Source organism: Chelon labrosus (genome assembly GCF_963514085.1).
Source record: "Chelon labrosus genome assembly, chromosome: 6".
NCBI classification, from domain to species: domain Eukaryota; kingdom Metazoa; phylum Chordata; class Actinopteri; order Mugiliformes; family Mugilidae; genus Chelon; species Chelon labrosus.
In genome coordinates this window covers 1,455,091-1,509,636 of record NC_140342.1, presented here as the reverse complement: position 1 = coordinate 1,509,636, position 54,546 = coordinate 1,455,091, and the positions used below count along the sequence as shown (strand labels likewise).

Here is a 54,546-nt window from a genome sequence, read left to right as displayed (position 1 = left end):
AAAATAAGAACGTTCTCTCTTTTCTAGGCTACACCATCTAAGACAGCAGCTCTGCTGAAGTAAACATCGGCATTTCCTACCATTTAGTTTACCTGTATTCCTAAAGCTTTTGATTAACTTGAAGGTCACGTAATGTAGAATTTTGGCATAACTAATTTGGTAACGGGTTACATGCTGGCTCACACATAGCGAGATGCGCTAAAAATAATCGGATGAAAAAACAAAACAAACGAAACATGCAGGCAGCATTAGTGTCATTAATTCCAGGCATTAAGTTGAGCCCAGATGAGTGAAGTTCAGCTTTGAGGAATTCAAGCGTAGAAGCCCACTGAATATTAACTTTGTTTGCAGAATAGGCAACAGAACAATACTTTTTAACCTGTAAGCGACAAAGAAGCCACGTTTTACGCTTTGGGCTTTTTTTTTTTTTTTTTTTTCCCTTCGCGCATCCAGTTGTGAGGCTACTTAACGCAGCTGCAGTCAGTATCCTCGGCCACAGCTGTCCCTTTAAACTTCCTGGTTCCTGGATGCAAAGTGTTTCCCCGCCATCAGTGGCTCGTTTTCGCCTGCACTTGAGCTGTCTCTGTCCTAGGCCCTCTTGGTCGGACCCGCTCCGGCTCAGTGGCGGTGTTCATGCGGGCTACTAGGGACTTCTTTAAGATGGAGTCAGGGGCCCTTATAGCCTCATCAATTCAATATTACAATTGACAGCCTACATAACCGTATTATATTATCTGTATCACATATCAGTTTGTGATAGCTAAATAAATAAATCATTGGTGCAAGTAAAGTTTTAACTATTATGTGAGAGTAACACACACGTCTTTGTGTAAGTGCTTTCATTCTTGGTCCACGCTCATTCACTTGCCGCCTGCTTCTCTGAATTAGTGTCGTCATCCTGGGAACCGAAAATCAGATGCGGGTTGTGCAACTCCACCGGACATGTCTCAGTTTGTAGGAGCGAAGACTAGCTATGTGCTCCACTGCTGATATGGCCTAATGACTTTGTGGATAAGAAAAATGAACAAATCCTATTTAAGAATACACGCAACTACTTGATCTTCGGATTTACCTCGACCTGGCAAATAAATATATAAAAATCAGATACACACATATTTTACAACATGTCGTATTTTTTATTGTTAAAAAAAAAGGCCTAGATAAGCAAGTAGCAAGCTGTCTGTTTCATGTTTCCACGTTTCCATTCCGTATTGTAGTCTATAATAATAATAATAATAATAAATCCTTTTTGGTGTCTTGTTAAAAATAACCACTGCCCTGCTGACCTTAGGCCTGACCCCTGTGAAATGAACCCAACAAGTAATTTCACTTCTCTGTGAGACAAGGAACACGACAAATAATAAAACACAGTGATTTACGTTCAGATTTACATCTAAAGCCTATTAAAGGACGAGTTCCAATGAGTCTTTAAACAACAGCATCTATGCTCCACGAAATGGAACGATCAGAGGTTCAAATTGCTGCAGGTCAATACAGTTGAAACATAGCCTAGTAGGCTTATATCTGACAAAACTGCCTGTAGTTATTGAAGACAACCTATTTTGGCAGAGTAGCCATAGTGTCTAATTCTACAGATATTTTTAAAGGTTATAATATTACAAGGTTGTAAATGCAAAAACAATCCCATCGCAGTGAGCCTGGCTCGTAATTCTTTGAGTACCCGAGTAGGAAAATAAACCCAAACAGCATGTCAGTCTTTTTTGGGGTAACCTACGCTATAAATCAAAAATGGTTATGGATTGCCGAGACCAGTCGGACTAGGCTACAATGGTTTGGCCAAACCGTGCTCATATAGATGACATCCAGCTCATACAAACAATGACTGACCATTAACAAACAAGGATGTGTAGTAAGTGCGCAAAGTGGACTTCTAATTATTATTTACCTGTACACTATTTCCAAATACAGTAGCCTCTCCTGATTTCAACCTGCGCCGTCAGAAGTTCAAATAATAACAAATTTCCGCTGGAGCTTGAATGCATCATGAACTGACTGATTGGATTGGATTAATCTGCGCCTCAAGGGAATTCCGGGAACCTCACATGACACCAGTTCTCCAGCTCTATTGGTCTGAGGCACGTGTCTGAAAAGCCATAGTATAACGTCATGGCAGCGTCTCGTAGCCAATCAGAAATGAAAACCAAAAATCCATAGTGAAAGTATTTGAGCGGCGTCTTTATCAGGGCACTTTAGTGCTGCTGAAGCCATCAATAATTGTGTGCAGGGACCCGTAAAAAAATTGGATAGCCTACACTGTGGTTTTCAACTATTTTTTTTTTTTTTTTTAAGTTGGAAATAAAAAAGAAAGGCTCCAAGGCCAGCCATGAGGAAGAGGCTCTTACCGGAATCTGAAGCATGATTTTTCTTTGTCAAAATCATCTTAGCCGCGTTTTTTCAGCAAAACCATACAAACTCTTCTACCAAAAGGGAATTCGTTTTTCTCATCGTCTTTCTTGCTTTTTAATTGTAAACACAGGCGAGGGATTTTGCTAATTAATAATAAAGTGAACCGGGCGCATCCGGAAACTGGAATTACAACATTGTAGAAGGAAGCTTGTGGTGAGAGTGACCAGACTTTATCATTATGGAAGAAAATATTCGCCGAGACCAGGAGCGCCCAGAGGACTCCGGAGAGTCCAACCGGGCCATCCTGCCTCTGCTCCAGCCACCTGGCAACCAGTCCCACAGGATCACCAACTTTTACATCGACAACATTTTAAGACCGGACTTTGGCCGAAAGGGGAAGGATGGGACTTTAGTTCGGGAGGGAGATAGTCTGGGAGTGATAATACGAAGAGAGGACCTGACAGGGAGGAAACCTTCCAAAACTGTCCACCTGCGTCAGGATGGATCAGGCGGAGAGGAAGAGGACCCGGGAGCGCCTGAGGACCAGCATCTGGACACTGAGACTAGGAGATCTGACCTGATAGCAGGTGATGAATCAGGGAGTGACCGGGGGACCGGCGAGGACCGGTGCCGCAGCCCTCAGGCCAGCACGGCCCCAGCGGCCAAACCAATGTTGTGGCCAGCCTGGGTTTATTGTACTCGCTACTCGGACCGTCCATCATCAGGTTGGTGCAAAAAGAATCATTGGTCACTTATAATCGTAAAGAATAGTAGTAATAATAATAATAATAATAAATAATAAATGAATCTCAAATCTCAGTTTGGATACTGAATTTCAGAATCAGTTAAAAGGCGGAATTGTAGAAAAGGAGAAGTCAATAAATCTTCTTCTTAATGAGAAAAAAAAATTCGATTGCATCGTTTTGTAGTTTCAAAACTAATACTAATACTTAAAAAAGAGAACTAACCGTCTATTCTGTGCGACCCCCAATTCTCTTCTTAGTAGACACATCTCTTGTAACAATTGACAAAGTCATTATTGTATCGTCATAACTAATATTATCTTCATAATTTCGTACTTCAAGGATAAAAACAACATTAATTTTCTTAAAATATAAACATCCTATATGACACAAAGTACTTTAAAGTCAAATCAGAAACTAGTCTGAGATGCTTTATGTGAATTTCGATATGGATTCTGGCTTTAAACTAAGGATAAAGTCCACTGGGCATCGTCAAAAGTGTAAATAAATAAGTAAGTGTAAAATAAATCTAATATTAAACAGAATCGAAAATAAAGTTTGAAAACGTTTGTGCATAAAACCAAGTTTAAAGCCATTGTTCCTCCGTCTTCTTTGTTAATATCCATTAGCATATTTTTTTTTTTTTTTCAATGGGAGGGGGGTCTAAAAAGTGAGGGCCGTGAGTCCCAAAAGAGATTGTTTCAATGAGAAATGCTTAACACAGCATCTTCATAGCCTTTCTCCTGCCAATAAAATAAAATAAAATCAGTTTTGATAACATTTCTGTATTTGGCTGGGGGAAAAACATCGGATTTTAGACATGTTTCTATCCAAACTAGCATTTTCTTCTGCTGCTGCAGCGCCCTGTTTTGGGACTATGTTGCTTTGTCTTTGAACTGAAATACACAATATTAGTTTTATCGACAAACTGAAAAGTTTGCTGCAAGCTGGGTTTATTTTAAAACTGGACGCCTGGTGCACTTGGACTTTCCCGTAGTCACGATTTAGACACACATTCAGATGTTAAATAATGTTTCTAAACCAACCCACCGGGCAAGCAAATTAAAATCAAATCAAAAAATGTTCACGATCTATCGAAGAAACGTTGGGAAAAGATCGAAATGAATGGAGAATGGTCAGAGATGCTGTTTTTATTGTTGTATGGAAACACACAGAAAAGTTTCCATCGAGGTCCAGGCACAAGCTTATGGGAAAGGCCACAAAGGGCCTTCGAGGTCAGGGAGGCTGCAGCTTCCCCGTATTATTAGCCTTATTAAACAGGCCCATGCTTTACACTAACTAGCTTAAATTATCTCATTATATGCATTTCTGTTCTTTATAGGCCTACTGTTATATTTTATAATGTTAAACCAAACGCACACTTAAAGTAGACCAAATGTTTGATGGCACATTTGATTTATGTCTGCTGTGTTCTTCACAAGCGAAAGCTGAAATATTTTTTCGCATCCTTCCTCGTGGACATATGATTTGATCGTGACTGAACATTCTGAATGTTAGCCCACAGCAGAAACAAAAGATGCTACTGATCGTTTTAGGAAACTACTTTTTAAAAATGGGGTTCCTATGGTAACAGGGAAGGAAAGAGGCGCCTAACTCCCCCATCCTCCATCATATCCTAATCCCACCCCCACCTGCACCCTCCTCCTCTCGTTCTCACTAAAGTCACCGTGCAGCAGGATGGGCTGTGGTTGATTAGAATATCCTCAATTTAATGATTAAGAACAGTTTTGTATTGTATTAAAACTTCTGTACAGGAATTGCGTTTCAGAATAAGTTTACTTCAGAATGACGTCATAAAACTTCGGTCTTCAAGTGGCTATTTAACTCGAATGGGTGCTTATAGGCTAAGTACAAGGAAAATGATAAAGTATTGTAAAGTACGCCATTGTAGCAGTGTAGTGACTCCAGTTAGTTCACGAAAATTCTAAATATTAGAATAAGAAATTTTAGCGTGAATGATAAGACACTGTTTACATACACGCACCAGTTATGTGGCCTATATGCCTTTATAACTAACGAAAACTGATTATTGTTATTATTATCATTATTATGTTGGCCATTCATTCAACCCACCTGTGATTTGAAAGTGTGACAAAGCTCAAAAGTACTGACCCTAACCCCTGGCTGTCATTCATTTTGTCTCCACTCCCACCCCCCACTCAAGGGCCCAGATCCCGCAAACCAAAGAAAGCGCCCACTCCAAGTAAAGAGGACAAGCGGCCCCGGACGGCCTTCACGGCGGACCAGCTCCACCGGTTAAAAACTGAGTTCCAGAACAACCGGTACCTGACAGAGCAGCGGAGGCAGAGCCTGGCCACCGAACTTGGCCTCAACGAGTCTCAGATCAAAATCTGGTTTCAGAACAAGCGGGCAAAAATCAAGAAAGCCACTGGGAATAAAAACTCTCTGGCGCTGCATCTCATGGCGCAGGGACTGTACAACCACGCCGCGTCCAAGGACGCCAAGTCGGACAGTGACTAGAGGGTACACGCGGAAGGGAGGGGGAGGTTCTCGAACCATGCAATAAAATCATTCCAGTACCAGCATTCATATTTAAAGCTAAACCAGAGACAACGATGCGACGTTTGTTTGTCTTCCGTGTGTGTGAGAGAGATGTGTGTACGAGTATAGACAACATGTGCCCAGGCTGACTGACGACGGCCAATCAAAGTCAAAGATGGTGCTGCGTTCATGTCACAGCCAGAAATGGGAAATTTTCTCCCTGTTTTTCCTCTACAAACGACGTCTTCTGTGCGTGCACGCCAGTTGTGACCAATTATTAACATACCGTGTTTGTTATTAATTTAGACTGCATAAATGGTCGAGGGGTGGGTCGTTCACTTGCAAGGCCAAATTAAACCCCGTCTGAAAACCGGTGGTCTCCCTGAAAAAACAAGCCCATCGCCCCTTTGCCAGTTTTTTGGCCAAAATTTACCATTCATTGGCATATGAGGCTTCAATTCCAGAATGACTACATTTATGTTTGGATTAAAATAGTCAAGTCAGTTCATTATAACAACCATTTTGAAAACTGCAGGTCTAGCCAAACGTTTAAGACTTTCAAATGAACGTTGGGCATCAGGCTCGTCTACTTTTTAAACAATATACCATGCCTTCTCGAATTAATATCAGTTTACCTCAGAAAGGTAGGTTACTTTTTCCTCCAGAGTTTTGAAAGCCAGATTTGATTTCTCCTGAATTCATAATTCCAATGCGCGACTCTGCCATTCATGATATATTGCTCCATCATGAACGTAGGATTGTGGAGTCTTCAGAGGGGGACACCCAGAGCAAAGCGAATAAAATATGGACTGCAAACTGCGCAATGATATTTGGCCTGATAATAAAGAGTAAAGTGTCGGTGTGCGATCCTATCCTACCTGTCAGTTGCAAAAAGAAAATAAATTTAACGCCATAAAACAAGCCAATACTCGTAGACCTATTTTAATGGTGAGCGCGTTTAAAGTTTAAATGGCAGCAAAGTGTAAAAGTTAAAGCATAGTTTCATAATCGGGAAAAGTGAACCAACAACATCTATACTAGGAGCCGAGGAGAACGGGATGAGCTCGAGGAACGAGGAAGCTGGACCGTCACGCGCACCGCTGCCCAGCGTTAGCCCCAGACTCCCTGCTGACTGTTATAAAACTGTATGCTAAAAATCCAAAGATTCCTCCTGCTGCATTCTGGAAACTGTGAAGTGAGGAAATAGCCTGCTTTGTGTTCTCCGTGTTTCTAACTACTGTCTGACTCTGTTTGGCTGCTTTCTGGTGTTTTCTTATTTGTTTTGTCTGTGTTCTGTTGGCGTGCTATAGCCTAGTGAATGTTTACCTGCGGGTCATGGCTGTTCCGGTGTGAAAAAAAGCCCTTTACGGCCTTCTAAGGCGCCAAGACATGTGGGAATGTAAAGACACGTTTTCATATATGAAATTAAAGGTCTACTTTATCGAAGCCGTCTGATGAACAGTGTTTAACAAAAGGAAACAAACAAACAAAACGCATTGTCTTCATAAAATAATTGGCAACACGTAACTGAACTTTGATGTGATTTAATTATTGGAATTAATGTTCTGATTTTAGCAACATAACTAGAAAGACCGCTCTTATTCTCACTTTTTATTAAGATTTAAACGGTCAGTTTAAATGACCAGAACATTAGCATTTCTCCATAGCTATAAAAGATTTAGACTATTCATCTCCACCCTAATCCTGGACCTACAGTAGGCCTATGCTACATGTACACTCAGAAATGTTCAGGAAAAAAGGTTTTATTTGTTGTTAAAAAAAAAGACCGTTATATTATTATTTATAACAAACATCTTTAGCCACGTGGAAGTGGGGCTGGGGAGAGTTTACATAACTTATTTTTCTGCAATAACTTCTTTGAATGCAACACCTGTGCTGGGTTTACTTAATGTTGATCCGAACCAAATCGTCTTACGATGCAGTGAATGTTCTTTTTCCCCCTTTCCATTTTTTTATTTTTATTTTAATTTTTTTTTTGGTTTAGGTTTCAAGTTCGTTTTCCTTCCTTTCATTTACAATGCTGAATACGCTTCTGCCTTAAAGTTATGTAAATACAAGCCAGAAAAATATACTCTGTTGTAAAGAAAGAGCAGCTGTGGGTCTTTTCCAAGCCGCAAATGGGCTTTTCTTTTTAAAAGACAAAATATCAGCTGTTTTTTTCTCTTACAGCTGAATTTCTCTTTTATATGAAACATGTAAATAATTTATATCATAATGGTGTGATGGTAAATAAACGACAACAATGCCGCTTTGACTTTTCAGATTATTTTATTATATAACAGACAGTAATATTTAGAATTTTGCTGTGAAGTTTAGCTATTTTGCAGGTGGTTTATATAAAAATCTTTATATTCACTTGCACGGAGGACAGTTGTAGTCTGCACACATCACTACTAAACACATTTCAAAACAGTTTGAGAAACTACATAAAGGGATCGCACATAACAAAGAGATGGGGAGCAGTTATTTTATTACACTTCCTCCTGCACATTTTCTGCCAAGACGGCATTTTCCTGATCAACAGAAAACCAGTGTCGTTGACAAATATATTCCGGGTGAGGCCCTTATAATATGTGATGCGTTTCTTTAAAGTACATGCATAGCTCTTCGCAAAGCATTCATTAAATGAGCGCAAATTCAGTCAAATTATATAGAGTAGCAAGCCACCAGACATCATGTTAGATTCCTTTCAGAAAACGTGTAGGACTTCAGGAGTCTCCTACAGGAAGACAATCTTCATTCTCCTTAATGTCCTTAATCTAGGAGATACAAGCATTTCACATTTCAGCACTGACATGTAAATTTTAGGATGAATTTAGGGGTCAGGAGAACACACAGGGAGGAGTGCAGCCAGGGATAATAAGGGAAGACATAGGTCAATACTGCTACATTAATGAGTGACATTTATTTTTAAAAAACATGTTTGAAACAATCAATGTGGAGCTCCTGCATGATGTTATGTGTTATGCCACACTCATGCAGTAGGTATTTTCCACTCCTAATTGCTGGTCTTGAAAGTTTTGGTACTTTGGTAATGGGGCCATGCACAATAACAATATTTTAATAGTTCACATAATAAAACCATTGATTGTGTCATGAACTGATCCATTAAACATTAGTAAAGCCTATGTTCATTAATATAATTGGACATTTTATTTACGCTGTCATTTTTCTTATTGGGATTGTGATCATGTGACAGGATGCAGTATAACAGGGTCAGACATGAGCATCTGAGCGGAGCATTATTTCAAGTTCTCTCTGCTTAAACAGCGGAAGGAGGAGAACAGTAAGAGCTGACAGGTGTGAATAAACATTTTAACACATATAACCAGGCCCTGGAATCAGTTTCCACTTCTAAAACTTTCCAAACTCAACTAAAGCAATGATAATTCTCTTGGCGTTTACATTTTTTACTACAGTAAAGCTGTGAATTTAGTAGTGATCACATTCATGAGAATTTTTGGTTTTTATCTTCAACCTAACTAGAAGGTTCAACATACAGTGTTTCTATTGTACATTTATCTTGTAAATGTGTAATTCAAGCTTTTGTTTAGTGAAATGAACACACACAAGGTTTTCCTTCACCACACCGACTGGACATAAAAACCAACAGCATAGCAACTTGAAAGCCGTTGTGGCCTGTTTTCAGGCACTGCAGTATCGAAATCAGTATCAAACAAACAAAATTATCATTTAAAATACAATTAGAAGTTTTGAGAAGAAAATCTGGAGTCCATTTTTGAAAAGGTAGTAATCATTCTGAAGGTTCCTGTTTGTTACAAATGAAAAATTGGCAAAATAGCCTACTAATAGTTCTCAGCATTCTGTCAGCACCTGTTTCACAGGTTAGTGTGATAGAAACTAAATTTAAAACAAAAGCCAAGTCATTACATCTATTACTATTTTCACTTTATTGTCCCAGTCAATTGGTCACAGCAGAAAAGTCTGTAACATGAGACACAGACGTTCACAGGTTAAAAGATAAACAAATACTGGTTTAGGTTGGCTAACTTGTATGTGAAGTTTATATTATCTACAAAATCCAAAATACCTCTTTCTCCCCCACAACAGATCCAGCAACCAAGCTGTCTACCAGCGGGTGAAATCTCGCAACATTACAGATACATCGGTTGAAGTCTGTGTGCGGTTTACCTGAACATCACAGCGTAGTCGATGAACAGTGGAGAGAAAATGAAACAGAGAGGAAGAAAGAAATATGGAGAGCAGAGGGAGATCCATCAACAAAAAGCCAAAGAGTTGTCTGGAACTCGCCCATTGGCAGTGGCTGCAGCAGTGACCTGGGCTCTCTGAATAGCTACAGAGGCCCTCATCTGCATTTCCTTTCTTAGCTGGCTTGTATGTGGAAGTTACGCCCAACAATCGCTGACTTGATGAGATGAGCTACTCTTGACTTGGGTGAGGAAAGGGGGAAAAAGCTGTGGGTTGGGGGCCACAATCTGTAGCTGTAAGTTAAAGGGGTTGCGGGTGTAAGGGAGGTGGTGGGGGCAGAGTAGCAAGAGAACCTGGATGGAGGTCAAAATGCTTTGGGTGTCCATGCAAAAAGCAGCAGGTGACTAAACTACAGCCAAGAAATGATGAGAAATGAACATATTTTCCTCTTTAAGTCCAGGGGATATTATCAGTAGGCTACCAAAGGAAAGAAGTGTAACATCTTTTCATCATGTCTTTGATGTTACCTTTTACATCAGTTATATTCAATTAAAATGATTTCAAACTTCAATCAGACTATTTGGACTATGGGCTCCAACATGCTACATGTAACTCAATTTCCTAGTGTGGCTGTTATGAACAATTATAAACACATTTCTAAATTGGTTGATGGTACAAAAAATAGTTCTGAGAAATTAACCTGGCCCTTTGTTTCTCTCCAGTAACGTAGAGGCTACTAGATCAGTCTACAATGTAGGGTTCTCAGGTTCTCAGTCATCCAGGTCATGGCATATCCAAAAAGCATTTAAGAACGGGAACTGGACTTATAACCGTACAAGTCCAGGTACAAGTACACGTCTTTTTTGAGCTACTCAAAAATGGACAAGGACAGTAAATACTCAAGCTGTTTTGTATGCGCAGATTTTATAGTTATTTTGAACAAACAAATTGCAAATTAAGACTGTGTGACTATGTGCTACCTGCCCAATCTCTCGATGTAATGAATGCTACTAATGGGGAAGGGAACTTGGCACACACTTTCTCTCGTGAAAGACTTTCAAAATGGGCCTTTTTCTACCGCCAATCAGGCAGGTGCAAGGTGGTGCAAACGATTACAGGAGTAGCTCCCCCTCCCTCCTCAATCTGCCCTTTCAGCCTTTCTGTTCCATTGCGATGTGGGACTGACCGGAAAAAATTTTGCGACACCTTCAACTACAGCAGTTTAGGGAGGGCCATGTCGAGCTCAACTGATCAACGCTGAATGTTCAGAACCTACGCAAATGTGTCCTAAAATGGCCTGTGAGTTCCTGTTGTGACAGCATTACAGAATCTGCCAGTATGACCTTAATATAAGTGCTATTTTCAATTTAATGTTCTACTGTAGTTTTCTGAAAACAAATGAATTTCATCATTTTATATGTTCTCATTTAGGATAGACTTTAAAGGCATTGATTCAAGTTCTGTAATACTACTAGTTTGTTACTATTTTCAAAAGCAACTGTCTGAAGGCATGATATACCATTTTCTTCTTAAGGCATATGTAGTATCGTTTTTCTGGAGCGTTTTCACCTTTTCAGCAAATTAAACAGGTCATAAATGGTATTAGAATAATCCCCCGTACATACTTATCTCTGCTTTGTGTGTAGTTTATAACAGTAAAAGAAAGCGCAAGTGTTTTATTTGCTTGTTGAGACACCACTGAAATGTTGCTAATTCTGTCTATAGTAACATTTCAGAAACATATCTGGTTGTGCTTTGGCTGAAAGCAGTGTATCAAAAGGCAAACTATAAAAACATCTTATTTACCCAAAGTTCATGCATCTGCTTGTCATAAACTTAACCTCTCCAACAGGCAGAGGCAAAGGGCAGACGGGCAGAGAAAAGAAAAGTACATATCACAAAGTATTGTCTCCGTCAGACAAAAGACAGCCCATCCAGTCCCCCTTCCCCCCACTGAGTAATTTAGCCATAGTTCTTTAAACGCTTCCTAGTCAAACTTGGAATATGGAATGAAGGGGACGGGGGCTTTTGTGGCGGAAATATAATTACGGCCGCTAAAAGCCGGTGAAGATGGAGAATGGGGGATGACATCAGACCAATTTCACACCCAGGCCTCGGATGGCCAGGCCAAGCCTAGGCCTCGCCGCGCTACACTGATCAAAGCCTGCTGCAGCCGCCCCAGAAGCTGAAAAAAAGGGAGAATTAACTATGCTAATCTCCAGGGCAAATATATTTTAATCTTGTTAGAATACAAGTTAATGCTGCAGCTCAGTGATCAAACTTTATGCTATAAGAGTAAGGATACAACAATACAAAATCACACTTTGCCTCAGATTGTTTTTCTATTCAACAAGGGAATGTTGAGCATCAGAAGAAAACTGCTGGTGAATTATCAGAACTCTGTGATAATTCTCTCCAGACACTGTTAGCTTACTACATGTTCTAAAGTAGGTGATACAGGCTATGACTATATTAATTATGGATGCCATGTTGGCAAGCTCAGTAATCAAAATTCAGATTAGGACTTGTGAAAGGACAGAATAAATAAATAATGCATAAATATTATATTATATATTAACGACATCTATATTTAATTCTATTTAACTGCACACCTCAATATTAAAATAGTTTTGTTTCTTTCACCTTTCTTTTATATTAAACATACCAAAGTTTTCCCATTCCCGTTCCAACTCATATAACATTTTAAGGTGTATTTACATGGAAGACCATGCAGAGTTTCCCAGGTTACCAAACCATCATATCACAATACATAATAGACCCAGTGGATAATAGATGGCTGCTGTGCTGTGAAACAATACCACGATGCTTTTATATACTCGATGAACACTCAGCGTTCGAAGGAAACACAGGCAATTAATTTGTGAACGTATTCACCTTAATGGGGTCATTTCCACAGTCCTTGCTCTTGTTTTAATGAATGCTGTTCTTATTTGTAGTGCTTCACGGATTATTAAATTGTGTGTGTGTCTGTGTGTGTGTCTGTGTTGGGTGAGGGGTGGGGGAGGGTTTGGGGGTGCAGGTGGGATTACTGTATAAAGCACTTTGTGCTACATTTTGTTTGTATGAAAAGTGCTATACAAATAAAGGTGTTAGGGTTAGGGGTAGCTCTCACAGGTATAATATTAATGTATATTACTAATATTACTAATTCCAGATAGAACATCATTCTCCAAGCTCCTTTGCTCCAAGCTGTGGTCGTAAATTCTTTGCACAGAAACAGGTTACAGTTTTAGCAGCAATTTCAATTAGTTTTGGACTCAGTTTAACGCACTGGACTAACGTTCTCCCCCTGTTTTTCCTCCAAGTAAAGAATGATCACTGAAGCCTATTTAATGCAAGAAAGTTGATACAAACTATTCGACTGGTCAGCATTGTCACACATATATTTAATGTGAGTTAACTCATGCATCGAATAGACAGAAAGATGATGTAAAGATGAAAAGGCAGCAAAATATCCTTTTATTATTTGGATGAGTTAAAAAGATAAAACTTTAAAATGATACAGTTAAACAAAACATCAATAAAAACATAACTGGACCAACCATCGGCCAGCTAATGGGTTATTGATCTTAGACTCTCTCTCTGTATACCTCTGTATATTGTGAATACTTTTACTTTAAATGCTTCTTACTTTATTTTTTATATATTTTTGTACTACTTTTATTCTATTGTAGTTGCTCTGTCAACTAGCAACTGTCACTTTATGGGAGCAACAGCAACAAAACAATTTCCTTGAAGGATTAATTAAGTATTCTGATTCTGATTCTGACTCCAGTGTCGGTTTTGACATGGTTAATCACCACTTCCAATTAGACCATCTAGAAAGTTATGCTGGTCTGAATTACTCTACTCATTCATGATTTTAATCATATTTAATTGACAGATCACAAATGGCAGTTGTTTCTTACAATGCTGATCACTCATTACAAACTGAGATTCCACTTCTATGCAGATGACACTTAGGTTAACATCTCCATTAAACCCAATGCTTGTCATCATTATGATGCTAAAAGAATGCCAATCAGAAATGGAAGTCATCTAACTGAAAATGCTAAAAACTGAAATGCTAGTTCTTGGACCAAAGGAAATCAGCAAGTTGAAGTTATGAGTATGCGTGGCCTACAGGATTAAGTAAAATGTCGATTAACAAGTAGAACATGAGATTAGTTGCTGCTGAGGGACAAATAGACTCTTGCTCTGCTCTCTCTTTGCAACTTTTGAAGCCAGTTGCAGCAACTGGACTTAAAGAAGTTGGGTGTGAGTCCAGTACATCGTCTAAAACTACAATTAGCAGCAACTATGCCCAGTTTAAATGAAACACCAGAGCGCCTTTACTCCTCACATTTTCTTGTCAGTGTGCTCTTCATTAAGAGCTACGTGTCCTGGGCATACCTGCACCACGCAACCATACCCTGCATCGCCTGTATGAGCCTATTAACCAGTATATGGTAACATTTTTATTTTCAGTATGAAAACTGGTCTTTACATCTACCTCTGACGAGGCTTAAGATTTAGTCTCAGATGTTGCACCCAGCCTACTCTTAGGACCGGGTGTACGTCCAGCTGGTCTAAAGGGCCCATGGTTGTTAAGTCTTCAAGAAGGTGTGTGTTAATTTACTGTAGATTATAAATTGTCTTGAGTTGGAGACCTTGTGTAATTATACAAAACAGCATAAAAAACAGATGAACAGGCGTAAAATGTATGCCAATTGCTAAAGCAAAGTTTCCAAATTGCACCTGCAGGTGGTTAGAGCAGCAGCAATCTCTACTTCCTTTGATACCGTCTTTCAACAATATTTCCCACTGACAATAAAGTTTTATATTCACTTCAAATATTGTTGTATTTCATCTTGTCTTCTTAAAATATATTTAAAATATTCTTAATAATTAATTTGTCGTGTTTTAAGCAAAATGAATGTAACTTTTAAAGTTTATCATCTATGTATGCTGTTCATTATTGGTGTGGGGCTATAATAAACTTGACTTGACTTGACGAGGATAAAGGAAAACAGTGGTGAGGTGTAGGCATATATCAATGGTACAACCACAAACTCTACTCTCAAACAGACATTCTGTCATCAAGATGCTATTTTTTCATTATCCAAACCTGCTGAGGAATATTGGATCTCCAATGCTATCTCCCTGCAGCCCTTCAGAGGATAAGCAGTTACAGAAAATGAATGAATGAATGAATGAATGAATGAATGCTATCTCCCCGATGGACTGAGAAGAACGGCAGTTTTATCCCTGTTGGTCTTCTTATTTAAGTTTGGCTACAGTCAGCTTGATTTCAACCTGTCTGATTGTGCCCATGCTCTTGTCTCTCCATCATTGTTTTAATTTCACTTTTTCCTTTTTGTAAAATCGGACTATCTCATAAATTAATGTCAGAATTCATTCAGTACTTTGGAAATTATGTAATGAATGCTGTCTTTCCAGTAAATCCATTTAATTGAACTGAAGTGATATCTCTGTTTTCTGGCAATAGCAGATAGAAAAAAAAAACTATTTCTCATTAGATAGACATAGACTTGATCTGCTGATTTGCTTACATAGACAACATGCTTCATAATATTTGATATCCTCTCTCTTACCTACAGGAGTATAATGTCATCATTATAGCTCTGCAATTCAAATTGTCAATCAGTGTGTTGGGGACATGAACAGTTACACTAACTGGGTAGACACCCCACAGACAGTCAGCACCTTGGTAACCCTTGATCTGTCAGGGGTGGAAGCTGAGCTCATTGACATTTCCAGAGAGGCAGCTACACAATGAGCTTGTATGTGTCCTACTGTGACTTCAGTCCTTGGGTAGATTGCCGGTGAGAGGGAAAAAGGGAAGGAGGGAAGTATAGACGAAACTGCTGCTGGTGTAGGAAGAACAAACAGGCTTAAGGGACTGCTAGGAGAAAAGGTTGGTGAAGAAGAAGGTAAAGACATGGATCTCCGCAAAATCGCAAGTCTACAGCAGTTAATCTCAGGTTCCTGCTGTGTTACCCTAAGCAGGTATAAATGTTTTGTAAGATGTGGAGATGTGCATCCCTGGTACGCCTCTTGCCTTGAAATGCAAAAGTACTTTGACATGCCATTTGAAAGCATTGCTATGGATGTCAACAAGCCACTTCACTGAAGTGCATAGGGATATTGTTTTGTTATTCTAGTAGACTATGCAACATGACCTACCAAAGTGGCGTAGTTGAGCATTAGTTCTGCAGAGAGTACTTATGGGCCCTGTTTCAGGTCATTTCTCAAGTCAGAATCCTGAAAGGTATTCTGATTGACTGAGGCACCTTGAACATTTAATATACAACAAAGACAGCACACAAAGTTTGTCTTGGCTACGGTTGTCTGGTTGAACAGCTGAATAAAAATCTACAATTTTTGGAGGGCTACATGATGATGAACACCAATCAGATTTGCCAGAAGATCTGCAGTTTGCACTCTGGGCAATGCCTCAGTCCTCAACCAGAATTTCTCCCTTTAAAAGCTACTGGAAACAAAGTATGGTGCTGGACATGCTTAATAAAAGTGATACTCAATATGTATAATGTACCTGCCTGTGTATGGCCAAAGTAGCTGGGTTACCACCAGAGTTTCATTCTAAAAGAAAATTTTGCAAACAATGCCTCACATCTGGTTCAGTGGATGCAACACGTCTAGAAAGTGAAGCAGGCCCTATGTGGAAACTCACTCCATCTCTGTCTTTGGACAGAATGTCACAATCTGGAGGGCGGTCGGTGCCTTCTGTTTAGATCATGCCCGATTGGTGTTGCTCTATTGGAAAAAGAAACCCAATGGACCCCAAAAATATTTAAGGCTTCTTACACTCAAGTTGGTCCATAGACCCAGTTGCAGATCCTGGACTGCACTCCTGGAGCGCTGGGCGGACCACAGTCGAGTGTACAGGGTTTTGTGTGGGTGGAAAAAATAAAAATGTCTTGCTGTGTTGCACTGAGGGAAACAGAATCTGTGACGAGTTTCACTAACTTCAGCTGGTACAAAAACAAAAAGTCAAGCAGACAAAGAAAACACAGGGAGCATGCTGAGGGGGGTTCCATGGAGATAAAATTCTAAAAGAATATAGCAAGGTTTTAACTCAGAACAAACTGGAATTACTGGAATTACACAGGGAACACAGAAAAAGTGATCTGGCAACACACAAAATCACTAAGGCGGGAAGTAAACAAGACACAGACAAATAAGTTAAGTGACTTAAATTAAAATAGAAAACAACTGCACAAAGACTAACCAAACTAGAACCCCAAACCATAACAGAGTATGGACATGTAAGGAAGATGATTTTTAGAGTGTGACATGAACAGCCACTTTGGATTGTTTCACCTGATGCTGTGAAAAGAAATACCTCTGCACCCAACTGGATAGTCCTACAACCAAGTAGAGCTATGAATTATGTGACGAATGCTAAGCAACGAGTCGGATTTAACTGTCCTTTAAAGCTATTTTACTGTCAATATCTTTTAAAACAGATGCGACAGCAGAATCTAAACATCTTGCTTCTCCGACCAAAGCCATTTTGTTGTAAACAAAATCAACTCCACGCCGCTCAAATTACTATGACAGCATCACAGTTACTCTTCTGTCCATCACTACATAAAGCCTGGCCAAATAATTTGATAGGCTGGCAGATTTTTGTTGCAGCATAATCACTTCCCAACAGAGCGACTTCAGACCAATTTCCACTGCAAAATTTTTGCAGACAGGGGTAGTCAGGCTGACTTCCAGACTACCTAATTTTCCATCCTGTTTACCACAATCCATTGTTATTGTTATGAAATGTTCAGGAGAAGATTATGAGAAATCTGGTCTTATCTACAAATAAAAACACTGAATACTTATGTCTTGGATAAACTGTATATTTTCTAGCTTCTTTACCTCTAAGAAAAGGTCTGCATGCCATTTGATTAGATTCATTTCAATGCAATAAATATAACCTAACTGAATATTAAAAGATGTACATCTTATACCTGTACCTCCATTGCCTCACAGATGATTTCTGATTTGTTGCAGCAATGAGGTTCACCAAATCTTTACCAAACCATCAATGCATTAACATTACCTCTCTGATGGTTTGGAGTCAAAATGATCTATTCTGCAAGACTGGCCAGTTTCCAACATTATGTGCTTGCAAGCATGACTACAATAGTGTAGTTCACTAGGAACAGAGCAAATAATTAAAGATCAAGAACGTTTTACATCAACACACAACACTAGAGTACAACACATGACTTCCCCCGCTTTTGGATTGTGGATTTTGAAATCAAATGTATAATTTAGGCGGTTACTTGGTCAGCTGCAATGCATCCTAGCATACACCGATCAGCCATAGCATTATGACCACTGACAGGCGAAGTAAATAACATTGACCATCTTGTGACAATTCAATGTTCTGAACTTTTGGACCTGGCATTTATGTTGATGTTACTTTATTACAGTTTTTGTTCCTGTTGTGTTCATCACAGATGCAAAACGCAGGATCTGATGCAATATAACAAGAAACAACACATATGTGCAAAGCATCATTATGTCTATAGATAATTTCCATATTCACAGACAAGAACAAACATGGAGGTCAGTGCTAGAGCTGAAATTTTAACAGACTATCAACAAAGAGGATGAATGGGTTGGTAGTCATGCTCTGGTTAGACTTCTTTAGCCTAATAACTTTTCAGCTGTTGTCTGTATGACAGATGTGCTTGGGATTTCATGGAGACAAATGCAGTTATGCATATCAGACCATGTGTTCAGCCTCCTCTAAGCCTTCTGAGTAAGTGGGCATCACCAATGTCAAAATGAAAGAGGAGTATTTCTGGCCACATGTGAATATCTATAGGGACCACCAACTGTCAGCACGTTGCATGGAGCATCATGGTTTCTGATGCAAGATAGCAGCGTGCCCTTGAAGGCTCAAGTGTACTTACATGTAGTTAGAGGATAAAGGTTGCACCTGATGAAAAACTCATCATCAGCCTTTAATCAGCCATGACCTAATGTTTTTTATCACGGCACCCACCTTACTAATTAAACTCAGCCTAGTAGAAGTGTTTCTGCAATATTCCACAGTCAGCAGAGAGCTTCTGTATGATTCACTCTCTGCTAACAAACATGCTCTCCCTGTGGACAAGCGTCTCTTTGCATATCAATACCCAGTGTTCTGACCAATCATGAAGGAGAGGCTGCTAGATCTGGTCCAATCAGACAATAGGGCTTCAACACTGGCTCCAGTCTACACACCTGCTAGTTTGTGTGAGAAGACACTACTTAAAAGCTGAATGTTCACATGCAGGCAATAGCAGAGCCCAACACTGAAGCCGATAAGTATCTAGCTGTGTCATCATTAAATTGGATTGATAAGATCTATAATCCGTCACTATTTTAACAGCCTAAGAAAAGGAGTCTTCAGATGTTCAGTCTTGTCCAACCAGCAGCCCAACAAGCCCAAAGAAATTAAAAGAAAGACATAAAACGAGAAAATGTTTAGACATTTTTACTTAATGAAGCTGTGGCAGCACTATTGATTGAAGAACATATCTTTCATGTAAAATTTTCCTGCATTTCAGATCTAAAGATTTCTATTGACAAAGTCAGTGCTTCATTCATGCAGTCAGTTTGCAGTTATTGTTTGGAATTATTGTTTGCCAGAAAACCAGTGAGTAAGAAAGTGACAACACAGTCCTCCATGCCTCCAAAAAAATAAAATAAAAATACAACAAATGGACACATTGTAGTTTCTCAAGATTTTTTCTTTTATTATTTAAAAATATTGTTAATTATTTATCAAAATGATTTTTAATCAAAGTATTTTTTTTCCCATAGTGTCTGCAATAATGCAGTGCAATGCTGGTCCCACCGTTGTTCACAGTAAATATGAATCGATGCTATAACTCCTCGTATGTATGACTGCTGTCTTTACAATAGTCTGAAATGAAATATCAAAAGACAAACATATCAGGGATGAAGTTACATGAGCACTATATTATATTCCATGTAATTCACAGATGCTAACAAATGTTACATAACACAGTGGCTAGATTCAAGGGGGAAAAATAAATTACAGAAGATGATAACATTTAGCACAGGTGACTACGTTGTATAAAGTCATCTTTGTATGTAGCAGTAAAAGGAAAGAGGTACATTTATAGAGGATACTGAAATGCAGAACCTAGCTAAGGAAAACTAATTATTTTCTATGAGAATGTGAGGTTATCAATATTCTTAAACCCAATCTCTGGATTAATTTATTCATCTTAATTCTCGATTAATTTCTCAAGCATGTTGTGTGTGATAGGAACAGAAACTAAAATCATCTGTTTTTTCATATCTGTGGAAGGACACGTTAAAAAAAAAAAAAAAAAAAAAAGTGGTGCTACCTGAAATTCTGTTGCATAACTCCATTTGTGCATCCTCTACGTCCTTGCTGAACACAGAAATGATATCATCCTCCAGTTCCTCCACCACGGTCTCGCACTATAACAAAAACACAGAAGCAAAAGAAAGACTTGGCCAGGGGAAACAGAACGGAGGCAGCTCGGCCATGCATACAACACAGACACACACAATCACACACCATGTCACATCTTTTTGCACAGTGCAGGGCGGTGTCCACGTTTCCCTTCTGTTTGCCAAACTGCTCAGCCATTTTGAAAACTCGGTGGTCACGCAGACACGGCAGAGCTCTTCAGATTCACTGGTGAACTGGAAGCTTGTTTGAGCTGCAATTCATTTTTATTTTTTTTTCAGGATTTTATTTGTTTTATTTCAAAAGAAAATTTTGATATTTTTCTCCATTGAGAGCCTTCTTGAGAAAACAGTAACATGACAAGCGAAGATTAAAATCTTGGTTTGGGCTTTGCTTTTTCTGTATCTGTACGGTCTGCAGTGAAGATATACAAAAAAATAAATAAATGAAAAAGATCAGAAGATGATACGATGATAAAAGAAGTACGGGGTTAAACAGTAAATTGCTAAATTTTATGGAAAAAGCCTGAAACCGCTTTGCCAGGGAGATCTGGCCGCTGACTGCCAATGTGTTACACTAAAATGAATGTAACCATAGCTGGATGCACAAAATTTTCCTGTCTTGTCCATTTAGTGAATTACTATAGCCCATTTGGGAAAAAGAAAACAAACAAACAAAAAAACAACCTGGGGATGATTGCTAAAACTAGACAGATGGATTAGTCCAGTTGTTTAGGGCATTTTTTGTCGCTTTGGAACATTTTTCCCTTCAGATCATATCTGCTCCAACACTGGCCTTAAAAGCCATGCTACTGCCTTTCAGCTTTGTCGTGACCTAGTCAAGTTTATTTTTGTTCTCAAAATGCTTGCAATTGCAGTTTGTGTTGTTTTGAAATGTCCTTTACAAATAAAGACTTAATCATAGGATAAATAGCAGACAGAAATTATGTATAAATGTATAAAACAAAATATACCGAATACCTACCAAATGTGAAAATCTTTGGATTAATCGATAGCTGTCATTCTGTAGGTGAATACAGGGGAAGTCTTCTGTGTGGTCTAGTGCAACTTAAAGCTATGTTGTTAGTTCTTTTCAGAAAAGTCCCAATGCAAAAAGTCACATGACAGAAAATGTCATAATGTGGCAAAACCATCAGATGCAGCACCTTTCCAGTTCTCATGCAGACTAGTTATCATCTGAACATGATCTAGGTTGATATTTATACATGAAGAAATTCAGCCAGTTTCATGAACTAGTTTGCAATGATTATTGGTAATAAATATTTGCACCTACAGGTGGAACTGTTGACTCAGCAAGTTAAAAACTTAGCTTGCTAATATATGACTTTTCCATTAAAGACTAAAAACAGTGGATGTGGTAACATCTGGCCTGAAGCTTGATGGAATTTTTGGAATGTGCAGCCACTGGTATGCTGCTTAAATCAAATAAATTCTGAGAAACAATGCTGAAAAAAGCACTGAAACCACACTTTCACAGACTTGACAGTAAAAAAAGTAATATCTAGCTTTTTGAATTTTAATTTCTTGCTTATCAAATACATTAATAACTGAGTCAGTGCTGAAAAGAATGAATGTATGTAGTATCTGCAAATCTTATGGGCTTTCATGTTACGCCTCAGCATTATCAGCGATATCCCTCTTACTCCAAAGTACAACACACACACACATATTAATATATACACAGTATATTCCATTTTAGTAAATGACTTGAGAATGTGTATGGATGGATCAAGGTGCTGTGACCTGGCTGTGGTCGGCAAATGAATCCACATGAATGCACATGTGTGTATCTAAATTACCCTATAGTTATAATTAAAGATACAGTTTACAGTTCAGTTACAAATATAACTTTAGGGCTTAAAGTTAAACCAGGTTTCAGGCTGGGTTTTGTAAAGCGTGATGATTTGTATTGTTACTGACGCTATATAAATAAAATTGAATTGAATGCATTCTATGGCTTATTTATGCACTTTTGCACTCACTGCGAATTTCAGGGCATTGGACGCCTCCGGTCCATCAAACTGGAAGTTGTTAAAGTCCGGGAAGTCGCCTGTGGGCCCACTGTCTCTGGGAGCAAACCTCATGTACTGTTTGTGCTGGGTGTCAGGGTTGACATGGAGGGCGTAGTCGCTCATGCTGTTGCACACCTCATCCAGGAGCTCACTGAGGTGAATCTCTGAACGAGCGAGAGGGACCTGGCCAGACAACCCGGAGAAAAGAGGAAAACATGGAGTGAACACGTTGAGCTCTTTGTTTGGTGGTGAGTACTTTTGTCCTGGGCTTCAGTCTGTCCTGGTTCTTGTGTCATACAACATTCCTCTTATTTGGTTAACGTAATATGGTTGGAAAAAAACATCAAAAATATACTTCCAAAGATGGTACCTGGATGGACCCGAATGACACAAACACTAATGAATTGGTGCTGGCAGATGTCCTTGGAGTCTGGGTTGGGCCTGTGTCAGCTGTGTAACACCACAGGAATCTGTGTAGGTCAGCAAAATGACCTCTCGTTTCCGCTGTGTTTTCTCAACCCACACTAACAAACCTCAACCTCCAACTCTGACTTTTAACCTGCATGAATACCCTCCCCACCTCACCATCCAAAATCCAGCGTCCTTTTCCTCCCCCCTTTCAGGACAAAACAACAAGGCGCTGATGTCTAGACGTGTCTACACAGGTGCTGCGCTCTGCTCCCTCCATGCCCCGGAAGGATATCGGTTGACAGGGGTGATGCCCGGGGGTTGAGGGGGCGAGGAGGGGGCAATGAAAAGGGCGAGGTGGAGGGGGTGGGTCGGTGCTCTTTATACCTCCAACTGAGCTGAAAACAAACCAAAGGAAGGGTTTGGTTTCCTGTGAAGGGTGGGGCTGGTGGAGGAGAGTAGAGAAGCAGGAGGCCTCAACAGAAGCCAAGTGCAGGGTAAACAGCTCATCTCCTCAGCCCCCGCCATGCCTTTGCTGTGTCTTTTGGCCCATTCATTCTCTTTCCATCCTCCGATGATCAAAGGAGGAAATCTTCCTTGTATTCTCTGGTCAAAAGGTGGAAGGGTGGAGGTTGGGGGTGTGCGGTAGAGGGGAGAGGGTGAGGGGGAAGTATACACCATAAAGAGAAAGAGGAGGGCTGGAGAGTATCTTGCAGATGATCTGAATTTGTAACAATGTGGATAAATTATTCCCTGACCTCTTTTGTTTCTTTTTAGATCTGGCTGTGTTCCCTTCCGGACCAAGCCTACCGATTACATTATAGACACACACACACGCACACACTTCAGTCAGTGACAAGTGACAGAAGGCCTTGCCACCACCTGTTTTACAACAAATGCTTCCTTTGCATTTCTGTTTCTTTGCCTCTTCCTTTTCTGAAGAGAGCTTTACAATAATTAAATAAATAAATTAAATTAAAAATAAATTTAAAAAAACAAACAAAAAAACAGTCAATAATCCCACCAATGCCACCTCTTTAAATTCAGCTTCATTCTGGTGTTTTAGCATAGGGTCAAAGGCTGAGAGGGGGGACAAGCCAAGAGATGTAGTTTCCGTCGGCCAGTGATGATGTGATTCACCTACCAATCTAAATCTGATTGTGACCTTGACAACAGTAGTGACATTTTACTCACTCAAAGAATGACATTAGAGACATTAGTTATTTTTGTAATCCAGTCTAGTGTATTTGTGGATCTCATAATTATCATTATTATTTCCTGACAGGCAGATAAACTGATAAAGTAATCAGAAACGTTTACTAAATTTTTGTCTAAATATTTCCTAGATCTTAGGAGGCCATATGAAATTATCCTTTGTTGTTTTACTATCAGTCTGAAGGCCAAAGATATTCAGTTTGCTGTTTCATTCCATATTACAGTCAATGCGTAGTTAATCAAGGCTTAGTGGCTTTTATGATATGTTTATTTTTGAACTTTCATATTTAGTGAGGTTCTACTTGAATTCATGGTGCTTTCTTCTTCAGTTTTTAAGATACAATATTATCTTACGTCAAGGAGTAATCTGGTCTGGGATCGAGTGATATCAAGGTATTATGGTATACCACAGTATTTAGAAAAGTATGATTTTCAGTACTGTCAAAAATAGAGATGCTCTTCTTTCTATTAAACTGATAAGTAGATGCTGTAACGAGGTGATGTATTCTAGTGTATAGCTTGCACAACCACAGGTCAGTTTCTACCGCTGGAATAGGTTACCAAGGTGAGAGAGTTCACAACTGTGAGCCATTGGTAGCAAAAATAAACCACGCCTCAATTCCTACCTGGGAGTATTATTTATGATAAGGGTAAGTCAGCCAACACAGATGTAGCTGTGTGCATGAATTATGAAATATTACCACAACTAGGAAAAGTTATTCAAAACCCACTTTAGAGCACTTGACTTGCATCCTATCACGTCTACATGTCACATTGTATAAGCTTTAAGTCCATTACTCTTGACTCCTGAAAATATTTTTAAAACTCCAACAATCCCTGTGATCTACACATCATCATCATCATCATCATCATCATTCAGCCCACTGATGTGGGTATATACTGTGTCAGTGGGTCAAGTGTCATTTGGCCAGCAGCAGGAATTTATGGAAGAACACCTCTTGTTATCATGTGACTTCTGTCACTTGCAGATAAGCTTTTGCATTTTTTTATTTATTTTTTTAAACACAATTACCCTCACATAAGGTATATCCTGATGAAATGTCAAAAAGGTATGAAGATATAAAATAATAAATACTGCCCAAGCCAAGTTGGTGTGAAGTTATTTTAAGGTTGGAAAATATCTAAAGTTTAGTTTTTTGTCTAATTTCACTGGGGTCACCAATGTCTTGGTAGGTAATAGAGCACGTAGTAATGGAGTACTATTACAAGAGTAATGGGAATATTATTACAATTGTCAGCAATTATTTTATGTTTAAAGTTAGATTAGATAAGATAATTAGATTTAGTCCGTTATTATTGAATATTAGGATGATTGTTATTATTGATCTGTGCATAAACAAGCATTACACGTTACAGTCGACTCAGCTGAACCTAATTTGAACTACTCCATACAGTGACAAATTTAACAATAGGAGATTTTGATATTAAAATAATTAGTTGACAAAGGGGTTGTTTTGCAATTTCTAATGTTTTATTTATAATGATTAATAGATTTTTTGTGAATACAATCAATAATAAAAATAATGATCTACTAGTCATACTCTTATTGTCATCAGTCATCAGCCCTTTCTTGTTATATATAGCATGAGTTTAAAATTTTATGTCAAATAAGACCTCCCTATCAACCACCCCACCCGCTGCCCCCAAAAGGGACTCCTCTCCCCCTGCCCAACAACAAAACCATGTCGGTCCATCTTAGCCCCTGGGCTTGGGTCTGAGTCATTACCATGCCATGCTACAAAATGGTTTGGAATTAAACCCCTTCCTTGCCAGTTGTAGCAGCGTGAAAGGGATCTGTCAGTCACAGCGTTGTTTGAAGAATGGGGTGGTGGGGGTGGTGGAGTGGTGGTGGTAGTGGGGTGCGACCAGTTGGGCCAGAGAATAGGCTTCTCAGGGATGCTATCCTCCATTCAATTCCCATTGGACAGGGAGCCATTATTGCACCAGTGTGGACAGGGGCCTTTCAATTTCATTGTCCTGGTGATATGGGTCAATGAAGACCCATAAATTAATAATAATAAAAATATTGTCATCAAAGTGGTGATTGGAAGGAGAAGCTAAAATGTAATTTTGACAATTATACCTTTAAAATCATAGGTTAGAGAATAGAAACGTGCATGAAAAGGCTTTAATAGTAAAAATATCACTTAATTACGACAAAGGAAAATACTGAAACAGATTATAACTGGCTGCCAAGTTAATGATATGAATCACTAGAACAGCATTAAATATTAGCCTAGGACTAATTCATGCTGGCAATTTGAAAGAAGATAGAGAACAGGTGAGCCCTGGCATAGTGCTTTGTAATTATACAACAAGCAAGATAATTAAGTAGAGAAAGCCAAATATAGAAAGGAAGAAAACCTTTTTTTGAGGTATGACATGTGGTTTGCTTCATGTGTTTGTGTAAAGCCATGAGACTTAGGAAATCAGGTAATTTTTTTCATTTATCAATCATAATGTATAATAATCTCTGGGTGTTGTCAGGGGTTAAAAATAAAAGAACACACCACATGTTGTAGTGTTAATTTTTTCATTTACAATGAACAGTAACCCCCCTTTACAAACTTTATCTATTCACAGACTGATGAAGAAAATGCTAAATTCTGATGTTCCATTGCATTACAGAAGGAAATGGAACAGAGGCTAGTCTGAAAATATCTTGATCAATCATGGATCCAGGCTTGGACAGCCTAGCCTACCTAATTTAAGTTTGGTGGGGGAAATAGACTGGAACCATTTCTCAGTTAGAAGCAGGTGATGGAGCAAACCCTTTTTGCTGGGTAATAAGGTGATCCTCTGGGCGCTGTACTGTGCCGATGGATGTACTGGAACGGATCCTTTACTATACTTAAAACCAAAAATATGGTTATGTACTCTACAAAGTGCATACAGGTTCACTATTTTTTTTAAAACCAGATTCCAAATCCCAGTAATATTGTCCATCACCGGCCCTCTCACTGGAAAATAGTTTGAGGTAGGGCTCCAATAACTCATCAATGTAATCATTTACCAGCATGTAACATAACCAGTAGCTTTAGGTCAAAATCCCAAAAGATAAAAAGAGCTTAGTGTTAGTACACTTAAACGCAATTCATAGTACCGTGGCACCTTGACGCCGTCGCTCCTGACCCTATGCCGGAACCCGATGTGCACCTCCTAAGAAATGCAACTACACGTCGTGGCGACGCAGACCATAACAGCTGTGATTGATCCGAAATGCATTTACTTGTTCACATAACTCAGCGACCAGACGAGCACAGAAGGTTCTCATTTGCTCATACACACCATCTACTCAGACATCTTCTCTGTCCCAAGACTGCTCCTGGACAGAGAAACACCAGGGCAGTAGTGAAGAAGTCCCGGCAGAGATCACACTTTTTAAGACTACTCTGCAAAAATAACCTGCTGGAAAATCTGCTGGGAACGTTCTACTGCTCCACCATTGAAAGTGTGCTGGCATACAGCATCACTGTGTGGCATGCTGGCTGCTCTGCAGCAGACAAGAGGGAACTTCAGAGAATAATTAAAACGGCTGAGAAAATCATCAGATGTCCTTTGCCTTCTCTGGATGACATTGCAAGCTCATGCTGTCTCTGTAGTGCAAGGGAAATTTTAAAGGACAGTACACACCCTGGACACAAACAGTCCTTTTGCCCTCCGGGAGTCGCCGTTGTGTCCTTATCAGCTGTTTTTGAGAAAAGAAGTCAACAGAGCAGATGCCAACCGTGATGCTAATCACTAGCATGTCAGCACATAAGCAGAGTGTTGCTGAACATATAGACCTCTAAAACTAAACAACGCAAATTTCCACAAACGTTCTGCTCTATGTGGGTGGAAGCAACCTTTAGCTAGATTGTCATCATGGCATGGAGGTTTTTCTTTGTGGAGTTTTCATGTTTCCGTGTTCTTCCTGTGTCTGTTACATAGCATACGTAGCAGACACATGCATCTAAATTTTTGATAAGAAATTTATCAGTTGATTAAATTAGACAATCAAGCACATAGCATGCTGGTAGTTAAATTATTTTCCCTTGCTTCCAGTCTTTATGTTAAGCTAGGTTATCCATGTTTTGTTCCTTTTTGCACTTCACACACAGATGTGAGAGTGATATCAGTTTCATCTCATAGTCAGTAAGAGTTAAGAAGAAACATGCATTTATCAGTACGTGGAGGAAGTGAGCTCTTCCTCTAAGAAGCCAGTAGAGAGAAAGCACAAAACATTAAAAAAATGCATGTCACCTCACTCAGTCACATTTCTGGGCCATGATATTATGTGTCACTTTGTCAGCATACCATTGTGCATCTTCTCATTCTCAATGCATGACTTCCCACCAGTCACTATGAGATCAACTCACTGCTCCAACTAAGTTCAATGTCTTTGGAGGCCTTAAATGTGTCATTGTTGCTGCAGGCAGGTTTAACTTTTGTGCCACAAAGCAGCCCCATACCCCCAGGAAGTCCTACTGTGAGGAGGCCAAAGAGCAGAGACTTAAAACCAGCAAATCCTCCTCACTGATGGCATCTAAGCTGTGACATCCCTCCCTCTCTGATTCACACTAGGTCGAAAGCTGCTGAAAAGGAGGGAGCAGCGAGGGCAAGGGATCAAGGTTTGGGTTCCTCCGGGGCTCAGTAACATTTGATTGACCTAACAATGCAACAGGTGGAGGTTAGTGTCAACTAAGGGCAGAGGAGGAGCTCATCTCTGGAGTAAGCACACTATCCTGGCCTGGTGACTAGAAATGATACCAACAACAAACAGTTTTCACCAGAAGAAAGTATCTGTCTTATAGTAGCTAATTTAAGGGAAAAAAATAACTTTTTTTTTTAATTGTTGTTTTTGTTTTTTTAAATTAAATCAAGGTGTTTGTGACATCACACAGTGGTGGTTACAAAGTGATGCAACAAAGTACATTTACAGAAGAACTGTCCATAACTACAAACTGGAATAACAAAAATCCCCTCAACCGGAAACAGCTATGTATAAAAGTAAATACTGCGTACACATTAAAGCATGAGTAATAATAAATTAATGTAGTATTAGTAGTTTTGGTTTAAAGATCTGGGTATTCTTCCACCAGTGGTGACAACATTTTTCAGTCATAAACTGAAGGTAAGGAGTTTGAAAGTAGTGAACCAGCATTATGGGAAGTATAGAATGCATTTATGAAATGTAATATTGACTCACAGGAGTAGTTTTGATAGAACATCAAACTAAAATAATAATTTTGTTGTTCATGATATGTGTTGTCCATGCTTGAAACATTGTCTGCTTTTCATATACAGTATTATAGCTATTATAGTATTATAGGGTGCAAGTATGTAGATTTGATGTTAAGATGTGTTTGCCTCGTGAGTTACATTCAACAAAAGTTTGACACATCATATTTAATTGAGCATTGTATTAAACCATTACCACTCTTTACTATATAAGCATCACTGTAGGGAGTATTTATTGGTGTATGCTCTGTAAGTTTACTGCTTTTTTGATGACACACATGCAAAGACTATGAAACACACAAATGAACACAGCTATTGTGCGAGCTAAATGAAACCGAAGGAGGACCCATAGGGGAAACAAGAAGAGTAATTAGCATTCATTTCTCAATTAATCCACCTTTAGACAACTGCTTAATGAGAGGATAAGAATGACACATATAAGAGCCAGATAAGAGCACTATGAACAACGCCTTCATTTTCTGTCTGGATGAGATACATGCAGCATCCATCGGGGAGCCCAACAATCATTCTAACAACATAACAGCTGATGTTCAAATGTATCAAGGACTCTTGGGGTAGAAACTGAACTTCTTTTAGTGGACTGTAGTTTGAATTTAGGGGCCTAAAGAGAGCAGAAATGAGCTTAAATGAGTTGAGAAGCAACAGAGAAACCAGACTGTATGTGTGTCTCACAGTAGCAATTACAGAAGCAGCAAAGTCAAGAAAAGGGGTTAAAATTTACAGGCTGGTGCAAAACTCTAAGTGCGGTAATGTTGTACTAATCTGTTTCATATTCTTAAATTAATTAATACACAGCCTGGACAAAAAAAAAAGTCGGCACCAGGATTTAACTAAGCAAATAGGTACGAGCCTCCTATTGGATGATTACTGCATGGGTGACTATCTTTCAGCTGGGATCAAGTTATTTAACCCCAACTGATGCAATGAGTAGCTTCTCATTTCTTAAACAACCATGTCTAAAGACACATCCTGTGGTCGTGGAAAAGATGTTAGTCTGTTTGAGAAGGGTCAAATCATTGGCATGCATCAAGCAGAGAAAACATCTAAGAAGATTGTAGAAACTACTAAAACTGGGTAAAGAACTGTCCAACGCATTATTAAAAACTGGAAGGGTAGTGTGGAACCATCATCTTGGAGGAAGAAATGTGGTTGAAAAAATCCTGATTGATCGAGATCGGCGATCACTTAAATGTTTGACGAAATCAAATAAAAAAACAACAACAGTAGGGCTATGTTAAATAGTGAAAGTAAGAGCATTTCCACAAGTACAATGTGAAGGTAAGTCAAGGGATTGTAGCTTTAAGAAAACTGCTAATCATCGGAAAAAAAAGGCTTCAATTTGCTAGAGAGCATAAAGATTGGACTCTGGAGCAATGGAAGAAGGTCATGTGGTCTGATGAGTCCAGATTTACCCTGTTCCAGAGTGATGGGGGCATCAGGGTAAGAAGAGAGGCAGATGAAGTGATGCACCCATCATGCCTAGTGTCTACTGTACAAGCCTGTGGGGGCAGTGCTATGATCTGGGGTTGCTGCAGTTGCTCAGGTCAATGGATTTTTTCTTCCTGCATATTCCAAGATGACAATGCCAGGATTCATGGGGCTCAGATTGTGAAAGAGTGGTTCAGGGAGCGTGAGACATCATTTTCACACATGGATTGGCCACCACAGAGTCCAGACCTTAGCCCCATTGAGAATCTTTGGGATGTGCTGGAGAAGGCTTTGGTCAGTGGTCAGACTCTCCCATCATTAATACAAGATCTTGGTGAAAAATGAATGCCACTGGATGGAAATAAATCTGGTGACATTGCAGAAGCTTATTGAGACAATGCCACAGCGAATGCATGCTGTAATCAAAGCTAAAGACGGTCCAAATATTAGAGTGTGTGACCTTTTTTTTTTCATAATTCTTAAGCAATGCAGAAGAGGAAACTATTCATGCCAATGTATTATCTATTTCAAAAGCAGTGTATTAAATGAATCTATTTTTTTTTTTTTGTATACAGTATATATTTAAATATTGAATTTAATGCTACAATGAGGATATTGCTAGGGTAATGGGGATATTGCTCACGGCAGTAGGCAACACATGGGTTAAGCCAGCCATCTCTCGCACGATTAAACCAGCTGTTTCTGTGGTTTAAGTTGATCAAAATTAATTAACTGTTTATGATAGCTGCAAAGAAACAGCTCTAACGGAGCTATGGGGAGTGACTTTTTAATAAAGCATCGCAAATATTAGGGCAGATGTGACTTTCAAATTAATGAGAAGACAATCACCTTTCCATCCAGTACTCAACTACGAAAACTGTATTATTTAATTGGTCAGTAACCTATTTAACAATTCAAAAATGCCATTAACACAGCTTTATAATTGTTAACAGTGCTCCTTTATTTAAAAAAAAAAAAAATCACTCAATGCACTCAACATTCAAACAGGCTACAAATTTTCAGTCAGGCATTAGAAAGCACAAAAGCAGCACAAAGTCACAAACATCTTTTAAACTGGGACTCTCAGACTCACTTCTATACTTCAGCTCCAAGATACTACTATTGTTCATTTCAAAATTTCTTCTTCCATGTACACAAAGCTTCTCTTCATTGGCTGCCTGTAAAATCCAGCATAGTATTTGAAAGCCATCTCCTAATACAAGGTCCTTAACTTAAAGGTCCACCATAAATCCATAAAGACCTCACAGTACAGAACAGAGCACTTCAAAGTGCAGGCGTATTTGTGGATCCTTGAGTTTGCAAAACTAGAATGAGAGGTAGAGCCTTCAGCTATCCCCTTTCCTGGATCCAGCTCTTAAACAGTTGTAGTTTTCTAACCAAACAATCATAGTCATGTAGTATGTGAATATCCAAACATTTCTGATAGTAATAGTTATCAACTGAAGCAATACATTTCTCCATTCGTCCCACAGGCAAAGCTGAAATGATTTGTCCTGATCGTATGACTCTTATTGCACTGCCTATAACAGGAAGCATTGTGTGCATGCAACTTGCTCAGAGTATGGAGGACAACGGCCATCTTGAAAGCTTGAATGGCGTGGTGTATACCATAGCTTTTGTGGATGGCCTACAGTGGTGTGAGTATTTATACTATATACTATACTTACACTATATTGCAGTATACAGTATTCACTCACCCATCCAAATAATTGAATTCAGGCATTCCAATCTCCTCCATGGTCACAGGTGTATAAAATCAAGCACCTAGCCATGCAGACTGCTTCTACAAAGATTTGTGAAAAGAATGGGTCTCTCTCAGGAGCTTAGTGAATTCCATCGTGGTACTGTGATAGGATGCCACCTGTGCAACAAGTCCAGTCGTGAAATTTCCTCGCTATTAAATATTCCATGCTCAATTGTCAGTGCTATTATAACAGACTGGAAGGGATTGGGATCAACAGCAACTCAGTCGTGAAGTGGCAGGGCACTTAAAATAACAGAGCGGTGTCAGGGGATGCAGAGGCACATAGTGCACAGATGTCGCCAACTTTCTGCAGAGTTAATCGCTACAGACTTCCAAACTTGGAATGGGTTTCCATGGCCGAGCAGCTGCATACATCACCAAGTGCAATGCAAAGCGTCGGATTCAGTGGTGTAAAGCACGCCACCACCGGACTCCAGTGGAGACGTGTTTTCTGGAGTGTCGAATCGCGCTTCTCCATCTGGCAATCTGATGGACAAATCTGAGGTTTGGCGGTTGCCAGGAGAACGGTACTTGTCTGACTGCATTGTGCCAAGTGTGAAGTTTGAGGGGGGGATTATTGTGTGGGGTTGTTTTTCAGGAGCTGGGCTTGGCCCCTTAGTTCCAGTGAAAGGAACTCTGAATGCTTCGGCATACCAAAAGATTTTGGACAATTCCATGCTCCCAACCTTGTGGGAACAGTTTGGGGATGGCCCCTTCCTGTTCCAACATGACTGCTCACCAGTGCACAAAGCAATGTCCATAAAGACATGGATGAGCGAGTTTGGTGTGGAAGAACTTGACCGGCCTGCACAGAGTCCTGACCTGAACCCGATAGAACACCTTTGGGATGAATTAGAGCAAAGACTGTAAGCCGCTCTCGTCCAACACCAGTGTCTGACCTCACAAATGCGCTTCTGGAAGAAGAATGGTCAAAAATTCCCATAAACACACTCCTAAACCTTGTGGAAAGCCTTCCCAGAATAGTTGAAGCTGTTTTAGCTTCAAAGGGTGGGCCACCACAGTCATATTAAACCCTATGGGTTAAGAATGGGATGTCACTTAATTCATATGTGTGTAAAGGCAGATGAGCAAATACTTTTGGCAATATAGCGTAAGTGTGGTATGTCGGCATCATTGCATAACTAGGACACTAAAACACTAATCAGGCTAGTCAGCTGCGTTGAGTTTCTCTGTGTACTTAAAACAACGGCCTTTGCTTTTGAGCAGCTCATACAGCCACTACAACACAGAAAAGAGAAAAGACGTCTGAGTAGTTGGTGTGTAGTGAGCATGAATTACCTGTACTTGTCCGGCCACTAAGAGACATGAACAGGAAATGTATAATAAACCAATCACAGCTATTGCAGCCTGCGTCACCACAACATGTAGTTACATTTCTGCAGTGGTGCACATTAGCACAAAGATCTGTTGCAAGCATAGATCCAAGTCAGCCAATAAAAGTGAAAAAAGTATCCTCTTCCTAAACATTCTCTGAATTCACATTAAAAAAAATGGCACTTAGTTTGCAATTCATACAAGCTTTGGAGTTTAAACAGCATCTAGTGCATCCCCCTGTATTCCCAGACATTGAGGGTGGAAATTCTGTTCCAAGTGGGCGGCTGTGGCTCAGTAGGTAGAGCGGGCTGTCCACGAACCAGAGGGTTAGAGGTTCAATCCCCGGAATGTGCCACATGCTGAAGTGTCCTTGAGCAAGACACTGAACCCCCAGTTGCTCCCAGTGTGTGGCACTGGTGTGTGAATGTGTGAGTGCTTGTGTGAGCGAATGGGTAGATGTGACTGTAAAGCGCTTTGAGTACCAATAGGTAGAAAAGCTCTATATAAAAGCAAGGCCATTTACCGTTAATGGTTCCTCAAAGAACAACACGTATTGAAGGTAGCCCCAAAGACACTGAAAATGAGAACAGTCCTGACTTCAACTCCTATAAATAATAAATTGACTGACTTTTAAACAATTTAAAGACTGTTATGTTTCCGTTTGTAAAAGTCTTGTATAAATAAGATGCTGTAGTTTGCTGAAGCAAAATATGCATGTGCACAATTTTCAGCAATTATAAATAAAAACTATTTTATGAGCAACACAGACAGTTTGGTCTAATAATTATTAAAGAAATAATTGTGGTATTGTGTTGTGGTCAGAGGCAATTTTAAAATTAATAATTATTTACACATTCACTTTCCATAGAGAGTAGTATTGCTAGATGGGGATCTTGGTGGTTAAAATAGTAAACATAATTCACCTAATATTTTGGGAGAGTTTGCGTTTTTATACTCGTAACCATTAGCTCTACATGGCAACACTGACAATTACATTTACAGCAGAATTGAGAAAAGCTGGGGTAGTTGAATTACACAAATCATGTTCTTTTAGTACTCGACATCAATAAGAATGCCCACCCACCTTTTGTCACATTTGTTACTCCATACATTCAGATGTTTAAAAAGCTTTCACCTGCCAAACTGTGCAGTTAATTAAAGCCCAGGAAATCAGTAACACCGCCCGATAGCCTGGTTTCTAGACGATAGAAGATGTCCAGCTATAGTGATCTCATTCTTTCAGGAACAATAATTTGGATCTATAATCTCACTGTGTTCACCTATACAATCACAGCAACACTACCGATCAATCTACTTTGACTGCTATGTGACCTCCACATGCCTGAACACAGCCTTATCTTCTTGTGGGTGTCTGGCCTGGAATTCTGTGGTTCTGACCTGCAGAGCTTCATACTACTCATTTTTGGCCCTGGTCTCATTAACCTGCCCAGTCTTCATGGCCTGCAGTTGTCCACTCCCACAAGAAATTTATCATTCTCCAACCTGCCTATTATTCCTCTTATATTCAATCAATATAGCTGCTAACTCATCTGTAATAGAACTACTGCTGTCACTGACAGTTTTATTCATATTCTTTATCAAACTCTCATTTAACATGCATCAGGGTTGTCCATGAACCAGAGGGTTAGCGGTTCAATCCCCGGAAAGTGTCCTTGAGCAAGACGCCGAACCCTGAGTTGCTCTAGTGCATGGCCCTGGTGTGTGAATGTGTGTGTGCTTGTGTGAGCGAATGTGTAGATGTGTCTGTGACTGTAACGCTTTGGGTACCAATAGGAAGAAAGGTGCTATATAAAATTAAGACCATTTACCATATTTGTATCATGATTAGATTCTACACTTATCTCGTTCCTCCTCTTCTCTACCCGGCTGGCCTCAATCAGATGGGTCCCTCCATATGAGCTGGGTTCCGCTTAAGGGTTCTTCCCGTTAAATTGGAGTTTTTCTTTGTCACCTTCACCTTCAGGCTTGCTCTGGGGGTTTCGGGTCTGGCTTTGTAAAGCATCTCGAGACAATTTGTATTGTTAGTGACGCTATATAAGTAAAACTGAACTAAATTGAATATATCCATTTTCCCATAATGCAACTAGAGAGGACCTTTCATTAGAGCTCCCCTGCCTATTTAACACCCACAGCCTGAAAACCAAGTTCAAACTGAAATAATGAAGATGAAATTACTATGGCATCATGTCTCAGACTGGGTTGCATGCTGCCTTCAAATGGTGTCATGTTTACCATGCTCTCAAGTAAAATCCATAGGAAGGGACCCCTTTTGCGGTATTCACGGCTTTGCAAGAGGAACTTTTTATTAAGGTGTAAGTTAGAAAGGCAACAATAAATCAAATAACCACTAGTTACAACTGAGGTATGAAGAAGAGCATCTCTGAATGCCCAACATGTTGAGGATGTCTGTCAGGTCAACAACAGGCCAAATTCTAACTGATCCTAAGCAGGTGAATGAGACCTTTCGCACATATTATTCTAATTTATACCAATCAGAGATACAGTTGGATAGAGATAAGTGTCAGAACTTCCTTGGCCAACTAGATCTACCACAATTGGCAGTGGCTGACTCTACGCATCTGGACGCACCCATATCACTGGAAGAACTTAAGGCAGCAGCTCTCGACATGCAAAGAAACAAATCTCCAGGGTTTGATGGAATACCTCCAGAGGTATATGTGGAATTCTGGGACATGCTGAGTCCGCTACTTCTAGACATGATCATGACATCTATAGACAAAGGAAGTTTTTCACGAGATGTCAATATAGCTCTAATATCCTTACTCTTAAAGAAAGATAAGGACCCTGTAGACTGCAGTAGTTATAGACCTCTCAGTTTATTAAACGCAGATCTTAAAATATATGCAAAGGTGCTAGCCAGACGCATTCAGAATCACATGCCGACATTAGTCAGTTGTGATCAGACTGGATTTATAAAGTCTAGGCTAGCTGCAGACAATGTCAGACGACTTCTCCATATAGTCGATGCAGCAGTAGACAAAACAGCACCAGCTGCAGTGCTATCCCTTGACGCTATGAAAGCCTTTGATAGGCTGGAGTGGTCCTTTTTGTGGGCGGTCTTAGGAAAAATGGGTTTCGGAAATAACTTTATTCATATGATAAAGGTCCTGTATTCAAATCCCTCAGCTCTGGTACTCACCGGGCAACTATCCTCTGTGCTGTTCCCTGTCACCAGATCGTCCCGACAGGGCTGTCCCCTGTCACCGGCACTTTTTGCACTTTCTCTCGAGCCACTAGCTCAGATGATTCGTCAGTCCCCCAATGTGCATCCTATTTCAGTTCGGGATTCAGATCACCACGTATCATTGTATGCTGATGACGTGTTGGTCTTCATGGAGAAGCCACTACAATCTATTCCAAACTTACTGTCCATTTGTGAAGAATTTAGCTGTCTCTCAGGTTTTAAGATCAACTGGACCAAATCTGCGTTACTCCCCCTTAATGATTCGGCTAAAGGGTTGCAATTTCCAGTTGGCATCCCAGTTGTCCAGGATTTTAAATACCTCGGAATACAAATTTTTCCGTCCTTGAACCGTATTGTAACGCACAACTACTCAAAAACATTTAATAAAGTTAAAGCAGACTTGGATAGGTGGATGAATCTCCCTAACTCTCTTAGAGCCCGTGTCTCTATAGTCAAATTGAACATTTTACCCAGGATTAATTTTACCAGCTCAATGATTCCCCTCTCTCCTCCTGTCAATTATTGGAACAAAATACATTCTTGTGTGTCTCAATTTATTTGGAACAGAAAGCGCCCCCGCCTTAAACTGTCCATCACACAAAGAGGAGTGGCCAGTGGTGGCTTATCTGTACCAAATTTTAAGTTTTATTTCTGGTCATTCGTACTTAGACCATTACTTGTGTGGCGTGACTCTGATGCCTCAGTTTCCTGGCGCAGGCTAGAAGAAAACTGTGTGAGACCCTGGAACTTGCAGGAGGTTCTTTTTGCTAACATATCCAATAAACAATGCCAATTACGTTTTGGTCCAATAGTCTCGCAACTCATTCAGACATGGCGTGCGGCTGAGCTTCAGTGTAAAATCTCCTGTAAGTGGCATACACTTACACCGATCTTTAAAAACAATGGCCTATTAATCGGAGGGAGACCGATCTCTTGTGCTGCCTGGTATAACAGTAATATTCGCACTTTAGACAAGGTATATAGTGACACGGGGCTGCGCACCTTTCAAGATATTAGAGACAGGCACAATTTGCCTGCAAACTCGTTCTTCTTCTATCTGCAACTTAGATCATCTTTACAGGCGCATGGTGCTCCGGTACAACAACCATTGCCCATTCACCCACTATACAAAGTACTTGCCACTCGAATTAAAAAGAGAGGGTTAGTATCCGCACTTTATCATTTCTTCCTGGAGGCCTCCTATAATGAACTACCACTTGACAGAATATGGAGGTATGATTGCCCTAATTTGGACTCTGATTTTGATTGGTCACAGGTCTGGGCAAATATTAGAGAGGCTTCCCGTAACCCCGACCACCAGCAGATCCACTTTAACTATGTACACAGAACATATTTGACCCCTCGCAAACTCCATTGTATGAAGTTGATACCTGATCCCTTGTGTGGCCTATGTTCTATGAAGGCCTCTGGAACTTTTTTGCATATGATGTGGAACTGCCCTCCGGTTTCACAGTTCTGGTCCAAGGTGGCAGCCAAGCTTTCTGAATTAGTATCAGTGACCATACCAGTGACTATACCTGTCCTTTTGCTAATTGATCTGTCACAAGTTAATATTACTAAACTTAAAAAGCGCACTGTACTAGCTGGCTTAACAGCTGCCAAGAAGTTGATAGCCTTAAGATGGAAACCTCCCCATTCTCTCACCATCAGACACTGGGCACTTACTTTCCTAGATGTAATTTATCTAGAACTGTCAACTGCTAGAATTAATGGCGCTAGTGAGGCTTCCATAAACAACTGGCGTGCAGCAGCTGACGCACTGAAAGAACTTATAAGATAAGCTCAATGAGACTCTAACCTTGTTTTTCCTGAATGGGTTTGTTTGCGTGTGTGTCACGTCAGATCTATACTCCATAGGGTGCTAGAGAGCGTACCACTGTGAGTGTGCTGTTGGGGTGGGGGGTGGGGGGTGGGTGGTGCCCATTTTCCTTTTCCTTTTTTTTTTTTTTTTTTTTTTTTTTTTTTTTTTTTTTTTTTACTTTACTTTACTTGATTTAGTTGTTACAGTCAATTTTTGTACTGTCTCTATTGTCATTAATGAGTCATGTTTCTTGGTTGTAACTTGTATTCTTGTTAAATAAAAATTTGATCAAAAAAAAAAACATGTTGAGGATGGACAACAGCACCAGAAGACCACAATGAATGCTGGGTCACACTGAAATGCCACAGCCTACCTGAACATTGTTGCTGACATTTTCTATCCGTTTGTGACCACAGTGTAACATTCTTCTGATGTCTACTTCCAGCAGGATAACAGGCCATATCACAAAGCTAAAATCCTTTCAAACTGGTTTCTTGAAAATTACAAGATGAGTTTACTGTATTCAAATGGTCTCCAGATCTCAATCTGCCTCTTTTGGGATGTGATGGAATGGAAAATTAGCCAACAAATCTGCAGCAAATGCATGATGCTATAACGTTACTATGGACCAAACTATACTAACTACTGTGGAATGATTCCAGCGCTTTGTTAAAAGTATGAGACGAAGAATTAAAGCAGGTCTAAAGAGAAAAGGGTGTCCAATCCCGAAACTAGCAATGTGTAATTAATAAGGTGAACAGAGAGTCATGGTTATGTACTGTGTAAAACACATCTGGATTGAGAAGTACAATGCAATGCACTTGTGTCCCAGCTGACCAATCATAACATGTGGATATTAACGCTACAGACAATTGTCAACACAGACACAATCACCAATCAAACATCGCAACGGTGGGGTGTCTGTGTACTATTTGGTCTTTCAAGTTTGGTTCAACACTTAAGTACTTTTTTTTACTTGTACTTTTGCAGAAAGAAATTTAAGTTGAATATTAACTTTTTTCTTTTTTGATTTAGACCACACAATAAAAGAAAGCTTTCAATCTTTTATTTTCAGATTCGAACAGTTGTTCTGTAAATACCAAAAATTGCACGGGCTGTGAAGGGGCGTTCACCCAGAACCAAACATCTGACATGCAATTTGTACTGATGACATTTATAGTCATCTTGTATGTGTTTTTAGTGCCTGTATTTGGTACTAGTTGGGTAATGTTTCTCTGCAATACTGTGACATAGCATTTTACACTCAAGGGTGCTTAATCCGCTGTGGCTCAGCAAAAATATACTTAAAGAGTACAGTAAACAAAGGAGTATGGAGAGACTGTACTGATCAATACATCAACGTGCTGTACCTTTTTGTCTTTCATGGTTCCATCAGGGTCGAGTCGAAAGCTGCCAACATTAATGGTTTTCTTTGGGTCCACCTGACTGATTGAATAGTTCAGTTCATCCACAACTGCCTTGCATGCTGGGAAACACAGGTAAACATCAGTGACAGAGGGATTTAGTGAACAGATACAGTGTTTAAAATGCAGTTATCCAAAAGTTTACACAAGTTTGATGAATTGTAACAGGTGTCTGAACAATACACTATCAGATAACAAAAAGCTTCTGACAGAATGACACAGGTGCAAGTGATGAAAAAAAAGTCGGTTGTAATCAATCAAGTATATCATCATCATGTTCATATGTCCACACTGTGTTTATAGAGACACCAAATATGAGAACATTATATACTTTAAGTTTAGTTGGAGTTGGATAGGTTTTTCATCCCAAAAAGCTTGCAACTTGCCACTGTGCACAGATGGACAATGGAGTCATAGTTACGACATGTGGGGGGCAACCAGTACTTGCAACAAAAAATTGCTGCTGCTTTAACGTTGCTATCATTCTCTTCACAGCCACTTTGACCAGCATAATCAGTTATAAAAGGGTTACGCTTAGTTAGATAGGCTTGATGAATTTCACTCAAGTGACATAGATTGGCTGGGTTCGAATCCAGGCCGAGTGGGGCCTTTCTGTGTGGAGTTTGCATGTTCTCCCTGTGTCTGCGTGGGTTCTCTGGGTAGCTTCCTCCCACCATCCAAAGACATGCTCATTAGGTTCATTGGTGATTCTAAATTGGCCATAGGTGTGCATGTGAGTGTGAATGGTTGTCTGTCTCTCTGTGTTGGCCCTGTGACAGCTGGGAAATGGCTCCAGCCCCCCCACAACCCTTCACAGGGCAAGTGGTTACAGAAGATGAAGAAGTTGTGAAGTTGAATAAAATATTCTTTATCTCTTCTCATGAAATAATTTTGACAATGTGATTTATTCTTGGTAGATGAAGTGGATATATTCTCAAAACTTTATAAATATGTCTCTTCCTAACATATAACAGTAAAAATTAAACCACAGTTAACCTTTGTAAAATGTGTATTCAGGCTTAAACAATGTTGGGGGTATTGAACAGTGAGATTAAGGGTTTTGTTAAAATTTCAACCTCGGCCATTTTAACAGGAAACACATATTCAAGGGGATTTCATGCATACAAAATGTACAATATTGCTCTTCAAATGTCACTCAGTCATTAATATCAAGTATGGCCACCCCTGACAGGGACCAATGCATCAAGACATCATGGCATACTGTCCACAAGCTTGTTGATATCTTCAGTGGGCAAGGCGTCCCACTCTTTGGTCAGATCCCGGGCTATTTCTTGTAGAAAAATATTGTCCCTCTCATTAAGGGCCTAAGGGATCCCAGGAATGCTCGATAGGTTTCGATATTAGGGGAGCAAGCAGGTCATGGCATCTGCTGCACCCCCTCTGCATCAAGAAATTCTCTCACTGCAGCTGTCCTATATGTTGCCAGTGCCCAAGATGTAATCTTCTGTGCTCCCTTGCCCAGCAAAGCTACTCTGTGTTGCACAGCTAGGCATAGATACCTGGTTTTGCATCTTGCTTAGCAACCACGCTGAAGCAATCTTCAAATTACAGTTTGGTGGAAACGTTGATTCTATGGGCCTCCACAAACGGTGAAGGCAGATTGCTGGCATTTTCCGATTTCTACGACACAGATTAAAGGGTTGCTGATCATCTTGTCTGGTACTTAGTCGTGGTGGTCCTGGAGGTTTCTGTCACCTCAAATGACCCCCCTCTCGAATATTATGCGGATATTACCAACTCTGTGATATTCAAAGGAAAACAGCATGAATTTGTTCCAACTAATTGGGACTCAGTTTGTAATCATTGCACCTGGTCAAAAGTGATTACTGGTGTATATAAATGAGGATAAAAAGGGGAATGTGCAGGAATGTCCCACTTTATGGGCAACAGTGTATTTGATGCTGTCTGGGGATGAATGACAAACACATTACAGCAGTTCACTGTTGTACAATATTACTAGAGTTATTTTTTAGGCAATTATTTTACGTTTATTACTAATACCTTGGGAAAATATCAAGGTCCAGACTTCAGTGACCTTAGAGATGGGTATGGCCACGTTATGATGCTATACATACATTCATTAGACACACACATAAACAAAGGATTTGTTTATGCCACTTGGCCACTGAATGCCACAACGTGGAAAAAAACTGCAAATTTAAATATTTTAAAAGGTCACAAATGAAAATATATCTGTTAAGAGCTCCATTTTCTTACTTTCCAACAGTACTCTCTGGCAGTTTTCCATTTCTTCTTGCTAAGTTTGTCACCCTGCAGCAGTGGCATATTTCAGTGAGAGCTCTGTGACTTACCGGAACAGTAGAGCATCTTTTCCCTCTTCCCCTGGCAGCTGCTGATTAAGACGGACAGAACCATCACAGAAATCTGAATAATCCATGAGGCCATATTGATAACCTAACAGACAGACAGACAGCCTGGTTAGACACACCACACTGTCATTCCTGCTTCACAAACCATGTTGTGTGTATGGCAGTGACAATGGTAGTGGGCTACTGTGTGGACCACATAATGTGCAGTGAAGACTCACAGAAGGCCGTTTATATTTGAATCATTATTTATTTGTGATTCCCTGCCCCTTGTAGCTATGGAGTAATGCAAACTGTGGCCTAAGTGCTCTAAGCAGGCATATTGTATTTCCTTCTTAGCCATCTTCATTAAAAATCATACAGTTTGAGTGTGAATCCAAAAATGTTAAAGAAAGGCAACTGGACTTGTAGAGTTTCTTGAAAAAAAAAAGTGTTTCTCAGAAACTTGCTTGTACCCACATATGTTCCTATTTTAACCTCAACACCCCACCAGTCCCTTAGAACTGAAGAAGCTACTCGGATGAGTGACAGAATGTCTTCAAGAAACTCTACAAGTACAGCTGCCTTTCTTTAATGTTTTTGGATATACCATGACCTGGATGACTGAGAACCTTCACAGACATAGTATGAGTGTGAAATTCATTGTTGGGAGTCTGAGATGGATGTGATCTATGGAAATGTTCTACGAAGGCTTTCCAAGAAAATGAAAAGACAGCAGGAGTGAGGCACCTCACTTTAACCTCATTGACTTTGTTTAATGACAATGACAAAACAGATTTCTATACAGCTCAGCCAGGGTTCTTTTCTTCGTCAAGGTAAAAACAATAGGTGTGATACCCGAAACCTGCTGCCGCTGTGGCCAGACAGGTCTCATATTGTCTGGACCTTTGGGTTACTTCAGTGTTTTTTCAGGTCGTGACAAATAATGGTAGCCTATATAATTTCAATAAATTATCACTTCAATACTTACAAGTTTTGCTCTGTTCGCTCAAGCGAGACTGGCTCAAAATTTAGATTCAATAGTAAAATTAAGTCGTATAAAAACGATTCAATAGTATTTTAATCCCTGCTGCTGATGACACATGCGTCAAATTAATCTGTAACATATTTTACGTCGTTCTTGCCGTTCTTGGTAGTTGGCCAGTACACAAAGCATACAGTATTCATACGGGAAACAGTTCACATGGGGACTGGCTAAGGATAGCTGATTGGCTAGCAGACAGGTCGTCTTACCTGGCGTAGAGAACAACACTCAGCAGCGGACGTGCAGTCGTTAGGACTCAGACTGTCGCGATGTTGAATAAAATGATGAGCTGTCATTAACAACTTTCTCTGAACATGCTTATCTCTGCTCAGTGTACGTATTCCTGGCATGGACATTGACAGGTTTCATTCAAACTACTTCACAACTTTTAATATTCCGGTTGTAACTTTCAAAGTAAAATGTTTTATTGTATTGGTAATACAAATAAATTGACATAGGTTTACGTGTGCAAAATAACCCACAGTAAGTTTTTCCTGAAATATTATTTTATCAACATGCAATATGAACTCTTTTTTTTACTTTTCTATATAGTTCTCGGCACACGTCGATTTCTGCTTTTATCTTGAAGGTATAGTCATCTCACTTCTCCTCTCACCAGCCTCGTTACCTCTGCCTTGACGCAGAGGTCTGTTTACGAGCCCGGCTGTGGTGGAGCCACGTTCTGTCAGACGTCTGCAGGGACAACCAATCAGGATCCAACCTCAAAGAACACAGACCAATCAAACAGTGTTAGTGTCTGCCGGATGTGACTTATCAATCAATACATGGGCTTATGTAGTTAAAGAAATACCATGAAAAAGAAAAACAGAAATCTGAAGAAAGAATATTGTAATAACTGTAGAAATATAAAGAGTAATAAATAAAAGAAAAAAATATATGTGGAAATGATGACTGATGACTGATGACTGATGAATCCTGCCACAGTTTTGTACTGTGGACAATGTGCTTCCTGCAGGAAGTAGAAGTGACACTGAAGTGTGCATGTATGGGGGAATGTTGTGGAGTTTGAATCATAAGGCATTTCTAAGGATAAAGATGTTAATATTATCCCTTTTGACCTTTCCAATCTTTAGCATCGTCGACTTTGTGAGAATTATGTAGTCACATTTGTCACCACAGGAAAAAAAAAAAAAAAAACAATTGGATCAGGGGAATAAGTTATTCTATGAAGAGTGTATAGATACATTACCAAGGTAAATAAATGGCCTTGCTTTTATATAGCGCTTTTCTACCTATTGGTGCTTTACAGTCGCAGACGAATCTATCCATTCGCTCACACAAGCACACACACATTCACACACCAGTGCCGAGTACTGGGAGCAACTGGGGATTCAGTGTCTTGCTCAAGGACACTTCAGCATGTGGCACATCAAACTGCTAACCCTCTGGTTCATGGACAACCCGCTCTACCTACTGAGCCACAGCCACCCCTACGTAAATCCTACAGTTGTCACTTGTCATGCTAACTATCATAGCTACTATCTGAATGTTAAAATTATCAATTGTATTCAAAGGATAGATTTTGGTCAGAGCTAGAGCTGCTTATTTTTATTCTCATTGTATTAATGTATATAATGTATGTATTTTATCGTTTGAAGTTCTATAGCTAAATGCAGTTTAATATTGTATGTACTTTTTATGTAATGTTTGAAAGAGAAATTGATTGATTTATTCTGTCCTCTCACTCTACCTTTCAAACAATAAAATAAATAGAAACCTTCTCAAACATAAGCACTTACATGACCAAACATTTTATTCAGGGATACTTCCACAGTTCACGTCAAGCTAATTCTATTTAGCTGGATAAATAGTAAATATTAAAAGTGGTATTAAAGCATATTGACTATAATATCAAGATTCAAGATTCAAGATTTCTTTATTGTCAATTTCTAAGTACGTTTACGACATACAGGAAAAATTGAAAAAACGTTTCTCTCGCTCTCTCACATAATAATAAAAGAAAACCTAACGAGGAGAGAGATCGATAAACAATGTCAAATAAATTCCCAAATTTCTTTTCGGATTTGACTTGAAGCTCTCCTTGATGATATCCAGAAACAGCATCATAATGGCGGTCCAGCTACTGCCACTGCATAAAGTCCATGGATGGGGCTATAAAACTGAGGAGCTGGTTAGTACACCAACATTCCTCTGGAGCCTCCTAAAGGGTAAATGGTTGGGGATTACATTTAATTTCTCTAAATTGGACATTACACTTAATGCACAACAAAAGCTATTATATCATAACAAGCTTGTTTAATAGGGAATAAACCTGTGAGAAGAAAGCAATTTGTTCAAACCTACACAGGTAATGCTTTGGTACAACCTTACAGTTAGTTTAACCTAAAAGTAAATGTAGCTGGTAACAAATAATAGATTTAGAGTGTGAGACTAAAAGCGAATGTTGGATATACCCAGCACGAACTGTATATATCATATTTACCCACCCACTGCGAAGACTATGAGAGCCAAGGACAAGTTTCATCGTTCATCTGGAAAATGCAAAGGCAATACAGATATAGGGAAATGGATAATGCAAAAGGGAACGGAGAAGGAGTTGTAGGGGCCAAACTCTTGCAGCATACTAACATTATGAGGGCCAAGGAAAAAGGGCTAAAAACTGTTAAGAGGGTAAGGAATTAGGGAATGTATTATGGCAGTGGAGAGTCCTTTCAAAAATAGAAACACGAGTGTGTGTGTGTGTGGGTGTGTGTGTGAGTGTATGTGTGTCCATTAACTGTGGGACAGTGAACCAGGTGGTGTCTTCACAGGGAGATTTGACATGGTTTTCCTGCTCCTAATTGAATGTCATCTGTAACATCAAGGTCTTGATTGCACAGGTAGATGAAAATGTCCTCAGAACAGTGAGACATGCAGTGATGTGAAAGAAAGTCACCACCAATCGTCAAACTAGTCAAAGCTGTTGTCAAAGCAGTTTACTACTACTACTACTAACAATAATAATATTTTTTGTTGTTGTTAGTAGCGATGCTATCACTTGTTCTCTTGCCAGGATCTAGTGACAGTACTACTATTGGTAGTACTCAAAGTACTTTTGAGTCACAGTGACACATTTACTCAATTGCTCACACAACTCAGGATTCCGTGTCTTCCTCAAGGATGCTTCAAAATGTGACATGTACTGGTTCACCAGCCACAAACATCACCAGACATCACTGCCCGTAAACGCAATGCAACATCCAGGTCTCCCATCTGTGTGTACATGTGTCTTGATTTCACCATCTGAGCCACTATGCTCAGAGCCAACAAAGGCTTTTACAAGCCACTCCTTCATGGTTTCTGTCTGAAAACTCCAGGTCCTCTAAGCTGTAAACATGTAAACACCCTCACTGAGGCTGGTTGCCTGTGATATGCCTGATGGCATTGAACACAAAAGACAGAGGGTAAGGGGTGGAGTTAGTAGTGGGGGTTGCTGTGTGGAGAGGTGGTGTCAGGAGGATGGAGGGTATTTGGTTTTTTGGGGGATGGTGAGGGGTAAGGAGGGCACTTGAACCAATGAAGCATGGAGAGAGTGAGAAGTGGGAAATGGCAGACTGGTTGCCACTTTACCATGACAGCTGGCTGGCAACCAGATTCAAGCATTTAAGTATTACCGGGTTTTTTTCTTGTCTTTCTGGTATACTGTTTTTCTTTTTTCATAAAAAACAAAATAAACATGCAATATATTGTTCAGAGCCTTTGAAAGTAAGAGCTTTCATTTAGCACTCTTTTAGTCTATGCAAAGAACAATAATTAATTAAACAGGAACACACAGCCGCAAAAATAAAAACGTTATTATTGGCGAATGTCATCTTGCCAATTTAATTTCCATTTCATGTCTCTGTTAAAGCATGTGTGACAGGGAGCTCCTGTGGTGGGAAGGCCTCCAAAGGCAACAATTGAAGGTGTCATGTGGAATCATTTTATTACACTGGGTGAGGGAATTAACCTTGACATTCAGAATCATTGCTAGAATTTAGAATTCACAGCCTAAGAGAAGATTGCCTGTCAATTTTGATCCAGTGCCAGGTTTTCCCCCACACAAGGTAAGGGTTTCCATGGAATAACTGTGTGAGGGAACATTTCACGTATTGGGAAGTACAATGTCCTTTGTGTTCTGGTTTTGGAAATTTTTGTTCCAGTGAAACATGTCACACGCATGTGCGGGTTGAGATGTTAAAGGTAACTCTCTGTAGGGTGCCACAATGCCTCGTCCTTAGCCCCCTCCTCCTCTTCTCTTTTTGCTTTTTCTGCAATGCCTTGCGCATTTTCTCAGTTTTTGTGCACATAAAATACTGTACTCTCTCCACATGCTAACTGTGCAGAGTATGCAGATTACTAACTGTCATGTTATTATGGAAAAAATATTATGTCTATAAATAGCTCACATATCAGTCAATGAATAAATAAAAGAAGACTGATACTAAGCTACTGTAAATTCTGTAATTCTAAATCTCCTTCTTTAAGACAGGAGGCATTTGCTATGGATTACAAAGTATGTCCTGGCTTTGTCTGATCAAAATAAGATGACACCCACCAACATTTTGTTATTTACTGTATGCACAGAGTATTGGTTTGAACACGCTGTTGTTTTTCGTTTTACAGTGTGTCCTCAGTGATGCTGAAAATTTTTGTTTTTAACAAAATATCAGTTACCCCAGTCCTTAGCTTAGCTCTGGTTTATTACTATATTGGGTTACACACCAAATGACTGCACTATTCCTGTAGGTTGAACTGTACAACATAGTGTTTTAAAGGTGCCTCACATTTAATTGGTTTTGCTGTTCCTGACCGGAATGAAATATAACAGATTACAACACTGAATGCAACATACTGCAAGCTTAAATCGGTATGTGTCTCTCATGAATATTCCTGTTTCTAATGGACAGTTCTGCATCATGATTACAGGCTGTAAGATTGGGGTTCTTGTTTAAATGATGTTTCTAAAGGTTTGACAATTCTGGGCGGTGTTAATCTTTATGCGGTTGTTTTAATGCTCAGATCAGAATACACAACACCAGCCTGATAATGGTTCAACCACATCCATTCAGGCCATTCTGTGTGACAGCTACTGGCTGCATTTTACAGCATTTACAGCATCTACACTGCTTTCTGTGAACCATACCACATTTTACAGGTTCCCTTTTTTTTTACTGTCTGTCTATTTTAAAGGTGGCAGTGAATGAGTGAACAAAAGTTAGATTTCTAGGGCCTGTTGCCTCTAAGTAAGGTAGCTACCTCATTCAAGTCTCTACATTAGCATCACTGTATGTGAAATTATTACTAGTCCAAATATAATTCAACCCCCTACAGTCTAAGATAAATACAGTCACTGTAAAAGCCACACATTCTCTAAATTCCTTTCCAAATGTTGCCTGTTTATTCTTGTTACTCTGCTGAAGGCCCTCTAGTCAGGATACTACTATCTGCTGATTGTGTCTGGTGTGTATGTGTGTGTCTGCCAGAGGTAGAAGCTGTACCATGGCTGAACAGCTCAACATCTTCATTCACTTCTTGTCACAATAATCAGACACACTCCTTCATCTCAACACCAGAAACACACACCAGAGGCCAGTGTGTGTGAGTGTGTGCGTGCATGTGTGTGTGTGTGTGGAAACATATGCAGCGTGCTGCACATGGTTGGAGGACAGTATCTTGCCACGGTCGTCACATTATTTTCAGTCCTGCAGGTGTTTTGCTAATCTTTTTATGAATCGATATTCCATGCAGAACATCTGTAGATGTGTGTGTGTGTGTATTTTAAGCCCATCCTTGCAATGACTAAACTGAGTTTTAGACCTTAAGAGTGAGTAAAAAGGTTTTTATCATGTCCTAAGGTTCAGATCTGGTTTTAGGGTTCAGGTTAGAATTAGGTTTAGGTTAGTTTAAATGACAAGAAATTCAGTGAAGACCCTCTCAAATACAAAAGTCCAAATATGTCTTTGTAAATGCTAAAATGCAATGACAGTCAAAAACAGAACAAACAGCCTGAAGCAATAGCAAATACTGCATTCTTATTGGCCAGATGGTGTGCATAATATTCAAATAACCACACATGTCACATTGTGTTATTAATTTTCTGCAGATTTTCCATCAGTCCTTTCTTTACTTGCTCCATCTGCTGGTCCTTGACCACTTGTTAGAGAACTAGAGTAATATCTCCCCGCTTGGTTATGAAATACTGCCAAAGGTTTCCACGAGTGAAGTGTTCTCTTTTCAAATGAATATTCAACTTGTGTTTGTTACTGCCATCTACAAATTCCCACATGGTTTTCCGAGTATGTTTTGAGTATTTCCCAGATATCAGAGGTCTGAATGGTTTGGGCCTTGTCATGACAACAGTGGACCGAGCCAAAAAATTTAGACTGTCACTGCGTGTTGGTCAATTTTTTTACCTTGACTCCATCCATTCTGTTGTCCCCGCAGAATACATCATTTACCTGTTTATCCACTTATGCCACTACTACATACAGCTACCCAAAAACAAAACAAGAATTGAATCCTTTAGGCACATATCATAATACTGCAGTTGTGTGAGGGGATGCGTATCGATGTTTACCAACCCTCACTAATGGCAGACAACCATGGCAGAACTGTGTGTATGTAAACAGAGCAGCTGCTACTCTGTAGGTGTCTCCTAGGACCACAGCAGGTCTCTGAATGTTCGTTCTGTGTATGCATGCATGTGTGTGTGTGTTTGCTTAGTGAGGCACATGAAGGACACTTCAATGAGACAAGCAAAACACACACACAAATGCGCCCCCCCCCCCCATACACACACACACACCCACCCACACACACACACACATGCACGCACACACACACACCTTAAATTCAAAGACAGAACCCTAATGTTGGTCTCATGTTCTACAAAAGAGCAGAAAACATGTACATATTCTGTACAAAAAAGATAGATACTGAACATATCAGTTAAATGTTCATGTATCACTTAATCTCCTTCAAAATATTGTATAATAAAAGTTTCCTGGGGCACAACAGCTGTCAACCATTTTTGAATGTAACTGGTACATGGACAAGTTAAGTTAGTTAGTTTCTTGCAGTTGTCAACCGAATAGTAGTTTGAAAAGCACGCTTTCCTGCCAATATGGCGGTGTTGTGATTGCCCTGACTATTCTGGCATCCTGGCATCCTGGCATCCTGGCCGGTGCAGGGGCAAATCGTTTTATAGGATTCCCATAGATCCTGCAAGACAGCAGATGTGGATTACTGCAAGACAACGGTCAAGAGGCAGGCACAAGAAAACGGAGCGGTGGGAACCCTCAAGAAACGCATTTCGCTTGTGTAGCAATCAGTTTATATCAGGTACAGAATCCAGCGTTTTCCAAGTGTAATGTCTTATTATTATTCTTATTATTTAGCGTGTTTTTAACACAATGTCCAACAGATTTCTTTTCATATATGCAAGTTAAGCTAATGTTTATAACATGGATTACAAAGGGGTGTTGCTCATTCAGCACTTAAACTACTCACAATGAGAAAGAAATTTGGGATTAAACAGTTACTTGTTATTGTAGTTGTGTTACTGTCATGAACCTCCTCAGAAAAATTCTTCAATGTATGCTTTCAGTGACTTTATGGAGTAGGACGAAGGAAAGTTAATGAGGCACTTATACGGTATATATCCAGATACTGCAGGCCAGGAACATTGTCTGCACTGGCTGTTTCAATGCTCGAAAAAAAGCACAGTTTGGGCATGATAAGGGTCCGTGATATATAGTCTGTTGAGTTTTGCCTTGTACTGGTCAGTTTAAAGTGCGCAGTAAACTCTGACGCTATGAAATCAGCGCTGGCTTTATTCATTATTCCTGCCAATATGGTGGTGTCAACAAAAAAAGTCATGTGATGCCCGGAGCTCTATAGAAGAAGGTCCACAAGGTTTGTTTACATATGCTAATTTAGTATGGCGAAACGCAGGTACGACGCAGATTATATGAGATATGGATATTCCTATATTGAGGACAAAGGAGGACAAAAACTTCAGTGTGTTTAGTGCAGTGAGGAGTTGACACGTGAAAGCATGAAGCCGTCAAAACTGAAGGCATTTGGAAACAAAACACCAAAGATAAATCTGTTGAGTACTTCAGATGACTACTGTTACTGACTACTACTGACAGACTACTACTGAATGTTCTAATTGTCAGCCTTGTGATTAATGCTTGAATGTGACTGAATAGTTTAAATACATTTTGTTATATATTCAATGAGTGGGTACTCAGCTAAAGCTACATATTTTGAGTCTTTTTGAAACTACTTCTCAGTAGTTGGACTTTTTTATTTCGTGTTTGTGCATACCACGAAGTACTTCAACCTTACGGTGCCATCTAAATGCAAAGCATGTTGCAGTGAGCACAGAAACTGCCGCAGCTGTTAGCGCTAGCAGTCCCGGTCCGAGTACGGACAAGATGTGTGGGCAGCCCAAACTATTTTTTTATTTTTTTTTTTTTTACCATTTTAAGTCAATACCATTTTGAAAAAGTACTTAAAGTACTTAAAATGGCACTGTTTTGAATTGAAATGCAATTGAATGCATTTTTGAGTTTACAATATTCATGTCTGCGTCTATTATTCAGTCGGAAAACCATTTTAATTAAAAAATTTTGCTTTTTGGGGCAAATATTGTTATGCGATTAAAATGTGATTAATCAAGATTAATTAATTACAAAGCCTCTAATTAATTAAATTATTTTTTTTAATCAAGTCCCGCCCCTATTTATTTTGTGTGTGTTTTCATAATGTGATATTCTATTCTTTATGACCATTTAAACTGGAATGGTCTGTTTGAAGAGTTTCAGTCAGGTTTTAGAGTTCATCATAGTACAGAAACAGCTTTGGTTAAAGTTACCAATGATCTCCTCATGGCTTCAGACAGTGGACTTGTCTCTATACTTGTTCTGCTAGATCTTAGTGCTGCATTTGACACTATTGATCATAATATTTTATTACAGAGACTTGAAAGTGAGATCAAGATTAAAGGAACTGCATTAGACTGGTTTGAATCCTATCTGTCAGAAAGATTCCAGTTTGTTTATGTCAACAGTGATTCCTCTACTACTAAAAACGTTAAGGAGTTCCTCAGACAAATATTTTTCACATTATACAAGTTTCCCGTAGCCAATATTATTAGGAAACACTGAATAAACTTCCATTGCCACGCAGATGACACCCAGCTATATTTATCCATGAAACCAGATGAAACTAATCAGCTGGTTAAACTCCAGGCACAAAACAGACAAAACAGAAGTCATTGTATTTGGTCCTAAACATCTCAGAGATTTATTATCTAATCACTTAGTTTCTTTGGATGGCATTACCTTGGCTTCCAGTACTACTGTGAAAAACCTTGGTGTTATATTTAACAAGGATATAGCCTAGAATTAAATTTTAATTTGCACATAAAGCAAGTGAACAGGACTGCCTTTTTCCACCTGCACAACATTAAAATAATCAAAATAAGGAATATAACGATGTTCCTTATTTTGAGTAATGCTGAAAAACTAGTCCATGCATTTGTGTCGTCCAGACTGGATTACTGTAATTCATTACTGTCTGGCTGTCCAAATAGCTCTTTAAAAAGCCTCCAATTGATTCAAAATGCCGCAGCAAGAGCACTGACAGAAATTATCAAGAGAGATCATATTACTCCAGATTTGGCTTCTCTTCATTGGCTCCCTGTAAAATACAGATTATAATTTAAAATCCTCCTCCTTACATACAAGGCCCTTAAAGGCCTAGCTCCATCATATCCTAAAGACCTCATTGTATCATATCATTCCAATAGATCACTTCGATCTCAAACTGCTGGCTTTGTGGTTCCTAGAGTTTTAAAAAGTAGAATGGGAGGTAGAGCCTTCAACTATCAGGCTCCTCTCCTGTGGAACCAACTCCCAGTTTGAGTTTGGAAGGCAGTTCTCTACATCTCTATTGCCTTTTAGGACAGGTTTTGTAAAGCATCTTGAGACAATTTCTATTGTTATTGATGCTATATAAATAAAATTGAATTAAACTGAATTGAATTGGCTGCCAAAAAAACCCAATAAATAAATAAATAAATAATAATAATGAATAACTCTGTACACCATAGGTACCCTGTGATCCTGGCAGCAACTCTTGGCCAGCTGGCACAGGCATATCTGTGACCTTCACCTTCTAACAAAACCTGCTGAATGATAGCATGATACATAAACATATGTATTATTATTTTATACAATTTATTTAAATGTGATTTAGACAGATAATGGGCATAACTAATACTGTTTAGACTAGCAACTCTGAAACATTCAGTCTTTAAATTATTTAAATTATGTTGTCATATATATAGATGGCAACGAAAACGCAATTTCATGTTTGTTAAACCAAACTAGGCAGGCAAAATCTTTTTTTTTTTTTCTTCTTTTTTTAAGGGCAGGTCTTTATTCATCTGCAAAAAAATGCTAACACTCAAACGTCATTTTACTTTGTACTTCTTCTATTTCTATTGGTTTCTATAAATATACTTAAGGTCTACATGTGCTTTAGAAGGTTTATGTTGCAGATTTATTTTACATAGACAAAATTGGCATTTGTGCAAATGTTTTCGATTTTTTTCCTTTTAAAAAAAATCAAATACAATGTGAAGATTTACTTCAACTAAGATCATTACAATTTTCTCCACATCATAAAGAGAAAACTATTTAGATCATCATTATTTTTATACAGACACAAACTACAGAATAGACAGGGTCAACGACAAAGGAAGAGACACTATAATTCTCCTCCCTTTTTTGTGTAATATAAATAATGTTGGCATGGCAGCCCATTTGCAGATTTTTCAATTGGCAGAGGACATTTTTCACCAGTATGTCTGTCAAATAGGCCCAATCGGCCCAATCAAGTAACAAATGCATTGAATAG

The 54,546-nt window shown here is 39.4% G+C and overlaps 2 protein-coding genes across 2 annotated transcripts; one reads left to right on the top strand and one right to left on the bottom strand.

Annotated features, from left to right (window-relative positions):
• Positions 1-2,605: 2,605 nt before the first annotated feature.
• Positions 2,606-5,612, top strand: en2b (engrailed homeobox 2b; the record flags this gene model as incomplete). Its single annotated transcript, XM_084545951.1, has 2 exons — positions 2,606-3,092; positions 5,296-5,612. The coding sequence occupies 2 exons, from the start codon at positions 2,606-2,608 to the stop codon at positions 5,610-5,612; spliced, it is 804 nt and encodes a 267-aa protein (XP_084402077.1).
• Positions 5,613-17,632: 12,020 nt separating this feature from the next.
• Positions 17,633-44,112, bottom strand: cnpy1 (canopy FGF signaling regulator 1). Its single transcript, XM_084546133.1, has 6 exons — positions 43,824-44,112; positions 42,576-42,678; positions 40,189-40,304; positions 22,328-22,540; positions 20,237-20,333; positions 17,633-19,785 (listed from the first exon to the last, which is right to left on the bottom strand). Exons 1-6 carry the CDS (start codon positions 43,968-43,970, stop codon positions 19,745-19,747), a joined length of 717 nt encoding a protein of 238 aa, XP_084402259.1. The 5' UTR covers positions 43,971-44,112; the 3' UTR covers positions 17,633-19,744.
• Positions 44,113-54,546: the final 10,434 nt, after the last annotated feature.

Bases quoted from the DNA above. Each gene is read 5' to 3' on its own strand.
- cnpy1 (XM_084546133.1), bottom strand. From the start codon at position 43,970: ATGTCCATGCCAGGAATACGTACACTGAGCAGAGATAAGCATGTTCAG. The intron at 40,305-42,575 runs GTAAGTCACAGA...TGTGTTTCCCAG, and splicing joins AAAGATGCTCTACTGTTCCG to CATGCAAGGCAGTTGTGGAT. The intron at 19,786-20,236 runs GTAGCACCACTT...ATTTCATTTCAG, and splicing joins GTTATGCAACAGAATTTCAG to ACTATTGTAAAGACAGCAGT.